At 31.7% G+C, this 72,089-nt stretch overlaps 1 protein-coding gene across 2 annotated transcripts; it reads right to left on the bottom strand.

The window, feature by feature from the left end:
- Nucleotides 1-13,945: 13,945 nt before the first annotated feature.
- Nucleotides 13,946-43,331, bottom strand: LOC149417184 (uncharacterized). 2 transcript variants are annotated; one of them, XM_089639934.1, is made up of 4 exons: nucleotides 43,291-43,331; nucleotides 42,613-42,755; nucleotides 17,979-18,083; nucleotides 13,946-16,335 (listed from the first exon to the last, which is right to left on the bottom strand). In XM_089639934.1, the coding sequence occupies exons 2-4, from the start codon at nucleotides 42,730-42,732 to the stop codon at nucleotides 15,919-15,921; spliced, it is 642 nt and encodes a 213-aa protein (XP_089496060.1). In that variant the 5' UTR covers nucleotides 42,733-42,755; nucleotides 43,291-43,331; the 3' UTR covers nucleotides 13,946-15,918. The 2 variants fall into 2 exon arrangements, with proteins under 2 accessions (XP_089496060.1, XP_089496059.1); XM_089639933.1 differs by lacking the exon at nucleotides 43,291-43,331 and adding an exon at nucleotides 43,125-43,226.
- Between the last annotated feature and the right edge of the window lie 28,758 nt (nucleotides 43,332-72,089).

Here is a 72,089-nt window from a genome sequence, read left to right as displayed (position 1 = left end):
ACCGATGATTCAATCCAATATTGTATTTGTATGCCTTTCTCGATAGAATTGAGTTTTTATATGGACAAAACTATTTATTAAATATTCATATTGCGTATATGAGGGCGCAAACAAATAATTTGTCTTAATACTGTAAAGCAATACCTTGCAAAAGCGTATTTAAACAAAATTAATTAATCAACGCCATCTGTGAACACGTAGAATACAACGAGCGTTGCGTTTAACCTTAATGGTATATTATGCAGAATACAGTAGTCTAGAACTGATTTATAACGAACCCTTGGGTTACTTTTTTATAACAAGCTACAAATAACATCAAACAATTTCATCAGAGCTAGACAGCACAGATTATTTATTTTTCCAAGGGGCAGGACCAACCTACCAATGATCATGCCTTTGGGGAGAATAACTACTTTGTTAAATCACATTTCTTTTGTGATTGACATTTTCAATTTGAACCAAAGAGAATTTAAGACGGCAATAAGCATACTATTTAACAAATCTGGTTAATCAGATATTATTGATGTACTTACCCATGCAAATAAATGTATGTACTTACTTCTTATAAACTGTTATTTGTGAAATGTAAATGGATTATACTGTTTTTCACAATAAATCAATAAAATAAAATAAAATCATCCAAATATTATTGATAGTGTTTTCATGTTCTCAAGATTTATCATTCTTAGGTCACTCCTTTGTAACTACCCTACCCCCTATGCATACAAAGCACAGAAAAGTAGATAATGGACTATGGCTGTCTAAAAAGATTGTTATTTCTCTATTTTTTGCAATAAATTTTGTACAAACAACAGAATAAAATATAAGGAAAATCTACATCAAATATCCACAGAGTAGATAAGTGAGAAATTTTATATTCAAATATTTCAACAAGTGTAAAAAATAATAACTCTGTGTTAAGATGTCAGGTCACTTCAGAACAGAAAAATAATTATTTGCAGTGTTTTAATCTCTACCCGGATAAAGGACGGCTTGGCCCCCTTTGCTAGTTCTGAAAGAACTGCTGTGTTCAGCATACGAAATAAATTGAAGAAAGAAAATTAAGCTCATCGCATTTATAAAAAAGGATCAAACTAACGCAATAACAAATACTGACAAAATTCTGCGTTTATAGGCAAGTCCTGAAGTAGCATCACACCTTATCAGTTGAGAAACTGCTTTATCATATATTTATCAGGTATACATGACCAATTATGTACCTAAATATTATATTTGCAAAAAAATGTATGTATTAATGTAACTATGATCTATATTAAAATAATAAAAAAATAATAAAAAAATATAATCAGTGGAACATGGGTAAGGCGGCAAAGTTTAGTCAAGCTTCGAACCTAATATCTTAAGATTTACAACATAGAGGGCAATAGTAGTCACCTTTTAAGCCTCATTGTTATTTTAACAGACAGTATGAAGAAATAATAAATACTTGTTGGACACCCAATTATAATTTTTAGTGCGGTTATTAGTGAATTCTAAAGGAGAAATAAATTCAATTGTAATTAAAAATAGAGTGTTGCATTATTTATGTAAATTAGCTTATGTAAGCACGCCGTCTAGATGTAAAATTATGCAAGTCTTTGAAATAAAAAAAAATTTCTCATGGGTCTGATTACGAATTGTGTTGTAAACAAATCTATACGGGAATTTGTACAAAGTACAAGGATTATTGTTATTTTTTGTTGTTGTAATTAATAAATAGGTAACTTTACTTTCTAAACACCGCCTATCAAATGTTAAAGTGCATAATTATTTTATATCGATTTGATGGCTAAGAAATGTTTATTTTTTAGGTCTTTTAGCGTATTTTAAATTGCAAATCGCAGTGAATAATCTCTTTTAGTCTTTTAAGTATATGAAAGCGCTCTATGATTATATTCATCGAGTCAAAACAACAAATTTTATATCTTGGTTTGTTTTTTATGTCAATAAAAATATACATCGCAGCTATACATGTATTTAATTGAGCCTATTTCCTACAAAGCTAAATATAATTTTCGGAATTATCGTATTGATACCACATAAAGATTTTGACTCGGAGATTGAAATAATGGCATAAAAAGATTGCTTTTCAATAAAAATAATTTTATTTGAATTATGAATAAATGAAATGGATTCTTGGAAGTGGAAATTAACCCACTTCCTGACATCCTGTCCAGCTGAAACTCGACAGAGAGACTCGTTATCGATGACAACGCATTATATTAATCTATTTTGGTAGCACTCATGCATACACACGGGCGCATACACGCATTTAAAAAATTGATAACTTTATGTTTTAACATTTACAGCAGTTAATATACAAATAACTAACGGTAGTATCCAATTAGAATTCGGCTTAGGTGTTAGCGATGTTGACTCCAGTCCCCAGGGAGGAAGGTTCAATAAAATCATTTTTTAAAGTTTTTTAAGACCTTTTAAAAAATCACAGCAGTTTAAGAGCCCAAAACCAAAAAAAATACAGTGTGTGGCAAGCCTACGCACGACGGAAGTGAAACTTTCAGTATTCTTCTCTCTCTCTCTTTTCATTTCATTCTCTCTTTTTTTCTGTCTATTGACATATTTATAAGTAGCATGTGATAAAAAAAATTAAAAGTTATAAAAATATGGGATTCGAACCCGGGTCCTGCATAACGAGTGTCGAACGCTCTGCCTCTAGACCGCGGTTATTACGTATTCGACCAAAATATCATATAGTCAAAATATCTAAAAGTCGCAGCACGAGAGCATTTTATCACTTTAAAAAAAATTATTATTAAAAAAATCACAAAAAGAAAAAAAAATAGTTTAAGCGGGGATCGAACCTCGGTTCTTCACGACGAGAGTCGCGCGCTCTGCCTCTAGACCACGAAGCTGAGTTTGGAGAGTGAGATAAAAAAGGTATATAATATTGGCTAGGCTCCTATAGCGAAATGATCACGGTTTTTCATGACGGTCATGAGTTGGTTTTACTCCTGTCCTCGAAATTGAATAACGCGCGTAAAGAAGTTTCAATTCAAAAATGCAAAAAAACTTTGAAATTGGCAACTAGCCGGCCCCAGAGATGGCGCAACTATTTCGAAAATTAAAAATAGTTACATTTTAGTACAACAAAATTTTTGTTGCGTCGTAATATTTGTCGTATTTTTTATGTAAAAAATTTCAACTAAGTAGTGCTTCAAAATGCATCATTTAAAACAGATATAAGCTACGAGTTCCTTAAAATATTATCTTTGATGTACAATAAATATCTTAATAAACGGAGAAACTTTAGAGATGTGTAGGTAGTTATGAATAAGAACATTTCATTACGTAGAATTGTGTCTGTTTAAATACTAATTATCGGCAAAACACGAATAATAATATTAACAGTTTCACAACATTTAACACGGATCGTGGTGACATGTTATATTATTAATACTTTATCTGGAATGTGTGAACTTTTTACCGCGATAATAATATAAATATTGCAGTTTTTTAACAATTCAGAGAACATGACGCTATGTTAGTAAATGTATTTTTTAATCGAAAGCTTTTTTCTCACAGAATCAGTTAAAATACTTAGGAAAAGGTGTTCTGCTCAAGAGTGACATGTTATTGTAATTAGCGGCATAAAATTGTCTTTTTCTATTCTGTTGCAAATAACTTCGAATGTGTTACAAATTAGACGTTTTATGAAGGCAAAATTTGATGGCAAAGCTTTGAGGTGTCCAGAGGTAAAGTGCTTTAACTTTTGGTTGATTCTACGTGATTTTAGAAGTAAAAAAGGCAAAAAAAAATCGATATTTTAATGTTTTAAGCACAGACATAGGAATTAATAGACGAGAAGATAATGGCGAGGGGTAAAATCAACTGTTGAAGAACGAAGGGGGTTAAGCTGACTGTGATTCGTCAATAAATCAATCTGACAGTAAATAGGCATCTCGCATTATAATATCACCATTTAGTTCTTAAAAGTAAAATCTGCTTTTGAATGAATAGACATTTTTACATGGGAGCGCAAATTACTCGCCACGTTATGAACTAATTTGCGAAGTCCAAATTCGGCAAAGTAAATTTCTTCTGTTTGCAGAGTCGTAGTTAGTTTTAGAGTATTTAGTTAAGACACTTTTACAAATGTTTCATAATTTACTTACCCCAGTAAACAACGATGAGCACACTTGAGAATCGCTACATTGTGATGTGATAGTATATGTTTCTAAAACTGATCCATATAATACGGTGTGAATAAGCTTAAAATAAAGTAAAATAATGCTTACTTATGGAATGTAATACGACAATTGGGTTTATTCTCTTTTTCACATCTATTTTTACAAGTTTTCATATCACAAGTCAACATTTTGCCGTGTTATTTCGTAAAATGAACCGATGATGCCTCGACCATAGTTCGCACAAGAATGATGACGTCACGTTTTCAAATTTCACTTGAGGCCATACGCGAGCCCAGCCGGCTCCAATGGAACCGGTATGGGGAGTGGGGATAATACGCTTTTAATCACTTAGGGCAGGTCTACTAATATTCATATGTCTATGGTTTTAAGGTTTTTTGGTTAAAAAAGTTGAATTGTTTGTATGGGAAAATATTTGTGTATGAGAAAAGAAACATAAGAAATTCGAAAAAAGTTTTTTTTTTTTACTTCTACCACCGTGTAATGCACCCCTCCCGAAATTAATGCACCCCTGACACCCTGTATTTTATATGAATATTTTTTTTCAATTATAAATGAATGTTTCTTTGTTTGTACCGTTTCGACTCAAAAACTGCTGGACAGATTTCGCTGAAAATTTCTAAATTTGTTCTTATAATTGCCAGGAGTGTTAAGAGAATGGTTTGAGTGGTAGAAAAAGTACAGGACGACCAAGTAAGACTTAACGCATTATCTCTGCACTGGAATGAGATAAGGAGTAATTACAAACTACATAATGTAGTTTTTTTTTTCAAAGTATCTAACAGTGTGGTAAGGAGTTGATAATCTGATAATTGAAATTACAACAACCTTTTTCATTTCGTTGATTATCGTGTAAAAATGGTATGTCGTAGCAAGTTTGATAACATTGTTTTTTTGATAATATTTAAAAAACATAGTTAACAATAATGATTGCACTTACAGATGATACTATGTAATTGCACCTACGGATCGCAGAAACACGTTTGTTCCGCAGCAAACCCGTATTATATGACTTTTATTTTTAATCCTGTAAAATCTATTGTGTGCATAGTTAACTTTTGAGAAAACTGAACATGACCTTCTATATAAATAACAATAAGTTTTTTCAACCATATGGATACGCTTAAGACGTGCATTAGAATGTTAGCTACCTTCATTAAATTGACGAAAACTTGTAATCTTGCTATCTTATTAACTCACAGCTTCCCCAAAGATAACATATTAAAAATGTACATTTCCTCGGGGACTCCTGTGGGAAGGTAATATAAAATATGAAGCCAAATACTGTGTTCATGTAGCAAGGAAATACTTAGTAATCTAAATCCTATGTTCAAATTACTGTGTTCATGAAGCAGGGGAATAATCAGTTACCTAAAACCTGTATTTAAAATACTGTGTTCACCTAGAAAGGAAATATTAAGTAACCTAAAACCTGTGTTCATCTAGAAGGGAAATACTCAGTAATCTAAAACCTGTGTGTTAAAATACTAGGTTCATCTAGCATGAAAATACTCCATGTAACTCTACTCTAGTAACCTAAAATCTCTGTTCAAAATACTTTGTTCATGTAGTAGGAAAATTCTTAGTCACCTAAAACCTGTGTTCAAATTACTATGTTCATGTAGAAGGGAAATACGAAAGACGGGTTGTTTAAAAAAATTTGAACAATTCATCAAATTTAAAAGTTGGTTTTCAAGTTTTGTGAAGGTTCTATTCATGTTCTGTTATTATATCATAATTGGCCAGTTACTAAACAAAACTGAAAAGATAATAACTTGAATAGAACCTCCATAAAACTTGAAAATGAAATTTGATGAATTGTTCAAATTTTTTTAAACAACCTGTCCTTAGTAACCTAAAACCTGTGTTCAAATTACTATGTTCATGTAGCAGGGAAATACTTAGTAACTTAAAACCTGTGTTCAAATTACTATGTTCATGCAGCAGGGAAATACTTAGTAACCTAAAACCTGTGTTCAAATTACTATGTTCATGTAGCAGGGAAATACTCACTAACCTAAAACCTCGTCACAAAATTTCTACAGTTTTATAATATGTATAGGTCAATGCAACTATTTTTAAATAACAAAATCTTTTCCGGTTTGAATGATGGGGCTTTAAAAGAGCAAGATTGTTTGTTATAAATTATTTATCGGCCAAAGGAGGAGAGGAGCCTGGTTCATTCGTCCATTTTTGTTATTCACTAACCAATAGTATATAGACCTAGTCATTTAATTAATTCTTTAAGCCTAGTTATATAAAAAAATCTGATGAATTACTTCGTCTCTGTACTTTAAATAGTTAGCATTATAATAATATCCACTTATTCTCAAACGGATAAGTTAGGTTATTGTGTCTATTGTTGGATTGTACCTGTAAGTGACTATTATTTGAATATTCATCTGGTTTCAATAGAATTCCTTGAACATTTAACGGTCATTATTATAATTGCATAATATACTTAACCATTGTGTAACTAACTGCTACGTCAAATGAAGTTTTAGCAACTTTGAGGTCTTATAAATGAAAAGAGGATGTAAATTTGTCAATACTTCCCAAACTTTTACCAAATAATGAAATAAAATATGTAGGTAATATGTAGTTCGCATTTAACGGATTTTGGGAACACGTGTTTTAAAAAGGAAATCTTAATATGTAATCAGTTATCCAAAAATATTTTGATTCATTTTACTGTACTTTTGATAGCATTTTTAAGCATTTAAAATATTATTTTACAAGAGATATAAGTAGTTTCAAAACGTATTTGCAATTTTATGAGCTAGTTTTTACTTCGATTGAACAAAGTAATACATCATTCCACACTATCCAGGTAACAAACAAATTCTTTAGAACTATGTGATCATTAAAAAGAGAGATGCCAAAAATATGGGAAAAAATAATTGCAAGATAATATTGTTAATTCTGAATTTGAAATATGAGATCGACAAAAATGACGCATAATAATTAGGTAATGATCCATAGCAGAGTAGTTAGAGGTGTTCTTCCGGTAAGGCAGAGATCCTGGGTTCCATTCCCAGTTAAAGCCATTTTTTTAAATGTCTCGTTCTGTTTCATGTTTTGTTTAGATTTAGTAATATTATCTTCTTCAATGATATAATTTTTGAAGTGTTTTTTTAACTTCAACTTGTCGCGGTGTGAATATATGTAAGCCTTACAAAGCATATTCACAAAATACTATAATACAATAATAACTTTGAAGATTGGCCTTCGTTTACTCTTGTGTATTACTTTCAGGATGTTTTTGCGAAGAAAACAAACTTGAAAAAAAAATCAAGACAAAAGCAAGTGGATGCCATCACTTTTGATCAGAGAATTTTAGCCTTCAAACGCACCAATCCTATTTCCTGAAACATTATATACAATGAAGCTATTTTATTTTCTATATTTCTAAATGATTCTAGATCTCTTGAACAATTTTGTTGTTCAAGAGCGAGAACTTCGACTTATCAGAACGCGTAATCAACAGAGCAATTCATCTTTTTAACTATGCTTTGTTGCTCAGTCAATAAATTTTACTTCTTACAAACTCGTGTCAGAGACAAGTTATTATTTGTAGTACCATTCAGATATCGGATTAGTTCAACAGTCCTCGTCTATGTGGTCAGTTGTCAAATCAAATTACCTTAACTGTTCAAATTATCCCTGTTCGTCAACCCCAATTCAATAAAGGTATAAAAACAACAAAGGATCTGAAGTTGTTTTAGACATGTAAACATGACCCAGATTTTAATAAATTTAGCTTTGTAAGTAGAATGCTTCCATTCGAAATTATAAAAAGTTGTGTTAACATATTTCGATATTCCAAAGGCCTCAACCCAGTTTCTTAAAAAAAAGAATGCTGCCTGCACACACTCCGAAAGCATTATTTTTTTAACGTGAAAATAAATAAAAAAGTATAAACAATATTCTCACGATATTTTAATAAACTACTTTTCAAAATTTCCGATCTCTCTATAAATTTAACTCGGCTTGAACTAATTAAAATGATATATTTCGGGATTCCGAAACGAAAATAGCTCTTTACCTACTTACACATAACAAAGTTGATGACATCAAATCATCAAAAATAAAAATTTTGGTTGTGTGTCTGTGTGTGTAACTCCAGTTAAATGAACTTGGATTCGCTTTCAATATTGGTGGCATTTTAAAAATTGTAACATATTGTGTAAAGCTTCAGACAACCTATAAGGTGGGTACCTACCTATATTTTATTTTTACGGAAAATTATTTTATGTCATTTTCAAAATTGGAACTTATTGTGTGAAGAATTCAGACTACCTATAAGGAGGGTACCTACCTATATTTTATTTTAACAGAAAATTATTTTAAGTCATTTTCAAAATTGGAACATATGTTTTGTAGAATTCAGAGAAGCGATCAAGCGAAAACTATTTCAATTCTGCGTTTAAAATGTGTATTTCTTTTGCTTCATTTCTTAATATCAATTTTGGTAAAGCTCATCTGGATATGATTTTTTTGGTATTTTTCTCATCCACACCCATCTGTTCTAACTTTGAAAAGTTCACGCTCGTAAGTGGATACGTCGTAATGGAAATTGAAGGTTTACTATCTAATCATCACGCCGTTTCCCCGCAGACATATGCAGAGAGGACGGAAACAACTACGTCTTGGCACACACTTCGTGCCTCATTCACATTCATACATGGTCTCATGCATTCTCTTCTATTATTCTGAATCTTCACATGGCTAGACTCAAGTATTTGTTTAACTTGATCGTGCCATGTATTCCTTGAGCGTCCCCGACTTCTTCTACAATTCGCGTTAACATCATATATTCTCCTTACACTTTTTTTTATTTAATTCGATCTACATGCCCAAACCATCTGAGCGTCCCTTTCTTAATCTCACTCGTTACTACGTTTACATCAGCATTGCACTCTTTGCGGATCTCCACATTTCTCACATGATTATGTATGGTTTTACCAGACATACGCCTCAGGGATCTCAATTTAATCTTCCTCTGCCATTCACCGGGGTCCTTCTATTGTGGACCGCTAGCTTCGCTTCTGTGGACAGGTTTGAAAGCTTTGAAGGTTTACCACTTTCGCATTTCGACTACACGTGGATATTTTTTCATTCGTCCGGTGTGTGTAAATCCTATGTTCCTATCGAATAGACAATAACCTACTTTGATAATTGTGTTATCGAGAGTTGCTGTCTAAAATGATGCAATCGAATATGTTAATTTGATTGCCGTGATTTATTTTGAATAGCTATCAAAAGGTTTTGTTACAACATAAGAAATCGTTGAAATAATTTGAATGACAAAACAATATTATTTTAAGCCCACTATTTTTAGGAGTTTCAAACAATGAACTTTTAAATTTGGGAATTTTGCATAAACTTTGTATTCAGAACAGATTGCAAAATCACGGTATTACGTGATTTATTTATAGGTTCTGTTAACTGTGACTTTTGGTATTTTAAAAACAATAGTCCAATAATACCTTATTTAATATTAGTTTTTTCTTTTTTTTTCTACGGTGTTAAATTAAAAATCAATAATTATCAAATATAATTTATTTAAAATAAATTTGTGATACCTACACCCAACAAGGTAATGACTGTTTTATAGTTATTATATGTTTTATAGTTTAAAAATATTGTTATTATTAATATAAAAACAATAATTTTTAAAAAGCATAAAAAACCTACCCGTAAAAAAAAAATGTTTTTTACTACAGTATTTTAAAATGTTTTTTTAACTTAAAATAAAAATTGGTTTGACTGACAATTGAACCTTCCTACGCAGGAACTGGAGTCAACAACTCTACAAACCTCACCAGATGCCGATCGGATAGGACTAAAATTTATTACATATATTAACTGATGTTATGTCATCCATTTCGGAAAAATGCGTAAAAGTCCATGTCGATTACCACCAAAAGTTGAAATAATGGATTTTCATCGACAACGAGTCTATCTGCCAAATTTCAGCTTGATTGGATATCGGAAAGTGTGTTAATTTCTATTTCCAAGATTTGCATTTATTCGCGAAAATAAATTGTATGTTAAATGAAAAAAAAAACACACGCTTTGTAATAAAATCACAAATCACATAAATTTAACCGATAGTCCCATATTTAATTTCTTCCGTTAACATCCGCTGAAACTGTTTTCTTCTCCCCTTGCCTACCCCTGCTATAGTAATTTGTTTCATTCTCTTCCATCTGTATCTATTTCTGTGACCAATAAGGTATGTCTTCTGTACGTAATGATAAGCCCTGACGAAACTTGAGATAAGCGATACCTGGTTGGCCGTCATTAATTAATTCAATAAAAGTAGTCTATTACAAAATTTGCTTTTTCATGGAGTATATAATGTCACACCCTAAAGTATTTATTTCTAACTATGCCGAATAAAGAATTCATTTCTGTGATTGTTTGAAATCAATAAACTTCTAAGTTATATAACAGTAATATTATTAATCTAATGACAGTATGGTTTAGGATTGTTGTAAACAGAAGTGGTGCCCTCTGTTAATTTAAAAAAAATTGTAGTTTTCAAACCACGGCAGCGGGTTTTTATCTGCTAGTCAGTATTATTGTCGTAATAACATATTTCTACACACACTTCAGTTATTCCGGTAATATATTAACTGGGTACTTGATTACGTTTTCATTTGTTGCACAAGTAGACTGTACACATTTAAAACGAGTAATAATTGCCCAATCAGATTCCTTGAAATTGGTCAAGGTTCATAGCGGTACCTGTTTTATCAACTTACTGAAATTCATAGATAATTATCAACAAGTCTCAGCCCACAATTTGACCTTTATCGGCACCTGTTACCTTTCCGAAACCTGTCTTTCTGCAGATTTATCTGGATTAATTGAGACTAATTTGGATTGGCACTGTATAAAGAAAAACACGATCAAGAAAATACTCTTTAAAAACACAATCCCAATCAAATGAGTTTAATAAGAGATTTTTCAATAATTTTATAAGAAAATTTTACTTCAGGAAATATTGTGAGGTTAAGGTACTAGATGTGGGAGGAGAAACGTTGGCATTTAAAATAGATCATCCCTCTAAACAAAGGAAAAGTGTCAGAAATCAAAACACTTTTGAGCGTGTAAACTCTGCTACCTAGACAAATCGGCAATTGCCGAGCATTTATTTGAAACCGGCCATTGCTTTGGATTTGTTTCTGAAATCCGGGGAAGACAATATATTAAAATCACTCTAATATTAATAAAGATGATAGGAAAAAAATTTGGTTTCCGATAGTTAACAAAACTAAAACTAAATGCTAAAAAACCTTCTTAAATTATAATTTATTACTAGCTTTTAGAGGTTTGGAGTTGGCGACACGGTCTTACATCTTCAGACATAAGAACACACTTCACCATAATCTTTACACATCGTATGATTTTAGGTCACAATTTTTTCTCTACCGAGAAAATACAAGGCCTCTAAATCTATTATAGCCAGGTAATATTTTAAACACCCATATGAGGTAAAAATTGTGAGGCGCAATGACGTCGTTCTATTTGTATAAATAAGAGTAACTTTAAAATCAGTACATTTAAATGATTCACACTTCTTGGCAAATAAGAATCCAGAAAATAAAAATGTAATCTTTAAACATTTGCCCTGATGATGGACACTGTAATGCCTTCTGAAACTTTGTCTAAAGAAGTAGTTAGCTCAACACGGCATAATACCTTAAAAAAATAAATTACTACAGTACCTTAGGCCGTGAAAATCTCAAATCATAACAGAAGGAAAATTCATTTAATTTCGATTGACCAGGGTAGAGATACTGAGAGTACTGGTATGGAAAGTGGTGCAAAAATATTACTTATTTATTTTTCGTATAGAAACATATATTTACGTGATAGAATAATTACAATTCGCTACCAAGGAACTTAAAAAGTGAAGGTACATTTTTCTTACTAATTCCCTAAACAAACGTGTTTTAGAAATACCGAGTTCTCTCAAATTTTCTATGATTAGTGTAAAACTTTAAGTAAAAATATGGTTAGCGTTTTTGACAACATTTTTCAGGATATTAATATTAAATTATTTAAATACCGTAATGTTTATTTTAAATGCATACACTGGAACGATAATTTTATCTAGTGTCTAAAAAAGTAGGTATCTGTTTGTACGGATAATTCAAAAATAAGATTATATAGCGTATTTAAATACACAGAATACATTACAAATTGTACAAAAGTGATGACAGTACTGAAGGTCTAAATAAGGGATCTAAACTGACAGATCAGGGAAGATTTAAAAAAAATACTGACGTGCATTCGAGTTTTTTGAGCGAAAACTTTTAGAAAATAATGATTGAATTCTCGTAATCGACGAGTTTATAAAACGAAATTATGGGTTGACTTAATGTCACCTTTTGCTTAGCGTTTAAATGAATATTTACTGCAATAACTATTATCACATTATAATCACATCTCTTCTATATCAGAACTCGACGTCTTCACTGCATAACTTGAACTTATGGCATAGAACACCCTTCATGGGTGAAATCCAGAATCATTGAAATAAAAGCATCCTAACTGTTCACAATGTGGTATTAAGTATCTTCTTTGAAACTGTGTAGTTTGCGTGCTATAAAAATATAAAAAAATGTAAATAAATAGTTAAGTTTTTATAAACATCAAATTGGTGAAAATGTTATTTATTTTCACTACAATCAATTTCCAATGTATTCTATTTGTTAGGTTTTACCGAGATGTATTGAATTCTTTCCGCGGTTCTGATGTTGGTTCTTTTATAGAAAGTTTATGAAAAACTGAACAATATTTTATTTTCATGCAATCATTAAGTACTTCAAGAATTTCCAGGGATGTTACGATATTTCAGCCACGTTGTATTCGAAATGAGATTGATTTATGGTCACAAACTTTTTCTTAAAAACACAAAAGCGCAGAAGTGAGTACTGCAATAACTTACCACTAAAAAGGAATTTAAGAAGTTTAAAAATAGTATACGTTACTCAATTCCAAAGTTTAAAAAACAATAGCATTTACTTTCAGAACGCTCTTAAAAAGCAACGTTGTAAAAACCAGACATCCAAACGACTTATTTTTATAGAAAATTAAAACGATTTGCAAGAATTTCATCGTTTTTAGGTGTCAGCAGTTTTTTAAATGCGTTTAAATTGAATCGACAAATTATTGAATTATTTAAAAAATATATAGGTCGGTACTAGTATTTACCGGTTAAAATTAAAATCATATAATTGAATCAGAAACTAAAATAAGTATCGTAACTTTAATAATTGGTAATATTTTTACTCACCCACCAAGGTAATTTGTTCATTTTAGCTGGTGCAAGATATTTATAAAAACCACAATTTCATCTACAATATACAAAACTGTAACTACTAAAATAATCGATTTTGATTATTTTCATTACTTACCTCTGTAAACCATATTTCTGCAGAATATTTACAGCAAAATTAATGGTAGGTATTCATATACATAATTGGGATCAGTGTAATAAAAGAGATTAAAAATGTCAATGGTGCATCTTAAATGTACTCATCTAAAAGAAAGATTCTGATAGATATTAGTTTTTAGAGTAATTTGATGCATTATTAACATGTTTAAACTTTTCCGAGCATTAATTACATAATATTGTATTTCTACGTTCATTTCAAACGAATCTAAAGATTCGAGATGAATCAATCTTGAGAAATGTTAGAAACGGTTTACGAATTGACTAAAAGCGGATTGAGTAAGGCACTAAAAAACAGACTTGCGTAAAAAATAATTTATTTCAGTCCAAGAAAATACACAAATAAAATAAAAATGTATGTTTTAAAAGTCACCAGATATAGAATATAGTACAAGAGACATGTTATTTAAATCATTTATAATATTTGTCCAAACCACCTGCGTGAGTTGAATGTTTTGTGCATATAAATGTTTGTTTTAAAACTTAATTTACAAGTTTATTTCAATAAAAGTATAAGATTAATAAAATAATTGTTATAAACTATGATTTTTAACACGTAGAAGTGGAATATTGTGATGTTGTTTCAGGATATTAACATTTAAGACCACACAATATCCAAAAATAAAGTCGGAAACGACGTAAGGGAAAAAGGAGTCTATAAAAAGATGCGACGCGCGGTCCCGGTGCATTCGACGGACCTATGGTCCAATTTGCCCTGGCAAATACTCTAAAATAAAGTGGGAATCTTAACAACGTACGTAAAGAGTACGGGATATTGGATGAACCTACGGTCCGTGAGGTTTATATGAATTATTTCTGATAAACGTATTACTAAAATTACAGATGTTTCTAGACAAATACCTCGGGAAGTTACTTATTCACCGTCAGGAAAAAATAAAATCTAGTATTTAGCGTTAATTGATTACTTGTTTTATCTTGAATAAAAATAATATGCACCCGTGGGTATTTGTCTGAAAAAAGGGTATTAGAGTTACAAATTCGTCGGAATTAATTCAAATGTCAGCCTCGAATAAACCCCCTTATTAGAATTTTGTGTCGCCTTTTGAAAGCAATGTTTAAAAGTAATACAACTTTGTAAAACCTAGATACAGTGTTGTAAGTGTTTTTTATGAGAAATAAAAGTACTTACTTGAATTGCAACATCTTCAAAACACCATAATAAATATTATAATATAAAAACATATCAAAAATATTTACAAAATGGTATAATATTGTGAAATTTATTTCCGGGTAATGTAAACATATTTGTCATTAAATATCCTTCAACGAATAATTGACTTACTCAAGTTCTAAAAAAATCTCATTTTTAGAATTTATCTTTCCTCATTTACTCGGAAATAAATTTACTGTGCAGTAATAGATAAATATTTGATATTTTCTTAGTGGTAACTCAGGGACTACGCATTATATGCCAACAATTTATTATTAAATATTACAAAACTACTTAAAAAGTTCTAAATACGATGAAGCATTATAAAAATATAATATATACAAGGTTTGTAACAAATTTTGAGTACATCGGAGAAAGAAGGTTGCAGCAAAAATCGAAATGTTAGTGGTTAAATAAATGCCCTAAAGGTTGGTTTATAATTTCTTTATGGCACAATGAAATATTCACGACAATTGAATACTTCATATATGAAGTATGTAAATTGATTAAACATAATATAGTGTTGATACTCGATTCGATCACAAAGATTAAAGGCTAATATCGCTTTATATGAATCGTAAATCAAGTTCAATCAATATCTATAAAGAAAACTTAGGTCTAGATAAATGAGAGTGAATTGAAGTGATTGTGAAAATGAATACTTTACAGTTTCTATAAAAATGTATGAAGTTGGTGAATATATTACAGTGTTCTATGTATTGATGATTATTTTGGTGAGTTGTAAGCATATAAAAACTCACTAACGTTCGTAGCAAAAAGGGTTAACGTGTAAATACAAAATAGATCTAACGTGAATCAATATTTTAAGCAATTGCTATGTTAGTTGCAACCTTCTTTCCCCATTGCAGAATCCAAAAGGAACGAAGATATTTATATAGTTTTGCTTGAATATTGAAATTATGTTTGTGATAGATATTTATATTTTGATAAATAATCAAAATGACTTACTGCTAGTGGTGCTTATTTTCACAAAATTCTCTTCAATATTAAAAACATATTTAACAGATTTTATAGATTTTTTTTAAATTTGAGGAGCTTGAGTGTTTTGTGACTAGTTTCAATATCCAAGCAAAATCGTGTTATTAGATCATCTACTTGGTGGCGTCGTCTTTATCTTTGTCATCATCATCGTCATCATCATCACCAAATGTGTCATTACTATCCGAAAGGGTAACACTACCACTTGAACTGGCACCGCCGCCGCTGGAGCCTGACAGGCTGGTGAAGATCTTCAGGATGCTACCGAGCCCACTTCCACCACCGCCTCCGGAAGAGGAATCTGACGAAGAGGTAGAACCTCCGCTGAAGCTTCCGAGCGCTCCGGTCAGAAGGTTTAGTTTGGGGCCAATCAGTTGGAGCTTGGGACCGATGATGGCGGTGAAAGCACTTCCAATTCCTGCAGTTCCAGAAGCCGGGGCCTCAATGCCGTACTGCTTGTTCTTGGCGATATTTTGCTGGTCTAGTTGGCTGATGAGTCTTGTCTTGGTATCAATCAGCTGGTTGATTTTCTACATTGTCAAAAGATGCCACTATGTTAAAGGGTGTTTGGGTTCGTGCTGGATGTATTCAAATGTTTAAATGTTAATAAGAGTGCTGGATGTTAATTACACTACTACTGTGGGAATAATAACCACCGTGGAAGTAAAAGAAATGTTGTGTAACATAAATATATCTCCATCATAGACATCGAAACAGAAATACCTGCCCTAACATGAAATATGGGTATAGTTTTTATGAGCTGGAGGCAAACCACGTGACCGTATTTTTGGCACCAGGGTAAAAAAATGCTTTGAATAAACTACACGTTATCTGTCAAACAAAGTTCGCTAAAGTAAGGCAAAGGTTTGCAGAGAAAACATTATTGAATTTTTTTACGCAAGATCTGAATGTTCATTTGTAATCGAACCGCCTGGCAAAGAAACGTCAAAATTGAGTGAGGTGGGTAAATTACCAAACATTTGTAAAAGTGTCTAACAAAAAAAAACAACGTAACAAAATATAAAATTTGGAATTTTTTTCCCTAAATTTAAAAAGGACTAGTACATCGCAATCATGTATTCTTTTAGATTACTAAATAGTGATATTACGATGCGAGTTACCTGTATACTGTCAGATTAATTTACTGACAAATCACTGAAAGGGAGATCCCGCGCTCTGCGCAATTTGGTTTGTTCCTCTATCCCTTTTTATATAAATACCGCACAAGAGTCCCAACTGCTCCCAACCGTCTGGAGCCAGTGAGACTATGGCACGCCCAATTGGGGTATTTTGTTAGGCTGAAGGTATTAAGGAGGGGAAGGAAGTGGGGAAGAGGAAGGTGGTGGAGTACCTGGCTATTCAGATCTGGTCACCAAACACGGCTAAAGCCATTTCAAGCAAATTTTTAATTCTGAATGGTGGTCTTACACCAGGGAGATACTGATAGTATCTTCCTCTTCCGCAAGTATACTCAAATTATTTTAAATGACTAAATTGTGAAATGACAGAAATTAATCAATTGAAATTTACTTGCGCCCGCCGGGATTTGAACCCGCGACCTTCAGCTCGCTAATCGAGAGCCTTACCACTCGACTACGGTAGCCGTCAGTTCGTGATTGGCTGGTTTATCAATTTGAATGTCTATGATCTCCATAAAATAATGATACTAGTTATCAAATGACAGTACTATGATATTTAACTACTTTTATACATCAGTTCTAATACACCAACTATTTTTTTCTTTTACTTTCACCAAAATTAACAAAGAGCAAAGTGTAAGAATAATTTCAGCGTAAAGGTATCGTTTCTTTCACGCAATGATGTCAATAATTGTTTCTCTTGTACAATAATCTATAACTGAAGTTGTTATTTCAATTTATTTTTTTTTATAAATTTGTGTATTGTGATCAAAGTATTTTATGTAGATATGTAGTGAATTGTTTACAGATAAAAATTAAGGAAAAAATTTGGTAGGAAAGCATTAAGCTTGTAGAGGATTTGACAAATGTATCCATACAGCCAGTGATATTTGAGACATCGATTGTGTTTCAAAGTTAAGAATTTACCAAGACGGCACGTGGAAATTAGAACTTTGAATTGTGTGAAATGTAACTCTGGAAAATCAACTGAAACAATGTGTAATAATTCAAATTATAATAGAAAATATATTTACCCCAAATACAAAGCCAAGGATAGCGTTTTTAACGCCCCATTTGGCTTGGCTGGCTGCTTCTAACGCTCTTTTATCTCTGTCTTCCTCATTATCTGAAGGGTTTTCCTGTAAAGAAAGAAAAGGACCGAAAGTTAGAAATGTTAACTCATGAATTCAAAAACATCGAATTTGTCTTCGAAAACATTTACTTCAACTCTCTAACTTAGAAGTTTATTGAAAAAATGGAGTAGTTTTTTCAAATAGATTTCACTGTTGTACGTTCGAGCGTAAATGCTAGTTGATGATGTCTTCAGAAGTAAGAACGTTGAAATATACTAACATGTTTTTTAGTAAGAAAAAATTGAGCATTTGTCAGTTGGGTTCGGTTTAATATTATACGATAAAGTCCTAAAGGGCGATTCAAGTTTTACTTAAACATGAGGAATTGTCCTAAACCTTGAAATAAAAGTAATTTTAGTTGTCATCTGAGAGAACTAGAATCGTAGTTAACAGAAGTAACAAAACGTCGTTATTTTTAAAGTTAAGTTATTCTGCTGTCATCTGAGAGAAGGAATATATCTATACCATCTCATTTTAGCTTTGGCATGAACTGGAGCGAGTGAGAAAGCCGAATAGCGACCCCAGTTAACGTAAAAGTCATTTACAATTTTAGGTTTAAGGAAAATTTTGTATCCTTCAGTTGAAACAGATTCTATGGAGCTTTGGTACAAGCTTTCGGAATCAAAGATTAGTAGTGATGTTAAGTTACTTTTATTAATCTGTCATAATTATCATGATTAATGCATTTTTACAGAAAATGTTAAATTATTTATTTATTTAAAATAATATATGACTGAAGTAATATATTTTTATCAAATAAAAATAGATACACAAAAATTAAGAACATGTTGAAGGAGTTAAATATCTTGTCATTTAAACAAATTATTTACTTTAATACCATATTTTTAATCTACAAGATAATCAATGGTCATACGTCTAGTGAATTCCTAAGAAAAATTGATAAACTACAGAACAAACACACACATGAAACGAGGAAAAGAAATGAATTGAGACTCCCCTTCAGGAAAAAACACAGAGTCAAAAGTCATTGATGTACGGAGCGTTGAAGATATTTGGAGAGCTACCAGAAGAAAACATAAAAACATTTAAAATTAACATATTTGTAATAAGCATTTACTTTGTGGCTCGTCATAATTTACAATAAAAGATATAAATTTGTTTTAGACCACTTTAATTTTAATTGTACTCTACCGGTTTCGGAAGCACCCTTCCTTCGTCAGGAGAATATTAAAACTAACCTATGACACAAAATGTTGACAGATATATACACAAAAAATATAATTTAGGTGTTTGAGTGGGAGGTAAGGAGGACGGGTAATTGGGGGAATTCCAGCAATAACAGAGCGGTTTACTGGAAATATATCTAGAATGGGACTAAAGGATAAATTAATTTGGTTATTAAATATACTAGCGTTATTATTTAGGGATCATTTTGTGTTAGAGGTTAGTTTTAATATTCTCCTGACGAAGGAAGGATGCTTCCGAAACCGGTAGAGTACAATTAAAATTAAAGTGGTCTAAAACAAATTTATATCTTTTATTGTAAATTTAAAATTAAATTACAAAAATTTGTGGTTGATTCATTTTAAATGTGTTACTATAATTATATGTATATAAGGATTGTATTAGGACATAGATAACTATGTACCTACTTAAAATACCGCAATAAACAATAAACAATCTTAGATAGTAACAAAAAGTTTTTACATAGTAATATCACTGGACAATGTGAATCAAATATGATCCTTAAGAACCTGTATTCAGAATTTCTACTAACATATAACGGACTTCCATTGAAGACTTCGAAGTTTTTGAGCTCAATAATTTTTGTTATTTTTTAAGATAATCTCTATACTAAAACCTACCCTAGCTAAAAAAAGTAATTCACCTGAAATTCCCCATATGAAAAAAATCACAGTATATAAAAAAAAATGCTTTCTGTATTTACATATTAATTATGAATATGATTTTTTGCTATTTAAGTCAGAAGTGGAGAGATTCTTCCTTTTTAAATAAGTAACGTTTTATTAAATATTTTCGCAACAGTCCTATTAATTATAAGTCCGTTAATAAATAAATGAATTCGTAATTTCTTAATACAAAATAATATATAATTAATTCTGAACCTACAAGATGTATTGTATTATCTGTACGGGTCTTAGCACAATTTAATGTGAGACATTCAGCTATAACTTATACTCTCCACGATGCAACATTATATGAGATTAAGAAAACGCTACTTTCACCTTAGGCGACTGCTTTCATATACTGCTTCTAAAGGCCAATGAACCATTACTGTGTTGTGATATAATGATGATCGAATCTTTTACTTCGCAGTGTTATAATATGTTTCGTGTGAAATAATAAAAGTGAATATGTGCTAATTTTGGATAAAATAAAGAAACTCTCATAAATCACACTTGTGTTTCGGTCTATTTAAGATGTATATTGCGACGGAGAATATGTATGTAATTTTATACTCTTTTTATGATGATTAGTATTTTGATTTAAAAAATATATAATTATCAATTAATTAGTTTTAGAATTACATTCAAAGATGTCGAAACTGTAATATTAATTATGATTAATACGCAAGATGTCGTTAACATCGTATGTGCAATATCATAATACGCAGACCCGTGAAAAGCGCGGGATTTTTTAAGCGTAGTGTGTTCAATTTCTCGGCTGGCTAAATCCTCCATCACAGCACAAGCAACATTTCCGCTTACTGTGGTGGTAGTAGGAGATTTTCAAATATTGTCAGGCTATTCGTAACCCGTGAATGTTTGTCTTTCTTTTTAAAAAAATTATTCAACAAATTAATGTATTTATCAAATATTAGTGGATCCCGCAATGCTTTGCTATTGCTAATGTCTTTCTCGGACGTCACTGACTTCTTACACCATTCACTATTATCAGAGATGTGCAAAATGGGTACCCAAAACCATTTGAAATGCAAAATGGAAATGGGTATAAACTTTTCAAATTGAAAATGCAAAATGCAAAATGGTTTTTAGTAAAGCATTTCAAATGCAAAATACCTATTTTCAAAATGCAAAATAGTTTCTCAGGTCAAACAATTAAAATAATTATAGAATTTTTAAACAATTTTGTCATTTAATAATGGACATCAATGAAGAGCGAACATATTACATGATGGTAAATCCAAAAACACCATGATTTCAGATTAGAAACCACAAAAAATTTGCGCGGGACTAATGTTGCCAACGTAAATACATAGAAACTGCTATCTAACATTTAATATTACAGCATCATGGCCCCATGTTCAGTATTTGAATCAGTATTTTTTGTAATGGTATCACTCAATTGCCAGGGCTCCTACCAGGGAGCAACTTGACAAATGTAAATTATCTCTCATAGCGAGGTTGAGGACCGACTGATATTTGGGGCTTATGAAAAAAAGATGAGTGTAGATAGTAGGAAGAATGTTGCAAAAAAGCATTTAAAATGCAAAATGGAAAATATCCATTTTGCATTTCCATTTGAAATGGATTTATTTGAAATAAAGCACATCTCTGACTACTATATACCACAACGTTACTGTTAAAAAGCTTCATTACATAGACTTCGTTCATTCGACTCTGAAACTCATTCCGATGTAAAGATATTGCGTTATGTATTCCTCGGGAATCCCCGACTTTTTCTAACATTTTAACTACTCACTAAACACTTCTAGCACTAATAATAACAAACTTTCAAATGTTCAGTGATATTGGTTGACTACTTTTCAAGTTTTGCGACCACAAACATACGCATGCTGAATTTTTTTGTATTAAGAAGATTTGTATGTATAAAATAATTTACCTTACGAATGAACACCGTTAGTAAACTTAAATCATTAGTGCTTCAGATTAAAATCTGTTAATTTTTTTTATGAAATCAATGCACATTTTAAATGTAGAAATTTATTAATATAAAATAATTTTGGTACCTACTTTATCGCTCGGTTCACAGAATCAGTTCCAATTTTGAAAATTAAAAGTTCATTGAACGTGAAGAACGTGAAAGCACATAACATAATATATATTTATTTTTTTCGTTTTTCTGTTTTCTATTTTATTTTATAATAGCATGTCTTATTCTTCTTTATTCTTTTTTATTTTCGTTTTTCTTTTTTCTATTTATATTTTCTATTTCAACTATAAATTTTTTTACTGTAACCTTCCCATTTTTAACACGTTTATATATTTAGTCCATATGTTCACACTAGACCTCACATAACTATATTCCATTGGTCACCATGAAACAGGCAGTCGCAGTATGGTGATTTAATGTATCATATGTAAATAAATGTTTTAATGTATATTATATAAAAAAAAAAAATAACGCAACGTGTTTTAAATCACGCACACCATCACAGATATCCGAAATTTGTGGTTCTCAACAGCTTATTAAGCGAGAAATCGATTGTTAATTAATAATTATATAATCCATTTATTTTTCCAGAAGATAAGAGAAAGATAATTTTAGTGGCATTATTGTCCTATAAACAAACTAATAAACTATTTTGACTAAGTTCATTTGAGGACTTCAATCTTAATAAGGGGAGATTTTATTCCTCAGTGACACCCCTGCATCTCTACAACCTTGGGACTGTTCCAGGGGTGGCACAATACAACTTTCAAATTAAAGTCCCTCTAGGATTAAATAACTCAATTAGGTTTAATGTAATTAGAACGAATAATGTTACTGCAGTGTACAATACCAAATTATTCAAATCAAGTATCTATCTTATAATAAATTGCATTGTGTTGGGTTTAATTACTACTCAAAATGATTTCAAGATGAATGAAAATAATGCCTAAGAATTTTCATTGTACTGAAAACTATTAATTTAACAACTATTAGCATTCATGTGATAGTCGTATTCTAATGGATACTTCGTGTTGCTAAAGTACTTCTTCGTGTTGCTAAATAATCAGGTCTAAATCATCGATTGCAAATTATAATCGAAGATGGTTTATGACCTCTTGCAATGTATTGCGTACTTCAACATACTTTTGGCATTTGAATGCAGAGTCTAAACAAAATGCATATTGCATAATATAAGTCAATAATATCCTACAAGTATACTAAAAAAAGATTTATTGGTTTTTTAATAACAATTAAGAGTTTCTTGTTTTTCATTCTGGGTCATTGCAAATATTTTAAACTAACACACCATTATTTTAATGGCGTTCTTAAATATGCATTTGACAAAACAATTATATCTGATGTTGCATACATATTATTGTGCATTAGGTGCATTAGGCCTCCGTGGTCGGTGGGTAAGATTCTCGACTAGCAATCTGGAGGTCGCGGATTGACATATTTATTTTAAGTGATATATTAATGTACTTTTACGGCACGTTCCAGAGTTGAAAATACTCTCAGTATCGCCCTGTTTTAAGAACATCATTCAGAATTGAAACGTTGCTTGAATTAGATTTTGTCATGTTTGGTGATCAGATCTGAACAGCCCGTTACTTTTCCACTTTCCTTTTCCTCATATCCTTCCCCTTCAGCTTTCCAATACACCCTCATTAGGGTTGCCATAGTCTTACTGGCTCCAGATAGTAACGAGCAGTTGGGCGTCTTGTGCGGTTTTCAAATAAAAATATTTAAAAACCTTGCAATTTTTGTTCAAATACCAAAAATATTTTTAAAAGCGTTTTAAAAACACCCCATAAATAAACCCGAACTTTTATAATAATACTAAAGTTACAATAAATTAAATCAACCTTAATCTTGGTAACACTAATCTTCTTGTTTCTAATTCATAACATACAAAATAACTGACTAAATCAAACGCATGCAAACGCAAACCAAGCATCTGAATCTGTAAATCCTACATTATGAGTGATCATTTTGATTGTTATGCTAGGAATAGCGCATGATGAAGTTTAGAGTGCTCCCATAATAGTTCCTTATTAAAAATGCACTCTGTAAATTAAGCAATAGAAAAACAACGAAATTAAAAAAAGACAACCACATAAAAACACGAATTACACGAAATTCGAATAACATTCATAATGATAATAATGTAATCCATATTTGATTAACTCGTTTGAAAATAATTTGCATGTCTTGCTGAATAAACTTGTTTGGAAACTGAGTATGATCATTAAACAGAGATCAATGTCCTTTTCTTCCACATGTATACTTTAACCTAGTTCCTAGGCTTGTTCACCTTGCCATTTTAATCTTTTAAACAAGTACATTCGAGTCTGAGAAGCAATCTCTTCGACTGTGACAGTCGTAAATAGTTAATAATCACATTTACACTACGAAGTTGCATTTAAAACATTTAAATTTATGCAAATGAAATCATTATTGCTTTGCACTTAAATTAACACAATAAATGCAGGAATAAAACATTTAAGCATGGTAATTCAACGGACTTTTAATTGACGATATAATCACAGTTAAGTTTAATGCAGATGTTGCTGAGAAGTTTGATAAGCAAGGACGTTGAATTTTTGCAAATTATGCCAAGAATTCCGTTTGTGTTGAAAACATAACCATTCCAGAAAATTTAAAAAAATATTGCAACTCATGGCAAGGTTTTACCAAGTCACGAAAAAAAAAACTTTTATAGTGATGCGTATTGCTTCTGTAGTTTGATACAATTTGCTATAATATAAATTAATAGGTTTATATAATATGTATCATGCAAAATTATTTTCAAATTAATCATTTATCCGTGAAGCCACAGTCAGAAGCTGGGCGTTGTGTACAGGTACCCCAGATACTTGATAGTACACAACTGCTGACCCTGTACAAATCGAAAGTGCGCCCCACTGTTGAATTTGGCAGCCACCTCTAGTCTAAAGCTCTTTCAAAATAATTGAAAAAAATCCAATAATGTGCAGAAACGGGCGGTCCGTTTTATAGATTGCACTATCTTAACAAATGGATTGCAATCTTTAGAGCACAAGAGTCAGGTAGGTATGCTGTCTTTGTTCTACCGGTATTAAAATGGACGATGCTCCAAGGAAATAGCATCATTGATGCCTTCTGCTCCGGTGCGTAGTCGAAAAAACTCCAAATGCTCGCCCAAGATAAGTACACGGTTCAAAATTTTCACATGAGAACGGGTCGCTTATAAGACCAGTTCTACGATTTGCTATTTTTTGATTTACTTCCCCCTAAATCTTCGCTCTCTTTAAGACCCATGTTCACTGAACATCCACTCAGCATCCTGAAAGATGACATAGACCATGTTGGAAATTATTTTCCTAAGTAGCTCCTAGTTGGATCTAATATAGAAAAGGATGAACATCTTACAACATTTTTACAAAATAAATAGTACCTACCTACTTCTTTTTCGAAGATCGCACTTTTTAAATAGATGCAAAAAATACCGGAGTACATCTGATCGTGTGAGAGTAATGTAAGCGTAATGAGTAAGATAAAAAGGGACGCTGAGATGATTTGAGTATGTAGAGCGAATGAATGAAGAAAGGAGTGTAAGGAGAATATATTACACAAATGAGAATGGTAGAAGAAGTTGAGGACGCCCGAGGAAGACACGGCATGATGAAGTGAATTAGATACTTGAGTCGGGCCATGCCAAGAGTCAAAATAATAGAAGAGTATGTATTGATTGATGTATGTGTCCCAACACTGAGTTGTTTGGTGGTGCGTCCTCTCTGCCTACCCTTTCAGATCTTAGGTGAAACTTGGCTACAAACATTGCCACCCGTAACGCTGAGCAACGGCCGAAATTTCCAGTACGTTCTATGACGGCCTAGGTACCTTAGCGCTGTGGCACTGTGTACTAAGTAGTACTTGACACCCTCCGACTCGAATACTGGCGTTCCACTACAAGTCAGTTATTTAGAGGAAAAGAAGGTTTAGTTATGTACATATCCACCATAGTAGTAGTTGAACATGTGATAATGATTGAAATATAAACAATTAGCAGTCCTAAAATAGAACTAAATCGAAAAATTGCATACGTATTACAAATATCCTTAAATTCCTTAAAAAATGTAAGAATGTATACGCAACAAAAACACATAAAAAAGAGAAAATATGTTTTTCTTATTCTTTTCATATTAACGAGTGCCTACTTATGTACATGATAATTCCACCTTACACAACCATAATTTGTAATAATTTTATGTACAATGTAAAACCTATTGTTAGTTCACATTGTTACCAATCCGATTTGATAAGGTGTTGTTTGATAACACTTTATATATATTATATTGCATGTTAATCAAGTTGTAGAACTATCAGAGCAGAGAATTGGGAATATATCGGTTCATAGTTCTTATTGACGGTATCAAAGCATGATACATGTACAGGCACTTAACACGGTGCATAATAAAACACAGGTAATTTTTATCATCAAAATCAAAGAAAATTAGGTTAATTTGTTAAGAATTTTATTACAACATTGAATTTTTCATCGATCCAGTGATCCCAACGGGTAAATCGTTAATTTAAATGAAATTAACAAAGAAAAACAGATTATAAAGTTAAATTTTTCAAACAAAAAAGTATGTTTTGAGATTACAAAGTCCCCATCACGACACAGACAACATTTTCCGCTTACTGTGGTGGTAGTACGAAATTTTCAAATATTTATTTATTAATTAACGCCCTTTTACGGGGCTTTTACATTAATTATTTTACATTTTTATTGCCATGTTAGTCAAAACCCAGGTTTTGTCATTATTGTCATATATTATTATTGTCATGTTAACCAAAACATTTTTTTTTGCATAAGGGGTGATGCAGATAACTTCATTAATAGAGTAGGTGCTAAACTAAAAAATGACTAAAAAAGCTAAGCTAGCACTTTAATAGAGCCCTTATACCAATCCTAATGTATGGGAGGTGAAGGATGAAAGATAGGCAGAAAGCTGGAGAAATGAGATCCCTGAGGCGTATGTATGGTAATATCGCGCATGACGGAGTGAAAAATGTAAAGGTTGACAAAAATGCAAGTGACGCTTAAATGGTTTAGGCGTGTAGAGCACGTGAACAAGGAAAGGAGTGTAGGGAGAATAGCTGAAACGAATGTAAATGGTTGAAGTAGTCGGGGACATCCAAGGAATACATGGCACAATCAAGTAAACCAAACACTGTACTAAGTCGGACCATGTCAAAATAACAGGAGGGTATTCATGAATCGAGGGGTGTACCAAGACCAAATTGTTCAACGTCCAACTTCTCGCCTATTACTGCGGTGAAATGATAATGGTTAGTTTAGGGACTGTGATAGAATGGAACAGACAATATTATTGTATTTTTTACTGTTAATCAGTAACCTATTCAAAAACTACGTAGCCCATGTTGGTTATTTCATTGTGAAATTAAAATAGTTACGGTGACCTGAAAATTCAAGATAGAAAAATCTAATAAATTTTGCAAGGGAATGAACTATTGAAACCTAGATACAATCATTATGTCTTGGACCTTTCAGTCGCAAAGCAGTTCATGTAATTCACTTTGAGATTTTATGAGCAGTCATTAGACAAACCGTTCGCCCAGTTACAAATGACACATTACATAAAGACCAGTTAACGTGCATTCATTAGTATTAAGCCTGTGGGTGAAATACATCCACAAAACAATTTATTATTAAATAGCTATACCCCGCCACGCGTTACTATGGGCTTCGTCTGTCGGTGCAGATAGGTAAACAATAGCGCATGTTGCTTTTATGTCCAACAGGTGATGCTTTTTTTAAAATACATTTTTTACCTGTCATAGGTGACAACTATATAATATAAGTATATTAAAACTCACGCGTATTCGAATCCAATGTTGTGTCAAAATTTATAAGCAATCAGTCAAGAACTTTCGGAGATTTAAGTTTTTTCAACAAACGAATATTTTCATTTTTATTTATATCGATAGATAGGTTATATTCCTTGTCTGTTATAATATTGAACAATTTTTCATTCTTCCAAAAATATCGCAGATGATACCAAAATTGCATATAATTTTTGGAATTACAGCTCCAACCAAGACCATATTTAGTCATAGTTTTCATAATTATTTTGTAAACCTCTTGATCTAAATTATGTATTTTCATATAAATCTTTAACCAAACCTACCCAAAACCTTGATTTAAAAATACTTCGCAAGATAGAAAAGCTCTAATTAAATTATTTTTAATATTTACTTCGTAGTAATCATCATCGTAACACATGATAACTATTACCCTCTTTTTCACATAAATTCTAGACCTAACCTATTCCAACCTAATTTAAAACATTTAAAAAGTGTTTGAATTGACTAAGTAATATTATGCAAGGGAGATTAATTTAACCTAAGCTAATCATACTTACAGAACTTAAATTAAAATCTAGTGAAACGTATTGAGGAACAGATAGTATGCAAAGATATTGCCACTTTAAACCAGAATTTTGCCAAAAGAACCGCATATTTTATGCACGTAACGTTTTTTTCTTCTGTAACTTACATGGACAACATTTTTGGACTTTAAGTAACCAAGAAATTACGTGCATAACATATGCAGCACAGTGCCGTAGCGCAGTGCCCCTACAGTTATCAAATCAATGGTAACCCGTTCCGAAGCAACTTTCACTAAATGAAACGAGATTACCCATATTGGGAACGATTTAACGTGTCATGACTTGGAACAACTGTATCAGTCACTGTCTTTCTGAATGCGTATTGCTATATGGTTTGACTGGCAATAGATATGGTAACAGACCAGATAAAATCTTATTTATTTCACAGATTGTTAAAAAGTCTTCACTTCAAGATTTGCAGTTTTTTTTTAATGTGAACACCGCACAACAGTTCCAACTGCTCCCGATCGTCTAGAGCCAGTGAGAGTATGGCTTCCACAATTGGGGTATGTTGTGAGGATGAATTTAGTGTGGAGAGGAAGAGTAAGGTGGAAGAGTACCTGGTTATTCAGTTCTGGTCATCAAAACACGACTAAAGCCATTTAAAGCAATGTTTCAATTCTGAATGGTGGACTTAAACTAGTGCGATACTGAGAGTATCTTCCACTCTGGAAAGTGTGGAAATCATACTAAATATTATTTTAAATTATTATTAAATAAAATTTACTTGCACACGCCGGGATACGAACCCTTGACATGGGATTATGCATAGCCGATGAGGAGGGGGTTAGGGTTATGTCATGAGGCTGAAGGGGATGAGGTAGAAAAGGAGATATCATTTTTTCAGAATTACCTTAATAATTATAAATATTGTTACATTATATGTATATATGTGCGGAATTTATTTACATCAGCCCAGTTTCGAACCCGTGCTTTCTGGATTTGTCCATCAGGACCCAAGAAATGTTAAAGGCTCGGCAAAAGCTGTTTAAGCAATAGTTTTACAGGTGTTAATTGACTTCTGGTCTTGAATTTTTTTTAAGGAAGTTTTAGAAAAAAAAATCTATTTGAGAAAATACATAACTATTAAAAAAATATTATGAAATAGTACCTTATAATAGTGTTAAAAATTAACACTTTGCTTTAAGCAAAATTCTTTGAGTGAAGCTCGTAAAACGTGCCTACATACTAGATTTGGCAATAAACGTACCATGATATATAATATCGTAGGATGACGCGATTGTTGTGAAAAAACCTTAATAATACAAAAGCATTATTTCTTGATTTAACATGTTGGATAATAAATGTTATGCAGATTGTCAAATAGTGCTATAACATTTTTTTCTAGATGTTACGCAATCTCTGACGGCCGGAGCGATGACCCTGGATTTGATTGAACGCCTATTTCGATGTTTGTCAATGACTTTATTTTTAAATTTATAAGTGTTAATTGACATTTATTTGCTCATAAAAATTAAATACAATGTTTTTTTTAAATATTGGCTTTGATATTTTTTAATGACAAAAAAATTAAAATATCAACTCGAATTTCCAAACCTAAAAGCTAAAACCTAAAGCTAGTAAAAGAGTGCATTTTAATTTATACTAAGTTACGTAAATATGAATACCATGTTGCGCTTCCTACTTCTTTAGCTTATGTTTCGGACAGCGTTACAGTCTTCATCATCACACTTAATTACGTTGGCTAAAGAAGGAAATATCGCAACACGGCATAAAACCCCAAAAAATATTCACGATAATACTTTTGGCCGTGATAATCTGAAATCTCATTCACGTAATTTTGGTTAGCTGTACGTCCTGCGTAACTCTAGTGTCATGCATAAAAATTGGAACTAATTGGGTGAAGAATTCATACAAGCGATAAGGTATTTACCTATAAAATAATCATTTTTAAAGAAAATCATTTTTATTGTCATTTTTGAAATTTTAAATAATTCCTCAAAAAATCAGAATATCTGTGATTTTGGTGAAGTTATAATTGATTAAATGTGTAAATTGAATAAATGAATCAATTAATGTATGAATTTACACAGAGCAAACGCCTTCTCTGAATTTTTACTAAACAAGAGTTGCAACAGAAATAATTACTCAAAAGTATAAAATTACGTTAAACTTACAAAAATAATAGATATACGGATAAATTACGTTTCTTCAACAATAACTATGTTTGTAAGTATGTTAGGCTGAAGTAATAACACCTTCAGGCCCTCAAATTTGACCATAAATTACACTTTTTTTTAAATGCGCCTAAAATAAATGATAAAGTGTCTGCTCTGTAATTATCACCCTGGTTCAACCAACTCAGATTTGATTTGAATTCACGCATCATTTTCAAAATTGGAATTGATTGTTTCAAGAATTCAGGCAAACGATAAAGTACCTACCTAAATTAAAATATTTTAACATAAAACTATTTTATTGTCATTTTCAAAATTGGAACTGATGTGTCAAGAATATATACAAGCGGAAAAGTAATATTTTTTTTTTTTTGTTTAAAAAGAAAGACAAACATTCCCAGGTTACGAATAACCCAACAATGTTTGAAAATCTCCTACTACCACCACAGAAAGCCGAAAATGTTGCTTGTGTTGTGATGGAGGACTTAGCCAGCCGAGGAATCGAACACGTGACGCTCGGGTGAGACCCAAACGCTATGCCCACTCAACCACTGACCGGTCAATATAATTATTTTAATCATATGTTTGGAATATTTCATTTATTTTTTTTAAATTTTGACAAGTAAGGTTAAGGGTCTGCACTTTTTAGCTAACATGCAACTATCATTCCTACAATTATAATAATATTCCGTGATTTTTCACGGGTCTGCGCTAGTTAATTATTGACAATAATAACTGTTCAATATGCACAAAGCATTCTTTTTAGGGTGAATTGCCTAATACAAAAAAAAACAGTTCTATGACGATAGTGGTTGTGTATTTAACGACAACCAAACAAGTCAATCGATATTATTTCGAATTCCTCTTGACTAACTAAAATAACAATTTATATCAACCACAATTTGTTTATAACACAATTTTATTTATTTTTTTGTGGTATTTTAAATAGTTACATAGTTATCGATGCCATTATACAATCCTAATACACATTTAGAACAAATCAATCTTATATTTTTGTAGTTTAAATGTTTTTTTCTAATTTTATTTATTGTGGTAATTCGCCAAATATCTTAATTCCTCCGAACGTCAACAACTTTTGACTTTGGGTTTTTTACTGAAGGAGACTTTAATTTAATTTTAAGATATTAGTGCCTACACCAATTGCCGATAGGTGGTTAGGTACTTTTTTTCTCTGAAATTTTCTTATGTGAAAGCGAAACTAAAAAAGTTATGTTTTCAGGTCGGCTGGCCCCATGGTATTGCGCCGGAAATATGAATAATGCCCGAATTTGTTATAAATATCGATCTATCACGTAATGAAAATGTAAAAAAGCAGTAATACTTGTTTACATCACTATCGTATGGATATTTTTAATAGATTTACGAAATCATATACGGGACGCATAAACGAATTGGCCGGATTGCGATGCTTACAAAAACAGACCGGATCATTAAAGTTACAAACGTTATCTAAAGAAACGTGAAGTTAGCAACAAAACGCGAAATGCGAAAATAACCGAGTTTTTGAAGTTTTGAGCAAAGAGATGCGAGTCTAAAAATCTGCCATGAATATTATTATGAGTAAAGATTTTAACCCGAGAAGTATACTCTTCCTCGTATAGCTATACCAACGCTGCATCTGCGTACTAAGGAATTATAATTATAAGTACGACTGAATATCAATAAACTACGACTGCTAATGTTTATTTTTTTGTATTTGTTTATTATTTGTGTTTTTTACAATAAATATACAATGTTTCCAAGTCATACTGTTTTAATTTATACTACACTTCCATTAAAAACATTTGTTTGTGGATGGAAGAGGAGTGTACATTCGCGAAAAAATAATATAACTAGGTTACAAAGTAAAAAAAATTACAAAATTAAAATCCATACAAATAATTGTATTTGAAAGGAAGAAAAAATATATATTATGGAGGATAAATAGAGTATAGTAGGATAATTTGTGAAATTTTCAAGTGAAACTAGGGGAATCAGTTTTTTTGTTAACGATTTCCCAAAAAATATTTTTTTTTATGTAGTTCTTCAATATTTGTTTTTTATCATTAATGTTTCTTATTTCTTCTGGTAATGTGTTAAAGAAATATTTTTCTTGGTGGGTATAATGGTGCTGGGTAAAATAAGTGTAAAGTTTAGGGCATGCAAATATATATTTAAGTCTGGTTCGATTTTCAGCTATGAAAGAGTATTTATCTTTTTCTTTTATAATTTGAATAATTGAATTATAATAATAATAGAATGTGTAGGTACATAAAGGTTTGTCATGCCCTTGATGTTAATTTATTACTAAGCGACACTATTCTAAGCTTAACCTGCAAGTAAAATCCAGTTACGCAAATATTCTTGTTTCTAAAAATATTTCCAATAATTATTTAGTAATTTGTTTATTAATTAAATGTCAACAAATTTATCCGTTCTACTGCAATGTTACCACGTAGCACAAGGTCTTTACCGGTGCTATTTCAAAATACTGCATCAAATGCCGCATTTTGCATTCAGCTATTGCACAACTTGATTACCTTTGTACGTGATATGAATGGTAATTTGAAATTGCATTCCATTGACAAACAGTAGAAGAACACACTATTTTGTAATAATTACTTTAGGTGTGTTATTTTTTAGCGCGGGAAAACTATGTTGTATTATAGTTCCCTTTCCTAACAACATAATCCTTAAGATTTACATTTTTTAAGGCGTAAAGAACGTAATCATATAGGGCTTTGCTGAAAAACAACCATTAATGTAGGATAAATGGTTATTTTTTGTGTGAATTCGCACAAGAGTCCCAACTGCTTTCAACCGTCTGGAGTCTGTGGCATCCCCAATTGGGGTAAATTGTAAGAATGCAGGTAGTGAGGAAAAAAAGGAGATGGGGAAGATGAAGACGGAGAAGTACCTGGCTATTTAGATCTGATCACCAAACACGGCCAAAGCCATTTCAACCAACGTTTCAGTGGTGGTCTTACACCATTGTGAAACTGAAAGAATCTATCGCCCTGGAACGTGTCGCAAATATACTACATATTATTTTTAATGTGTAAATTGTGAAATAACATAAATTAAGAACCGGCGACCTCCAGCTTGCTAGTCGAAAGCCTTACACCTCGACCACGGAGGCTGTCAAAAGTTTATGATAAATGATTGTATATTAGAACAACTAAAAACTTTAATTCTTTACAAGCCATTAAACTATTATACGTATCTCTAGTAAGAAGTCTAATTGAATATAACTCAGTAGTTTGGTCTCTATCTTACAAAATTCACATTAACAACATTGAGCGAATACAAAAAAAATTTCTACGTTTTGTAAATTTTAAATTAAATATCCCTGTAGACTTAAAATACAATTTCTTATTAAATACTCTAAAAATACATACATTAGAAGATAGATGTAAAATAAACGATTTAACGTTCTTTAAACGATGTAAAATTCAAAATACTTAACTCTAAATTCGACTGTTGTGAACTCCTGCAACTTATAAACATACATACACCCACAGTAACAAAACGACAAAATACAATATTCTACAGCAGCACACATAAGCGTAACTACATTGCCCACTCTCCGATACAATGACTTCACACCATGGGAAATCATTACTTGGGTGATGTTGACATATTCAATACCAACTTGGCAAGTTTTGTGGATCATTTAAAACATTTATTTCAACAATACTCCTAAACACATCATGTAAACCTACAAATAGCTGTAATTTTCTGTTTTTTTTTTTTTTTTTAAAAGAAAGACAAACATTCCCGGGTTACGAATAACCTGACAATATTTGAAAATTTCCTACTACCACCACAGTAAGCTGAAAATGTTGCTTGTGTTGTGATGAAGGACTTAGCCAGCCGAGGAATTGAACACACTACGCCTGAGTGGGACCCAAGTGCGATGTCAACTCGGCCACCGACCGGTCAATTTTTTGTTTTGTTTCTTGTGTTTGTATGACTTGTTGCATAGCTTTTATCAAATGTAATTTTATTCTTATTTTTTATGTTTCAAAGTATCTGTCAAATTAAAATTATACTACCAACATGTAAAAGCCCTCTGGGCGTTAAATAAATAAATAAAGAAATTAATTGTGTAAAATTTAAACCACGTATATTACTATGGGGTAGGATTGAAGAAGCGTATAAATTTCATTTTGCAGAATCTTTTTCTTCGGTTAATTTATCAATAATTATGATTGATAAATCTTTGTACCTCAAGGTTTTGTCAACCTTAACTAAAATTTCTATAATATTCATGAAGTGTATAATTTTTTTTTAGCTATTTAAATGACATTTCCACACAAATAAAAATAGACACTTTGTTTTGTCTCTTCTTTGAGATGTGTAAATAAATAAAAAAAATGCATTTAAAATTTATTAACACTTAAACAGTTTTTTGGAGGCTTTGAATAATGATTTAATACAGGCGTTAGTAAAAATGGATAATTTTTTATGTTACGTCACAAAGCGTCAATTCATTATTCACAATATATCTTATTTGGGGATGCCATAGTCTCATTGGCTCCAGATAGTTGGGAGCTGTTGGAACTCTTGTGCGGTTTTACATATAATTCATCTTAAATTTGTTTCATACGTACGAAAGGATTCAAAGCCCGCCCTAACCGCATCTCAACACTTACAAGAAAAATATTACGTCATAGTTGCCACCAAATGATTGCATTGTTTTATTATTTACAATAATTTATCACTAACACAGGACAATGCAGTATGTATGAAGTACTTAGTCAATGTGCCATTAAAAAGGGATTAATCGATCGCGAATATGAAAAACATGTGATTGTTATTTTAGCTGCAATATATACTTAAGATACTTTTGGAAAAGCGATCTATTTCAATTACATAAATGTCGTTAAAACACTTCATACAATATAAATGATAGAATTATTCTTTAGCGTTCGTGAAAGTTTGATAACTGTGTTCAATAGTCACCAAAGTTGGACCTGTAATCTGTACCTCTGTTTGTTTATTGCCTTGTAATGTTCATTTATATTCTAGACACTTTGATACCGACAATTCTTGGGTAATTCAGACATGCAAATCAACGATATTTGAGATGATTTGAAGTTATATCACGCGTGTAGAGTGTTTAACCTAGAGATTGGTAAATCATTATTTTTTTTACTTTTGATAGTGATCAAATATCAAAAGCATTAATTTCATGTACTTGCATGAAACCAACATACAGACGTTAGTATTAATCGTTGATTGTTACACTGTGCGTTATTTGCGCATTGCCTCACTTAAATACTTTAAAAAGCTCTACGCCCTTCCCCAAAGAAATAACAAGATATTAACACCAACGGCAAATGCGCCGCAGGCAAAAGAAATTTTGGTTCAGAGAAAAACATGAAAAATTTTCAAGGGGAAGCTCACCACGTGTTTCATTAGTTACGAATAAAAAAGAGACTATTCAATTTTCTTCGGGAACAAATACATTGATGCTCGAGTTTTACATTTTTAACGTCTTTTTTTCATCGGACTGTGGTGTTCCGGTTCTGCATACATTTAGGTTACCTTAGTTACACATTTTTTTACAAGAATTTTGTTATAATTGAGCAATTTTAAGCTAGTTCTAATTCAATAGAAAAAATAAAATTAAAATAAAACTATTAATATCCCTGCAAAATTATAAACATCTACAACGATGCACCACTGCCATGAATTAAAATGAAAATGCTGCCCTAACCCTCCATCCTTTTAATCACCCATTTTTTTTTTAAAAGTACCTAAAATAGTAAATTAATGATTTGCGCATGCACACTTAGAAAAACACTGATCACAGCAACTCATTTACCTTATTTAATTATTGAAAACAATACACGCGATTCTTAAATGAAATTTCGATACAAAAAAATCAGAAAAAGATACGGTCGCATCTAGGACATTATTTATCTTACTTTTCCTGCAGTTATGAATATTTCAGGAAAACACATTTATGACAAAATAATAATTATTAGAACTATTGAACAGTTACTGACGCACTTAATCTACATATTAAATTTAAAAAATATATTGATAACGGTTTCAGTTCAATTAATTATCATTACTATTTTATAGAAATTGTATAAATAATCCTTTTTGCAAGGTCTAGTACGCTCGGTACTTAATATTTAATTAAACTGGTGGCATTTTTCTATCGAATACATTTTGTTTAAATCTACATTTCATCTGCTCAATTCGTACACGAAAAAATCTACATAACGATAAAATAATTTAGCCATTTTGTTATCCGTTTTAATTCAGTATATTTAGTACACGAATACGTAAGGATAACAAATATTAACAAACAAAGAAACAGCTTAAATTTTTAATATATAATTCAAGCTAGGCAGCTTTCTTTTGGAAATCTGTTTTATTACTGAACAACGAGAGAACCCAAAAGGACAATATGGCTTTTGTCGAATGTTTAACCGATAAATTAATGTTTTACATTGTGATTTCGATTTTTTAAATTTGTATACTTTACATTGTATGGTACGTTGACCAAAAAATGACACATTCCCTCTTAATAAAGCAAAAACATAAAATGGTTGAATTTGAGAAACACTATTGCTCAAATACAAAACAAACTTGTTCATTTGAAATAAGCCAGTCGTTTTCTAACCACAGAAGAATAACAAAGGAATATTATGTTAAATTGCTCCGGCAAACGTATTGTGCTTTTAGTATAATAGTGAATAATTCATTGAGCGTTTAGATGTGGTATTAATTCTTAACAGTCTAAGCAAGTACTCCAGCAAATAATTCCGAAAAGCTTCAATACGTTCAAGTGAAGGTCATCTTCACTCAACCAGAGACATACCAATCAGAGACCATGCTCTCAAAGAAATAAATCAACGGTTCTCAAACTTGGTAATGTTGAATCTCTCTGTTTACCGAATCCATGTTAATATTTAACTGCTTGATCATACGTTGAAATCTAATGCCACTGTTTTGTTGTATGCACAAAGTAGGAAAATTAATTAATATTTGTAAAAAAATACGCTAAGCTACAGGATTTAGTTGATATTGGTCGTGATTATCTAAGCCATGTCAAATATCCAAATAACTGCTTCATTTACGCATATTACAAGCCAAAAACAGGATATGTATATAATTTTCATATTGATCACAACATGAAAGAAAGCCAACATAATATGATATTATTTCGTTAATAAAGTGGTAACAATCAATAGAACTACCTTGATTTGGTAATAATTGCTACATTCGTAATTTGTATTGAAAGGCACTGCCTTTTTCGACAAATACAAATGATTCGCGCACACAATCAATGCGCAACGCATGGGTCGAATGAAACAACATTTAAATATGACTTATGGCAGTGCAGTTGGTGCGGTCTTGTGATTCTTATTGAATACTTCACGCGTATTTTTAAAAGTGTAGATTGATTACTTGCAAAAATTTTACAAATTTTAATATTATCTACTTATTCTGCGAGTGAAGTAGGCAGCGCTTCTGTGCCTATATGAATGGCACGCCCAACCAAACAGTGGTTTTATTTATTGATTTTAGAAAATATCCGTGAAAAGTTCAGGAACAATGACGATGATTGTTGATCAGGGTCCATCGCATTAAGGTGGTTATTTTATTCTTATTTCTTGATTTTTGAAGTTTTGGATATCTCTACATTGTTCATATTCAAAATAAGTCTATCTCAAAAGGAGGACGTAGCGCAACGCACAGTATAATACCCCTAAAAACAAATAAACTTTGCCATCAAATTTTAAATATATGTGCATCTTTTTTTTCTTCAGCTCTCCATGTTTACACCACTAACATGCAAACGAACTTTTTGATTTGTAATGCTGCACTGTAGTCAATTAGTAGAATTTTACGTGAAACTTTTCGCGGCTCCTAGTTTGATGATAAGCGATTTAAACAATCTTGAAATGTAACATTATATTTTACCACAATATTTACGTTTTTCACCACAATTTTCTTCTACGGCTGTTGATCTTTAAATGCTTTCGTAAAAAACAATAAATTTTGTACTTCAAATAGGTTAAGGTGTTGCGTGGTAAAAAAATACGCACTGCTTTCGGAATACTGATATTTCAGTACCTAGTATGTCAACGCTTGGTCAAATATGAAACCCGTGCAATTCAAATTCAAGACCAACTGACTCTACCGAAATCTACCCACTTATCTGCTCTTACACAGAGATTTCATTGAATTGTGGGTGAATATTTGATTTTTACTTACACAAATTGCCAAATTTACAGTGCTAAATATTTACTTATTCTTCGGTCTCCGTAAAACAGTTGTACACCAATATATTACCGAGATTACAAATGTAGAATACATAAATATGCAGTAAGTGAAAAATGGTAAAAAATTACAAATAAACAAGTAGGTAATAGTAATTATCGATGGTTTAAAATAATACCAAAGAAGGTAAGCTATGTTGAGCGTACATCCAAGAGGTGACATTATTATGTAACGTTACGCTGAAACAATTAGAAAAGATTGATAAGAAATACAGCAAAGAACACGGAGAAAACTTACTGATTTAAAATATTGTTAATTTATCAAAAACTGCAGGCCTTTAGCTGTTGACTTGACAGATTTCCTAACAAACTATTACCAAAACACGAATACGTTATGATAACGTATTCATAAAAATTTAAATATTGTCACAATACGTCATTATATTTATCAGGAAAAGCGCAACTGCATGAACACGTGTTCCGATATGCTGAATGTTCTAATATTTTTTTTATGAAATGGCTTGCCATCAAATTTTTAACAGGATTTTAATAAATCAGCCATACTCATTTTTCTCCGTGTAGATCTATAAAGATGTGTAGTTTTACTATTTTATACAAAAAAAAATCGCTGAATTGTCTATAAGTGACGTTGAACGTCAATGGTCAACGTAGCATCGTTAGTCAGTTGGGTAGCTCTGTAGATTGGCACGATTTAATAGGCGAAAATTCTCGTTTTTGAAGCATAAAAAGGTTCTTGAGATCTTCTACGAGTATCTTGTTTGGAACGTATAAGAACCCCTTTCAAAATTCCAATGTTTACCTAAACATATTTTTTAGCGACATTCAAAGGTTTTGATATCAAGTTACTTTTGTTGAGAACAAGGATGGATAGTATATACATTTTCTCATATGCAGGTAACGCATAACCTTTTCTTTTTTTTAAAGAGAGACAAATATTCCCGGGTTACGAATAACCGGACAATATTTGAAAATCAGCTACAACCACCACAGTAAGCGGAAAATGTTGCTTGTGTTGGGATAGAGTACTTAGTCAGCTGAGAAATTGAATACAATACGCCTGGGTGGGACCCAAATGCGATGTCAACTCAGCCATCGACCTCTCAGCAACCTATTTTGCAATCTTTCTTTGTCTATACAAATCTGGATAAAAATATACTAGATATTTTTAATTTGTATGGATATTTTAAGCGACTAATTATTGCTTATAATAATTTGTTATCCTTTGTGCTATGCATAAAAACTTTGTCTTATAAACATTAGTTTATCATTAAATATATATATATACATATACATTGTTGTTTTTATATCCATGATGGGGAAAATTTATCAAGAAATAAAAATTTTCACAATGAAGTTTTTCAATTTCTCAAAAATCTTACACTATGCTATTTTTTTATGAAATTCAAATACTTTTTCATTATCTATTTAAGATTAAGCAGTATTTCGTTAATTAGATAATTTTTATTGACGTATTGTTTATTGGTGAGTAAAAAAAACTAACAATTTATTAACTAACGTGATTGTTAAACTGTCATTGACTTAATCTTAGCAATTAAAAATTATTTTGCAACGACGAAAATTAAATCGCATATGTACTAATTCAGTGAGATTACCAAATAAAAATTTCCTATTCTGAAATGAAAATAAACATCTGAGGAAATAGAGAAAGTCTTTACAAACAAATTTGATGAGAACATAGTCAGAAAGGTTGTTTACACAAACGCTTAAATAATACTAAAGCATATATAGTTATTTGAAGGTCCTTATTATCTCAATGTATTGAAATAATTATTATATGTCAGCAAATAAAATTACGTGATGAATACATTGAAATCTAAGATCTGATCAAATTATTACTGTGGTTTTCTTATTAATAATTTGGCTTTAAGTGTGACCACTTTTTAAGTATCAAACACTCATGATATTTATGTATCCAAAGTGTTTAATCAACAAGCTTCTTATTGTAAAAGCTTCCTCGTATCAAAAACCGAAATATAGTACGTAACTAGTAATGAATAGTTTATCTAAGCAGGCACGTGCTTACGACAAATAACTCGGGAAACTAATCGAAAGTAACTTACAAGTTACAAGTAATGTTACTACTCGGATAGTTGTTTAGTCTTGGTTTTGTCGATAACGGCTTTAACCAGAGTAACAAGTTATGCAGCTAGTTTGCAGAATGTTTGCTTACAGAATATAAAGACAGATATTTAGATTCGCGGTACATATTATAAGCTTTATTAATTTACGCTAGCCTTTTGTTGTGTCTTAAAGAATAATACACAAAAATAAAGTACATCTCATAAAGAAACAGTAATTTGTATACAGAATACTATATTATATTCACTGCTTTGTAACTTTATATTTGATATCAAGTCCATCTAAATTGAAAATTGGGGTAAGTTTATGTATAGCATTGAAGCAACCGCTAAAATTAACATTCATTTTATGTTATAGTGATTTACTTTTGGGGTATTATGCCGTGTTAACCTACCTCCATCTTTAGCCAACGTTTTGGACAGCATTACAGTGTCATCTTAGGGAATAATGTGTAAGATTACCCTGATGATGGACACTGTAATGCTGTCCAAAATATTGGCTAAAGATGGAGGTAGGTCAACACGGCATAATACCCCAAAAATTAATCACTATAATACTTTTGGTCGTGAAAATCCCAGTCTATATTTTCATTACATATGCTTAATAGATATAATATAATATTGAGGAAGATAATACTAACAAATCGAAACGAAACATGAAACAGAACAAGACACAGAAAGTAAAAATGTCTCAACTGGGAATCGAATTCAGAATCTCTACTGAGACAACGTCTTTATCCACTCGACCATTGAGACCTGATTATTATACGTCATATTATTCGATCTCACATTTTAAGTTTAGAATTTTCTATATTATATTTAAGATCAACACACATATGACGCATAATAAATAGGTGCCAATGGTCGAGTGGATAAAGACAGTGTTAAAACAAATACACATGGATATAAAAGAGTACAGCACTCTTCTTTCATCACAAACTTCAACCAAGGCTTACGATTATCTATGTGTTAACTAAGAGCATTGATAACCAAATGCTTGCTTCATTACGCATGCGTATATTTAAATAGCCTCCTAGTTACGTCATTTATGACTCAAGGTTAACGACTGAAAAACTGATTTTCGTCATGTCTCCTATTATCAAAATTTATTTGAATTCACGTGTTCATTTTCAACATTCGCTACTTAAATGGTCGTTATTCTTAAAATAATCGTGAGGTGATTTGAAACAACTCTTCCCCACCCCTTATAAATCTTTTCAATGTCTCGACAACTTACCCTTTCCACTTTTTCCCCAATTGATTTCATGATAATGGAGGAGACAACAAAAAACAATGTTTCGTGGATTTAAGGAGTAGACCACCGAGAAAATTATTAAATTAAAACTGATAAAAATAATCATTTCGTTTGGAAAGAGCCATAATTCTACGAAACGTAACTGGGCAACCACATATTCGAGAGGTTAAATTTAAACACTGCACTTTCAAAACAATATATTTTTTAGTTATCATACAATAAAAAAAATCAGCGCTATAAAACAAACTAACATTCCAATAAAATCCATTGTCAAGAACACAGCTAATAAAAGAGAGAAAAGAAAATACAATACTGTAACTTTCTCAAAGATTGGTTCTTTAAAATAATTACTTGGAAAAAAAGCAATGTTTTTTCCTGTACTGAGCAAACTGGAAACGTCTACCTACAAATGCATATACTGTTGTTATGCTAAAGAATGGTTAAAAATTTCAAGGAGATTTAGAAAATCAGTTAGATGACTTACAGAAAGAGGTGAAAGGTTGTCATTTTCCTGGAGTTCAGCATCTCTCCTGATTCTGGGATAGGCGGATGTATTGACTATTGTGAGCGCTAAAAGCGCCAGTGAAACTGTGAACCACCTCATATTAGCACCTGGTTTATGTAATTCTGAAATAAAACATACACATAACGATTAATCTCACATTCGAGTAGAGCGTTCGCCAAGTTAATCATGTTTGGTGATTATATAATATATCGTGTTTGGCGGTTCGCTTGTAGAAAACTTTATCGTTTAATTAAAATATTTAAATAAAATGTGAAGCTGATTAACGACAAGCACTGGGAAGATCACTTCACGATCCTAAACACTGTTTTAACGATTTACAAATTAGCATAATGACTGAAAAGCGAAAGTGAATGCACGGCGTATGGCGGAATCGTTGTTCGGATATATTCAGAATGAAGCCGTTATTTCTTAATAATTGCTTGGCCTTTATTATATAGATCGCAAGTTTATGCAAACAAATCGAAACCTACGTGACTGTCAATTAATTATCTACACTTAAGATGCGTCCGTTCCGGTGGTCGCGGAACGAGTGAGCAGTCTTTGTAGACCCGAGAAGGAGGGACCCGGAGTCCATAGTAACCGAGGAGGTGGCTGAAACGCGAGAGGCGAAAATGATGCGAATAGTGTTGCATGTACCTGACTAAAGTGAGGCAGGACAGTGAATGGCTGGAGCTACCAATGTACACTGATATTTCTACCCGGCGCCGTATGTGGGTCGCTCCGGCGACTCATAGCCTTGAATCTCGAGCTTGGGTTGAAGATCGATTCGTGCAATGGTACATTAATAGCGTTACATTGATTTTAAGCCACCTTGTAAAAAACAGTTCCTCTTTGCTAACGAACTTTAGACTAGTTATAAGGAAACGAAACGCTTTTTATAAATGACTTCAAAACAGTGGTAAGGTTTTCAAGCAACTTTTCTGCGTGCTGAACTGAGCGAAAATACGTTACCTCCTCGATCATTCTGCGATCCTGGTGCTCCTAGGAGCAAAATTTGCACTAGGCGACTTATTATCCTAGTTTTCAGAAAGCTTTCATGTTTACCTATCACTTTTCTTATCTCATTTACTAAAAAGGATTCGATTTAAAAATAAAAATAACGTTCCTAGACTTTGAATTTTTAAGCTCTGAGAACTAGGTTTCATTTTCCTTTCCGACAAGGTCAAACTTTTACTAAGCAGGTTGTTGCAAATCTTACGAAAAACCGTCAATCTATTTGTTGCAAGTTGATCATAGCAACATCTATTGACAAGTAAAAGTGCAAGTAATTTTTATAATATTTACTATGGTTTACACAGCCTACGTAAAATAATATATATTTTTAAGGTGGGAATGAAAAATCCTTATAGAATATGATTTAAGATTTTCACGGCCAAAAGTATTTTTGTTATTTGTTTTTGGGGTGTTATGCCGTGTTGCGCTAACTCCTTCTTTAGCCAACGTTTCGGACAGCATTGCAGTGTCCATCATCAGGGCAGATGTGTTATTTAAAGAAGGAGTTAGCGCAACACGGCATAACACCCCAAAAACAAATAACAAAAATCCTTATAGAGTCTATAATATTACAATGCAAACAGACATGTAATTGTCTAACAAAATTTTCTCCGAATGTGGCAAGTCATAATCACTCATGATTTCTGTAAAATTTTCATTCAAACGTCACTGAGGGAACTGGTAGGACTACTAACGGGACACTGCCATATCAGGAGATACATGCAGTTGTTAGGAGTGGAAAACACCAATAGATGCAGAAATATAAAGAGGATACAGACACTCGAATTCACCTTTGGTGCCAATGTCCCGCTCTGTTGGAAACAAGGCTCAGATGACTGGGAAGACGCTTTGTGGAACCAGGAGACATAGCCACATATCCAATAATAAATCTGGGGAACTTTATAAAAGGAACAGGGTATCCGTTAAAGGAATGGGGTAAAATGAGAGACAGCACAATGGGTCAATAGCCCGGGTGCTCACGGGAACTCTTCGTTAAATGCCTCCTCTTCAAAAAAATTATGTTTCAAATATTCGATTGAAGAATCGCTAATATTGTCTTCAATAATTAAATATATTATGACCTTTATTTCGGATTTATTATTTGTACCTATTGCATTAGAATAAGATAAATATATGACTGAATTAATTGGTTATTTCGTTTTTTTTCACCACTCAGTGATATCTTGTTGTTTTTTTAAATATCGTTAAAAATTATCCTGAAAAGACAGTAAATTCTAACAGTAAAAATGTTTCTCATAGTAATATTGTTAATAATATTTAATTTTTTCTGATTTGATAATAATTGCGAAAGGGGGCATGAAAATAACGACATTCGAAAGGTGCTCTACAGAACAGTACAAAAAAACAACTACAAAAAAACGAAAAATTACAGTATTGCTAAGCGTTTACCTGTATAAGGTAATGTTTATAAAAATATTATAAAGAAATTCCTTCAAAGTTATTACTAAAAATTTATTGCGGAAATCATTTATAATAATCCGCGATTATTAACTTGGTACAATAGACTTCACATAGATGGCGCCAATGAAAGTAAAAGTTTCGATAAATTTTCATTTCGAATATAATTATTTGGCATTACATTATTTAAAAAAAACACATCCAAAGGTATTCATTTTCACTTTTACCAACCCAAATTTGCTTAAATATTTACAGAAAATCAATGTTTTTATCCATTTATCTTTGATTTATTATCTGTTTCGTGTGGTATTATGTTTCATAAGTTTTTATCTTTATTTTATTATCTAAAACTAAAAACTTTATTGAATTCTAAAGCTGCATTTGTGGACAAAGCAAAGTGACAAATGCAGCTATTTATTTTAATTTATATTTCAATAGAATTTTTTTAACGTAGCCAATAAAAGCAGGAATGTACTTGTGTTTATTTGTTGTGTATTATATTGTTAAAAATGTCTTTATTCCTAAATAATTGCACACTTACTTAATACGTTTATTTTTCCGTGTCGCATTTTTCCTCGTTTTTTTATGAATTAATTTTAATTTTCCTTTATGCATACTTCAAAAAAGTTCGTGTACATTGTTGGGGAAATGAAGTATTGCCGACATTACTTAGCAGGTACTTATTTTTTGCTAATGTCAATAAATTGAATGCATTACTACTTATTATTTCTCAAGGTTCGATAACATCTAATATTTATTTCACACAAAATGCATAATCATCTATTGTATTTGTAAATGTTTTCGAAATGATGTCTTGCAGGCTATTGGCACGGTAACATCAAAGTGCAATATTCAGTAGCGAGTCAATTTTTGTTGCTTCATTAAAAATTATGTAATGTTGGCGGTATCTGTTACTCTTAAAGTAAATAGTTATTTCTTTAAAGATAACAAATTATTAGAAGCAAAATTACCACAAAAAATAAATGTCGCCAACGGGAATTGAACCCGCACCTTCTGATTGCCGGTCAGGTGCTCTGGACCACTAAGCTATGTCGGCTTATTCAAATGTACTAGTATCTCAATAAACACTTCTTGCTTATTCAATTTTTTGCACCTGTAAACAACCAACTTTTTTTTGTAGGAAATGTTGTAAGTGCTGAATTTCCTACTAGATGGCGTCGAGACATATTATATTTACTTTTGTTGGTGAAATATCAGAAAGTGCGGGTACAATTCCCGTCGGCGGCATTTATTTTTACTCGGGAGATATTTTAAATTTGAATGGATATTTCGGGAGAGTAATTATTGCTATCCTTTGTGCCATGCATAAAAAACCTTGTCTTATAAACATTAGTTTGTTATTAAAAATAAGTTATTTTTATGTTTATAATATCTTCGTTTTTTAATTACATCTATTTGAATTTTACTTTTGTTATTGTTAATGAATGAATGGAACCCACTTCCCGACATTCGATCGAGCTGAAACTCGGCAAATAGATTCATTGTCAATGACAATGAATTCTGTCAACTTTTGGTGGCAATAACGTACACACGAGAACGTTTACGCATTTCTCGGAAATTGGATGACATTACAAGTACTGTAAAGAAAACAACAATCCTCAGTCGAACCAAATTTTTATTTGTTTATTCTTTTAGTTTAAAAAGACATTTTAAATTACATATATGTACTACAGTAAAAACCCTTCTCTATTACGGATTGATTTTTTTATTGTGTAATAAACGAATGGATGTATTAAAATATGGTGTATAAAATAAATATGTTAATTCTAAAATGTGCAATTTTTCGACCCACCAGTTTAAAATAGACCAATTTAATATGATTAGCTATTTTTTCAACAAAATTATTTTTTACCATCAACCTGTATAATTTTCACATTTATTAATTTATGCATTTTACTTTTTTGTTTGTTATCTTATGAAAGGTGGCAGAAAAGTCAACACCTTGTCGGGTGATTAGATAGATAATTTTTACAAAAAGCGTCTTCACAACTTTGACACTTATGAAGTCAACAGAATTTGACAAACGATTCTTCAAGAACGCGGAATAAGTATAGAATTATTATTATTTTTTTTTACATACAAACAAGGTTTACTTCCTTAGGAAATCGAAAGAGAACTTTTCCGCCACCATATATAATAGATGTTAATAAAAGTCTTCTAGAAGTTCGCATAGACTTTTAAGGATTTGTTAATGTTGAAAGTGAGATACAAAAAATAAAGGATGGTTGAAACAGTTGAAGCTATTTATTTCTGATAAGTATTTTCATAATTTATTCTTTTAAAAACATAACATATTAAAATATAACTTTGTTACAAAAATACGCAGTGAATGGCGTAGTAACAAACTAGTGAAAAAATGTTTTTTAGTATTTCTACACCAATGAAGGGAACTGGCTCTTGAGTTTGGTGTAGAACTATAAAGTATTAGTGTATGGTAGTACAGGATTTATATATAACAATATTTATAACAGTATAGATATGCTTTGAAATGAAGTTACTGCTTTTTGTTGATGTTAAGCGTGTTCAGTTTTTTAAATTTATTTTTACTTTTTTCATTATACTTATACTTACTTACTTATTATACTTTTTTCAATTTTTTTTAATTGATTGTGAAAACTATTAAAATATTTTATCCCTTTGTTAATATAATTGCTGCAAATTTTTTGTGTAGAAAATAGAGTAATTTTTATATTAATGTCTGTATGATGAAATACATTTTAATTGTTTCAATGTATTATCTTTGAATAGTCGTAATATTGAGTCTTTTTTATAGATGTCTTCAATTTTTTGCACTTGGAAATTTTTTCCATTGGTATTATTGAATAAAAAAAAATATTTTTAAAAACAGAACACTCATTCATTAACAAAATGCCGTGGCTTAATTTCGAACCATATTTAATATTTTTTTTACCAAACCTGTATTATTATACACTTTATAATATATTAATTTTTACTCTTACACCAAACTCTTTATATTTTTATTATAATAACTAACTAACTAACCATCACGCCTTTTCCCCGCAGGGGTAAGCAGAGAGGAATGACCAACAAACAACTCGGTCTCGGCAAACACTCCTTGCCTCATTTACATTCATAAATCGTCTAATACATACTCTTCTATTATTCTGACTCTTCACATGGTCCGACTAAAGTTTTTGATTCACTTGATCGTGCCATGTCTTATCTCAATATTATAAAAAATATTAAAGAGTCCCAACTGCTCCCAACCACCTAAAGACATTGAGACTATGGCAGCACCAATAGAGGGATGTTGTGAGAGTGAAAGTAGTTGGTAGGGGAAGAATATGCGGTAGAGGAAGGTTGAAGAGTACCTGGCTATTCAAATATAGTCATTGAACACGGCTAAAGCTATTTCAAGCAACGTTTAATTTCTGAATGGTAATTCTACATCAAGTTTACTATACATTATTTTAAACGAATAAATCTGTGAAATAACACAAATTCGTCAAATAAAATTTGAACCCGCGACCTTCGAATCGTTAGTCGAGAACCTTAACCCTCGACCACGGAGGCCTTCAAAAGTTTCATAAATGCACGAATTTTGTAATTTAATGGGTGCATGTTTGTCCAATATACCTTTACTATAAAGCATGAAGCGTTGCTTCAACTTTCAACTCAGAATGGTGAACTTTCGCTGGAATTGTAGTGAAAATCAATATCAAGTTTCTTCTTCACTGACCAACAGGGAAACGGAATTATTAATTTCATTATTATATCCGTATCTTATCCGATTCTGAGAAAGTTGGTTATCTTTCAAGATAGCTTGGAAATTATAATTGTAATGTCACCATACTGGTCACCATTAGGTATATACTTGTTCGTGTAATGCATCTGCAAATAATGTATAATTAAAGATACTTATTTTGGTTGTCTGTGATATGCGTGAGTTATTCTGCGTGAATTATTCCTGCGCGAAATCTGATTAGATGTAAACAAATTTGTTTTTAATTTATAAAACTGGAACTGATTGTTCTTTGAAGTATTCATACATGCAATAAAGTACCTACCTATATAATATAATATTTTTAACAGAAAATTAGTTTAGTTGCCATTTTCACAATAGGAACTGATTTATGGATAATTCAGATGCAGACGGGTCTGCACTAGTAATTAATGATGCACGGAAAAAAATCAGCATTGTTGATTTATTAAAACCCTGTTAAAAAGGTGATAGCAGGCCATTTCCTAATAAATTATTATTACTTTGCCAAAAAACTATTAGTACTAATGATTCATGCCACTGCGTTAATCCTATTATTAAATGATGACGATATGCGAAAATATTAGAATTTTTATGAACATTTGTTTTACTAATAGTTTATTAAGAAATCTGTCAAATCATTCGTTAAGTGTCCAGTTTTTAACAGGAAAAATTTACCTGTAACTTACTGTTTATTACATATTGCTTACGTGATATCAAGAAATGACATGGCAAAACTATTAGCGTCCTAAAAATATGATAGAAAAGATTTAAAGTAAACATACTTAATTTTTATTGGAATAACTTGTCTTTTAATATTATTTAAAGGTTGTATCCATCAATGTAATATATGAAGGAAGTAGCAGATAATAGAAATAAACATAAAGGAAGCATGAAAAGTAACAACACTCAATTTTCATTCGAATAAATATTCAATATTCATTTAGACTTTTAGAAAAAGTCAATAGATGTCCCGAATAAATAAAAATTGAAATATGTTTATCATGAGACACTATTTAGGTTACAAAAAAATTATTTCGAACTTTGTAATCATTCAAAAAGGTAGTTGCCAAAGGTTCAAAAAGAGTTCTGTTAAATATGATTTAAGATTTTCACGGCCAAAAGTATTTTTGTTATTGGTTTTTGGGGTGTTATGCCGTGTTGCGCTAACTCCTTCTTGTGATGAAAATACATCTGCCTTGATGATGGTGGACACTGTAACGCTGTCCGAAAGGTTGGCTAAAGAAGGAGTTAGCGCAACACGGCATAACACTCCAAAAACAAATCACAAGAATTAGAGTTTTGTTTTTAATTCTGCATTTGATATATGAGGTTGACCTAATTGACGTGAAGAAATAAGGTAAAAATGGTCGAGAGGTTAAAGACGTTGTACCGATAAGAAAAAGATCCTGGGTTCAATTCCCAGTTGAGACCGTTATCTTTTTTATTATTCTGTGTCTTGTTCTGTTTTAATTTTTTGTTTAGATTTTTATTAATATTGTCTTCTTCAATAACTGAATAGTTAAAATTAATTGGTTAAACTTAATACCAATTTAACATGAACCATCAAAGAAACGTTAAATACTGTTTATATGTAAGTATCCGAAGGTTTTCATACAAAAAGTTGTTATTTATTATGTAACTTTTTTTAATCTATCGGAGGCAGGGTTATGGTAATTTTCCCAATATCTGAAAAATTACTGGTTCAACAAAAGTGTGTCATATATGAAAGAGATTGTTCATTTCAATACATTCGATTGACGTGTTTACTTAATATGAGGAAGTGTGTACTCTTATTCTACATGATAAAGTACTTGGTACTTCAAATTATTACTTTTTACTTTAAAATATTCCACATTCTCTCATTGGCCAATGGTCAAAGTTCACCTTTGAAGACTCTGACTCCGGGAAACTAAGGGACACAAATTATTTTCATTTTATGGTACCACAAGGATATTGTGTAATGTTATCTTTATCATTTCTAACTAATCTATGCATTAGTTTTTGAAAGAACGTGATGTTTTTATGTAAGTTTTTTAAAATTTAAAGTTGTGAATTAAAACTCTGAATATATAAAAAAAAACTTCTTTGTTTTTATTGGACCCATTAAGCTAGCAAAGGAAATCATCAGAAATAAACGTTTTAAACTTCATATGTGTATTAAGTTTAGAATCGTTATCTTTTTTTGGAAAGTGAAATTTAAAAAGAACTGGTTATCATCGTGAAATGTTTTTTTTTGGTTGATCTAGATTTTTAAGATCAGTAAGAGACCCTTTTATCTGGAAACTCAATTATAAGATATTATTCTGAGTTACGCCACATCTCAGTTGCTTCTAAGTTATCTAATTAGGCATATAAAATTAAAATTAGATAACTTAGAAGCACTTGAAATCAAAAAATCCCTAAAAAATAACGCTGGTATATTGAATAACTAAATTAATTTATCGTTTAGCCTTAAATTAATTTAGCGTTTAACCCCATTCTAGATATATTTCCAGTAAACCGTTCTGTTATTGCCGGAATTCCCGCAATTACCCGTCCCCCTTTATTAACCTCCCACTCAAACACCTAAATTATATATTTTTTTATATATCTGTTAATATTTTGTATCATGGGTTAGTTTTAATACTCTCCTGACGAAGGAAAGGTGCTTCCGTAACCGGTAGAGTGTAATTAAAATTAAAGTGGTCTAAAATAAGCTTAGTTTATTTATTATTTATTAAGAACATTTAAAAGCAAGGTCATCAATTAATTTACAAAATATCATCATTAATCTTAACAATAATGGATACGATAATAAATAATTTTATTACATTAAAAAGTAAAAAATAATAGCAAAACAGGTAACAGGTTTAAAATCTAGGACAATAAAAGTTTTTTTTATTAGTAAACTAGCCATTTAAATTTTGATTGAATTTTATAGGTGAGTTCAAGGATATATCAACATATTTTGATACTTAAATATATACAGTATTTTTGTAAAATAAATAACCTTTTATAAAGCCTTAAATGCCTTAAACAGATGTCTATTAACTTAAATAAAGTTCCTAACGATATATCACTCTAAGAATCACTTAAGTTAAGTCATTGGTTAGTTGAAATGGATGCAATAGTTTATCCTTATAGGTTTTCCGTCGATATATTTTAAAACTTGTGTTGTTTGATTTAACCATTATTTACACTATTTAACCAAGTATTTTTCATTGAGGTGTTTTACAGATCAGTGGAAAAAACTATTTAACACCTATCCACAAATAGGGAGATAAAAGCTATCAAACTTGGGTGGCGGGTTTGGGTACTGCCATGACCAGAACCATTTATTGGAAGGGGTGCCCAGGTTCATGGGGTGAGATGTGATCTTCTTCCACTGCCATTAGTAGATTGACAAGAACCGTTATAAGCCGATTTACTCAGGCGCCACGACACCAATTGTTGTCAAAAGCGGCGCGTCCTTGTGCAAAGCTTCTTTTGGCCACGAATGAAAGGGTACCTACGCAGCGCCAATGTAAATAGATTGCATAGAAGACGTTTACCTTGTAATTTGAAGATAAAGACACATTTATTTAATTAAGTACTGGTAAAAACAAAGAAAATTAAAATCAAATCATCATAAATCATATTACTGACTTATTGTTATTACGCACGCACAAATAGAAGTATGATTTGTTTTCTTGTATTGAACAACGTAATAATAACTAGTATAGTTATGTGAACAGTAGACCTCGCATCCAACAAAAATATGTTCCTTTCTTTCTTATTTCAAAACCAAACCAAAATCTCTACTGAAATCAATAGGATTGTAAGTAAGTACATAAATTCCAATCTATTTAATTAACAAGCACGACGATTTTCGATTTGAATTAATATTTTTTAGTAACCATTTACCCGTTGTATGCCGACGCTAACTTTTGTGGACTACCAGATAACGTTATATATATATTTAATTTTCCCAGAATAGCTGCTGATATTCAGATAAGTGATTTTTTGGTCGTGACGAATTTGTGAGTGATACCTACGGCTGTTAATTATTTTTATGTATTTAGGATTAATAAAAACAGTACCTTATCGTGAAATATGTGAAACTGTTTGAAAAGTTTATTAAACCTTATTCAACTACAAAATTAGCGAAAGGCACCAGATTTTATTTTTCTAGACGATATATTAGTGATTTCTGAGATTTTAGTAATACGTTCATCAGAAATCTCAATTTTCTAGGCCTGCTAGGGCAAATTTGACTGTAGGTCCGTCCATTACGCCGGGCCGGGCCGAAAATTGTTTTTAAACCACTTCATCACATATGCCGTTAAGATTTCCACTTTATTTAAGAGATTTGCTAGGGAAAATTCAATCGCAGGTGTTTACAATATACCAGGGCTGCGCGTTGAAAATATTTGTGATGACTTCATCACTTACGTCGTAAAGATTCCAACTTTATTTTAGGGTATTGTCTCGTCTTAAAACGGCCACCGTCTACAAACCGGTACTGGAACGTAACAAACAAATTTACAGACAGACGAAATGCCAATTAGTCGAGACTAAACATTACTTTGCTACACTTAGTCAATAATACTTAACAATTAGATATGTGAGTAAAGTAGGCACTCGGCAAAATGTTAAGGTCTGGTATATATGTTTATTTTTCACCAGAAGCACAAAATATGAATGAATATAATACATTTAAAAAAAAAAAATATTAAGATATTTAATTTTGAGTTTTCAAACAGCATCCAAAGTGGGCAGGCGCATCTTGAATACACTTCACCCGATGAACCCGGGTACCCCCAGTAAATCACCAAATGTAGTGAAATACTGTGAGTGATCTATTGCAGAAGTGTTGGTTATATAATAAATCGATCCTTAGATACAAAAACTAGGTTATGATAAATATATTTATGTATTATCTGATTATAAAGACTTATATTACACAAAAATACAAACATTTTTTTAGCTGAAATTTGTTCCCAATTCGACAGAGAAATATGTGTCGATGCAGGGAGCGATTGCGATATACAATTTAATTGTTCGTTGACACCGCGGGTTAAGACACGACAGAATGCAAATGTAGATAATTATTGTCTCCACAATTATAAATAATTAATACTCACATACAACCTTAAATCAGGGGTGAACTGACAATCATAAATGCCCAAGATATAATTATATTAATGACATGTCAACTATCCCATGCGAGTCAGAAAGACAAACGAGTGTATATAGAGCAAGTCTCAAATGGTCAACACTGTCTTCTACCATTCACTACCAATACCACAATGTTTCTTTTAAAAAACTACATTACATCGACTTTCAATCGACTCGAATAAGTATTCCTCGGGCGTCCCCGACTACTTCTACCAATCTATAAACACTTGCACTTATTAAAACAAACTTTGAAATTTCAACTACCTTACGAGTTTTAAAAGCCCAAACATACGCAGACGGATTTTTTTAATACAGGGTGTTAAGGGACGTACTTGAACCAGTACTTTTAACCAGTGATTTCTGACAATATTTTTAGTAAAAAATGTAAGTTAAATGTTGATCTCCGGTGACATTTTTGATATATTTTGTTAAATTTTTCAAATCTCTTTTTTCCGAAAAAATTCTTTAACATGTCGAAAGTGGTCACTCAGCCTCGTAGCCATCGCAACGACCCTAGCTGTCCAATTCCAACTGATTTAATGTGATTAAAATTTTGCGCTAAATATCAAAAGAGTAATGTATAATTTTGTTGATATTTAGCATAAAAGCTGTATTCAGAGTGTCCAAACAGTTTTTCGTTTATCATTCAAGTTTTAGACTAATTTATAGTTTCATACCTAAAATAAAATAAAATCTTTAGTTTTAAATATATTGAGAATAAATTATAACTATTTCATAATTTTTCTACCACATGGGTGGAGCAATACTTGTTTACAATTTCTTTTGGAATTCATAACGATTAACATTTACTAAAATACACGCAATCTGTTGTGTGTGATGCGATATTTATGTTAATTTATCTTTCTATTTTTATTATTACGTATTGTATTATATTATTATATTTTTTGCATAAATAATATGATATGATAATTAGGTTCCTCTCATTCTGTCCAATTGTAAACACGTGGCGGGCTTTATTTGGCAACAACCGTGGGAAAAAGAAATAATTATGAGGTGATTGAATCACCAAACGGTGCCGTTTATGTATTTTGTATTTTTTTCAGAGAAGAAAACTTGTTTATTTATTACAAGGAATATTGTCAATGAGAAAAAGAAGGCCTTTATATATGATGCTTGTTTCTTTTGAAGTTCTTGTGGTTTTCGGAAGATTTCGTGGGCACTAATAATAGTTCCCAGATGTGCATCTTATAAAAGTCATTAATGTTAGAGTTTTCACAATACGAACTGTTTTGCAATCACCACACGATACTATTTGATGTATTTAACTTGGGGATGATAATTTGCACCATATTACACACTTTTTATAGTATTATCGATACGAGAAGCAAAAATATATGCAACCACTAAAACGACGAAAATTCTAACGTAAAGCAAAATAACAAAAATGCGTTTTAGGAAAAGAAAAAAAAACAAGAGTAAAAGAAATATGAGTAGGAACTGTAATAAGGAATAATCCTAAAATTATTTCAATATTAAACAGGTGCTATCATTTGCTTGAGAGTTTTAGCGTTTGTTCTGTTGTACATTGTACCTTTTTAATGACATATACGCCCTAAGAAGTTTTACATTTAAAAAATGTTAACAGTTTGATGTTCACAAGACCTGTTAGTAGATGAGTGGACAATGCATCGGGTTCCCACCCACGCATCGTGGATTCAAGGTTTTCTACTTAAAATTATTGTGGTAGGAGTTTTTCAAATAATATCGGGATATTTAAAGAAAAAACCTTCACGGGACGCCTTGTAGATGTGAAACATTGAAATTAATTTATAATTATATTTGTTGCGAGGCTGGCCAAATGAAACGTCGTTACATGCAAAAACTTCATCCCATCTTGCCACGCATGTGTCGGTTTTACCCCCACATACAAAAGATGACACATAACAAAATTCACGATTTAGTCCAACCCTGAGGGATAGATTAAAACAATCTCATCAGATAGAATCATTTGTCGGTTGTGTGCATTTCCTGATTGCAGCACATTCACGACAAATGTGCACAACAATGATTGTTGCAATGGCTAATCTTTTGTTTATTGGAAGTAAAGCGCGTGAAATTGCGTTCTGAAACGATTTGTATCCAAACCAAGGATAGATAGTTTTCAAATGACGTGATTTCGTTATAGATACCTTCGTAGGTACGTATTTTTTTCAGCTCATTGTTTGATTTTCAAGGATCAATGTGCAATTCAGATTATTACAGTCAGTTGCACGATTTTATTATTTACATGTGAATACAGCACAAGAGTCCCAATTACTCCTGACTGTCAGACTATGGTAACCCCAATTGTGGGGCTGATGGAAGTGGGAAGGGAAGGATATTAAAACGAGAAACGTTGAGAAATATCTGACTTTTTGGATATGGTCATTGTCTATTTAAATAATGTCATCTCCCAGATCGGTACGGAGAATATCTTCGACGAAGTACTACAATTTAAGTAAATAAACTCATTCGATTATTACGCGACCGTTTAACGTTTGTGCGGTAGAGCCGGCCTTGAGCCTGGTTTAAGACCGTTTTATCTAAACAAAACCATTGTAATAAGTTTTCCACTGTTCTGACCTAAAGCGCCACATTATATTTCCACCACGTTATTAAGAAAAAGCTAATTATGTAAAAAAACATATGATTTCATTATTTGCCTATGTCTGGTATGAGTCCGTGTGAAAAACCATCGGTTTCTCCAACAGTCTTCTGTAACAGTGATGATGTAAAATCTTATCAAAATGAAAATAATTTAAAAATACTGTAAACGCATTTTTATCGAATTTAGATTTTGTTTTCTTGATTGTATGAATAAATGAATGAATGAATGTAATAAAATATTAGAAGTGGAAATTAACCCACTTCCAGACACCCGATCGAGCTGAAACTCAGCAGAGAGACTAGCTATTGATGACAATGCATTTGAAAGCACTCATGACTATATACGCTTGCAATTACACCTTTTTCTGATATTGGAATACATTGTATTTAAAAAGTAACATTTTGTATTTTCCGATTATATTTTATAATTATAGCAGTTTAAGGCCATGCCCTGGGGAGGAAGATTCAATCCTCAGCTAGACCAAATATTTATTTTTATTTTTTTGTAATTAGTTACTAGCCAGCCCAAGAGATAGCGCAACTTGTTTTGAAAATTTAAAATTAAAATAATTAATTTTTTTTACAGGTTGATTTTTTATATTTCTTAAACCTTTCAATAATCCCCTGATATTTTAATCAAATGAATCAACTGACGGCAGACAACTGGTTTTAATAGCTGTGTAGTTTTATATTACGGGGGACATTTTTGTGGGCAGGTTTTTTCAAGGTATTAAAAAAAGATTATAAACATGTTATTACGACAAATTTTCAATCAGTTCCTTCAATAAGTTTTACCTTGAGGTAGAACAGTGATTAAAAGTTTTATAATAACCCGTTACTCTTAAATATTAATTTGATGTATATAACATAAATCACCAAGGTCAACTATTTTCCGACCTCTTTTCATATTTTATGTATTATTTATCTTGATCTCTCTTTTTTTTGTCCCAAGGGTAGGTACTTAACTCACAATTTCAAAAATAATTTCTGTATAGGTACTTTCAGTGACTAGCAAAAAATGATATATTTTTTTCTTTCAGAGTTGAAGATACTCTTAATATCGCCCTGGTGTAACACAGCCATTTAGAATTGATACATTGCTTGAAATGGCTTTAGGCGTGTTTGGTAACCAGGTGGGCCATAGTACGATAGTATAATAATTTGACGGCCTCCATGGTTGTGAGGTTAGGCTCTTGACTAGAAATCCGAAGGTCGCGGGTTCAAATCCTATTTTATGAATTTGTGTTATTTCACAATATTAATTCATTTTAAATAATATATACAGTATACTTATGGCACGTTTCAGACCGGAAGATACTCTCAGTATCGCTCTGGTGTAAGAAATCCACTTAAAATTGAAAAGTTGCTTGAAATGGCTTTAGCCGTGTTAAGTAGCCAGACTTGAATACCCAGGTACTTTCCCACATTCCTCATACCCATCTCCTTCCCCTCCTCACTATTTTCAGCCTATTCATTAACAACTTAATTAATAGTCCTGCCATCGTTGCCATTATTAAATTCCATGCGCCAACTAGGAACACAAGACATAATGTAACATTCTTCTGCAATACATACACAACCAATTATCAGACACACTCACTAACGATAGGATGCATGATCTGAGCAACAGGTTTGGTGGTACTATTGATATATTTGCTGACTCTATTTACAGAACTAAGCAATAGTAGCGTTCGTAATATAGTTTTAGTGATTTGTCTTATATATAGTATTGTTCTAGTTTCTATATTATGTACTAATATTGTTTCATATTCAGTTTAACGTTGTTTTATGCTTTAAAAACTTTTTATATAATTTTTGATAGATCATCAGGAATATTCTGTTCTTAAAATCCATGTAAAAGCCCGGCTGGGCGTAAAACCAAATAAAGAGAATTCAAATAATTAGGGATGATACAGTCTCACTGGCTCCAGACGGTTGAGAGCATTTGGGCCTCTTGTGTGGTTTCGAATAAAAAATAAATAGTTTTTAGTAGGAAGAAGCATGATTGAAGAAGAAATAAGATAATAAGTGCTAACTTTTCTTGTAATATTAAGTTAGTTAAAAGCTCTTTTTGAAGAATTTAATAGTTTATTAGTAAAATTTAGTGCATTTTTGATAATTATATTGCACCGTTTTTGTAAATATACGCCATATGGTGTTGATGTTGTGTTCACTAAAAACTCCAAAGGATTATGACTTATGGCGAAAGCAATCTTGCGAAAATTTATTATTATTGCCTTGACCTACAAAGTCTTTACAAAGAGCTTTCTGCCAAATCCACCGTTCTAGCTCTGGAAAGTTCTTTTTGAGAGCATTTCTTTATCTAGAGACAGGCAAAAATATGACTTTAAGTAAAGATAAAATCTAGATGTCAAATTTCGCAAAAGAACTGTATCTGTTGTGAAATGACTCCGATCTTCATGTTGTAAAATAGCATTAACCTGCTGATAGTGTGTTGGGCTTACGAGAGGTGTGGGCTGTTATGTAATCCCAATAATTAATTGCACAATATAGGATGCTCCGCGAATGTTGTGCGAGCGCTAAGATTAATTATTTATTTTATTACGGTAATAAATGTTGAGGACTATGATGTCAGTGGTTTTAAACTACATGCGTTAATATTTCGTCCATTTTTAATGATCAGAAAGCTTTATGTCGTAATAGAATAATTGAAATTGGTTTATTGCTATTTCTGAAATGACGTTGGAAAAGATTTTTTATGTAAGTAATTACATGTAGGTACTAGAGAATTTTGAATCAGAAAACCGATATAACAGGGGGTCTAGCATATTGAATTCGATAACTTTACAATATCGGATCGATAGGCGTAACCACATAATAAGGATTATGAGCACGGTCACGCTGTTGATAGCTAGACCGATATTGATAATGCAATAATTAGAATATACTCATAATACGCTGGAATCACTTACTGAAGGTGTGTTCGATGCAATGATATTCCTAAAGTTAAAAATTCAAATCAATTGGCAGTCAGCATGTACTTTATGACACTAAACTGGGAGTTAATTATTTTATGAGGTTGTTAGTCACAACTAACATATTTTGTTTTTCGATGCTGGAGCGGAATCAATTAATCGAGTCTTAGATGAATTGATTTATTTCATGGATCGAGTATATGATTTCTTTCAGTTTTAAGAGCTTAGTTAGTTCACCTTCATTCGTTAATAAGTGAGTTTTTTTGCATAACAAACGACATTATCCAAAAGTTGTACATATTTGCAGCTTATCCGACACCTTGGGCTCGCTAACCGCAGCGATTTTTGTCTACTGAATGTCGGAATCATATTCTGACCGTGATTGCAAATATCGCTAACTATCTATGGATAACGGATTTTGTCAATATCGTATTGACATAGGGCTTTATCGATCGCCCATGCTAGACCTCCACGGGGTCTGGCATAGTAGAATCGAAAACTTTACAATGTCGGATCAATAGGCGTACCTACCGATAATTTTATTCATATCCATAACTTTATATACTGGCAACACTGGAGATATTTTACATTCCAAAACATCAAACGTCGTTACGTGAAAATATTGATAAATCAGAATTTTCGTATTGAAATACTAACCTAAATATTCATTGACAGTCCGTATTTAAATTTTGGCAATAAAAGAGGAGTTAATTTGTTAATGAGGTATTTTTTCACAGCTTGTTAGCTGAACGATTTTCATTTCTGCGAGCCCATACAAATGTAGGCTCATTGGCCCGAAAGTATAAAACTCGCTACATATTTGATTTCTTTTAATTCTCGAGAGCTCTGTTCGTTAATAAGCCAGTAATTTTGCATAAATTGACAACCGAATTTTAATTACCAGCCAAGAAGCCGTTTTTTTGTCTATCGTTGATTGATCATATATCACGAATTCAGACAATATTATACTGATATAGGGCTTTATCAATCGCCCGTGTTGACCTCCAGGTGTATACAGCAATTATTTTATTTTTATTTTTATGTGTGATTTCCAACTGTTTTTAAAAGAATGACAAACATTTCCGGTTTATGAATAACCTGACAATATTTTTATATCTCCTACTATCACCACAGTAAGCCAAAAATGTTGCTAGTTTTGTAATGGAGGAAGTAGCCAGTCGAGGAATTGAACTCATGACGTCTGAGTGGGACCAAGATGTGATACCAACTCAGCCAATGACCAGATATTTCATCTTGAAAAGTCCGGGCAGAAAAATGGGTTAAGTAGTCTGCTGGCCACTTATCTAACCACTAAACATAGCTAAAACAAATTTCAGCAATGCAAATGTTCTATTCTGATAGATATCACTCGCCGGTTCAATACTGAGAGTTTTTTTCACTCTGTAAAGAGGCACATCACTATTTTATATAGAAAACAAAATTTAAAAAAAAATCTGCTTGCCAACACCGGAATTTGAACTGAAATTTCTGACTTCATAGTCATCGAGTTCACCATTAGTTTAATTTATTTCTAAAAAGGACTTGACTACCTCTCTCCTGTTTTTACTGTCTCAACTCGTGACTTTATCTCGCTAATGTAAAAGTGAATCAAATCAAGTGCTTCATCCCACAGCACAGAATCTTCGTATTATTTGCAAGAATATGTAGCATTACAAATCGTAAATAATTATGATTTACTGTTACCTACTTCAGTGCAGCATCAAACGTAGTCCATCAATATAACCTAGATGTGTCATGTCACGTAATTAACGTGATGAGATTATTATTAATGGATAAGCTGAAACATCGCATCAAATATCACTTGTGAAATTGATTCATCGTTGAATTGATTTTTTTAAGAATAGTACGAATTAAACGCCTATTCTACAGTTTTTTTATCGATTCATTAGAATAGATCATATATTTGAATGGAATTTGCAAGTAATAATTAATGTTTCATTTTTTTATTTAACTTATTGAGTAATATCTTGAATGGTTATATTGAATCATTAAAGATGATATTAACAACTCTCAAACGAAACACGTGAAACAAAAAAAATTAGTAAAAGATTTGGTCGCATCTTCAATGTTTGCCCTCACCATAAATTAACCGACCTTTTTTAATAAAACATCCAATTAAGAATGTTTTATCGATTTTCCTTGATCATCATGAGACGACACAAAGAAAAATACAATATAAATAAAATATTTGAACTTTCATGAATATGTGTTTCGTCAGCATAATAATGTATCCGTAATTTACTAAAAGTTTATCTGGAAATTCTGATAACTCGCGTCCAAATGTTTGTTGTTCGGCAACTTACTGTTGATTCATGCATAAGTCCTGCAATCCCGTTTTAAACCGGAATTACCGATAGCTTGAAGATAAATCTTAATAAATTAGTAAAACATTTTTCAGCGTGTGTGTCAAAGGGGTAACCGAACAAATTAGAACACTTTTTCTGGTCATGAAAAGTGATGAAAAAAATAACTGTAGGTTAGGTTAAGTTGTTTTCCAGGCTAATTTTGATTTTATAATTTTTAAAATGTGTTCTAATTTGTCACGGACCTGTCAGAATTATTTTCAATGCATAACGCATCAAAACTCTGTGTCGAATAAATAGTATTTAGATGACATATTGTCACAAATGAAGTTTTCTTTTATGGCTCCCTAGGTAGAGCAGCGCTTCGAAAATGTTTATGGAAGAACTAAGATTTCATATCTGGGTCTTGTACTTCGAGGGGAAAAGTATCACTTGCTCCAGTTAATATTGAAAGGCAAGATAGAGGGTCGCAGAGGGCCTGGTAGGAGACAAATGTCTTGGCTGCGAAATATACGAGAGTGAACCGGCATTAGGAGCTATTCCCAGCGCAAGTGATCGCCAACGTCGGGGGGACCTGATACGGCACATAAAGACGAAGAAGATTAAAGGTGCTGAAAAATTAATTTATTTTGTTAAAATTATCGACAAATTCCTAAACAATGAACAGAGTAAAAATACATTACTGAGACAACGCGCGTGATTTCACTGAACTTTTTTTTTTTTTTTTTTTTTATATTTACTACACACAGGAGGCCCTGAAGAAAATAATTTCCCTCAGGGCCTATGTCATCTTTGGGGATGCTGTGTGGAGGGTCTTTTTGTGGAGAGGAAGGAGTGAACATGGGTCTTGAAGAGTCCCATGTTGTAGGAGGGAGGAAACACAGAGGCCGGCAGTTCGTTCCACAGCCGAGCTGTTGAACTTAAGAACGAATCGTAGAAGCGACCCGTTCTCATGTGACAAGTGTCAACTGTGTACAAATGTTGGTCCAGTGGACATACTTTAGCGGGTCGTTCATATACATATTCTTTGATTGACAATCATTTTCATAAGCGGTGCTACATTTTTGTTCGATGTACTTTTTCAAGTTTACCAACATTAGATCCGTATTCTTTACATTCTTCGAGCCTTACAAAATCTACAACTATAAAATTCTAAAATTCTCTACAAAATTTACCTTATTTTTTGTGTTATTTAAAACTTTTACATGTTACATGATTTAGTTTCTTGTATTGTATCTCTACAGTAACTCTTTTAAAATAACTTAAATTTATATTTAATATTGTATCTTCACTTAAACCATAGAAATAAGATAAAAATACTTATAATACCCACACTCAGGCTTCGCCTTCGTGGGATTTTTTTAAATTATGTACATTTATTTCAATATTTTTTATACATTTTTCAATATTTTATGTAACCATGTATGTATAAAAAAAAAAATTCAATAAATAAAAAAAAATAATAATAATATCCCGTGATTTTCCCGGGTCTGCGCTAGTATTATTCTATATGTCATGGTCATGGAAACTCTGAAATACGTAACTAATGTTATGAATAAACTGACATAAATACGATATTTTTTGTTTTATTTTATATAACCAACCTCTCCATGACATGACATTTTGATGACTTAAAAAAAAACCTTATGGAATAAGTAGGACGAACTTCTAGATGTATTTATTGGACATATCTGCAAGACTAATGACAAACGTGTCGCAACCCACACATAGTGAATAAATCTGTAACAATATGGGAATGATACTAAAAAATGTCACGATTAGCTTTATATGAAGCCTTGACCATTTCTGACACAATCAGGTTTTTTCAATCTACATTAATTTCATAATTTAGTTTTTAAATTAAGTTTATTATAATAAACATTTGAAATGCAAATCTCAAGGCTTGCTATTTATTTAAAAATAAACAAATAATGCATCAATGCAAAATATAATTTTATTTAATAAAGTGTGTTTATTCATTAATAACGTAAAACACCATATAAATAGTAATTTCCACTACGTTCAGGTTCTCCCTGGTGTGCTGGACTACAATTTAAAATATAATTTTATTTAATAAAGTGTGTTTATTCATTAATAACGTAAAACACCATATAAATAGTAATTTCCACTACGTTCAGGTTCTCCCTGGTGTGCTGGACTACAATTTAAAATATAATTTTATTTAATAAAGTGTGTTTATTCATTAATAACGTAAAACACCATATAAATAGTAATTTCCACTACGTTCAGGTTCTCCCTGGTGTGCTGGACTACAATTTAAAATATAATTTTATTTAATAAAGTGTGTTTATTCATTAATAACGTAAAACACCATATAAATAGTAATTTCCACTACGTTAAGGTTCTCCCTGGTGTGCTGGACTACAATTTAAAATTGAAATATTGCTGTAAATTGAATTCGCTGTGTTTAATGACCAGTTTTGAATAGCTTGGTACTTTTCAACCCTCGTTAACCTCATTTATTTCCCTTTACTCTTACGACACACCCCAATTGGGCATGCCATAGTTCCAGTGGCCACCAAAAATAAAATATTTAGATTTTTATGTATATATTGGGAGTTTTAGTAGTTTGATACGAAATAGTTAATGGAAAATTGAATGGTAATCGGTAATAGAGAATATAATCAGTAATCGGTAATCAACACAGGTAATTACGATAGATAATCTCGCACGTAATCAGGTTCTATGTGGGCTCACAATGGACATATCCACCTGAGAGAACGACCAGTTCCGGCCTTGAAGAAAGTGTGGTTTCTTTACCTGGTAAGGTGAGTTAAAAATAGGGTGACCAAAAATAATATTACAATAAAAACACATAAATTTGTTTTTGACCACTATAGTTTTATTTTCACTCTACCGGTTTCGAAAGAACCCTTCCTTCGTCAGGATAATATTAAAAACTCAATATTAAAAACTCCTTTTAATATTCTCCTGACGAAGGAAGGGTTCTTCCGAAACCGGTAGAGTGAAAATAAAACTATAGTGGTCAAAAACAAATTTATGTGTTTTTATTGTAAATTGAGCCACAAAGTGAATGCTTTTTACAATTACAAATAATATTATTATTTACTTATATATACGCCCTTAAGGCTATGCACCATGTCATGTCATGTTTGGAATCGGGCCGCCAAGAATACAAACAAAACCACAAAAGAGCCACAACTGCTCCCAACCGTCTAGTTCCAGTGAGACTATGGCATCCTCAATTGGGGTATGTTGTGAGCCTGAAAGTAGTGGGGTGGTGAAGGAGATGGAAAATACGAAGGTAAGTAAGTACCTGGCTATTCAGATCTGTTCACCAAATACGGCCAAAGCGATTTCAAGCAACGTTTCAATTCTGAATGGTGGTCTTACACCAGGGGGATACTGAGAGTATCTTCCACTCTGGAACGTGTCACAAATATACAATATATTATATTAAATGAGTAAATTGTGAAATAAGACAAATTAATCAAATATAATTTAATTGCGCACGCCGTGATTTGAACCCGTGACTTCCGGATTATCAATCAACAACCTTACTGCTCGACCGTATAGATTACATTCCTGCCTGCTGTTTGTTTATGTAGCTGCCTGTTTTGATTTATGCAAGAAAAAAACATAGCCAAATAGTGTTTTTTTAATTTTATTTAGTGAAGTTTAGGCACAAATATTTTAATGTTTTAAGATAATTTTCTTAATTTTCTATCTTATACAATAATACTACAATATTTTGGACTTTAATGCTGCTTTTATGTGCATGGTACTCTACTTTTTGGTGCTTATATATATATATATACTTAACAAAAAATTAAAGGCGATCAAATTTTCAAACCAAAAACACATAATTTAGTATTATCTATTATATATTATTGTGATACAGAAATAATAATATAATAAATAATTAACTCATAGAAATGGAACCAATGCGTGAAATACCAGAATAATTTGTTTATATTAGCATACCTACAGTGAAGATATTTTTTCTTGTAACTATATTCCGAACACGTCTACTATTTCTGCGAAAGTATTACCAACTGGTACTAAAGAGTATGACTCAGTTTTTGTTATATTAAAGTCAATCAGGCTAAGTAAAGCAGGGCTATCTATAAAATCATTAACAAGTCAGAAAAGTCAAATTATTTCAGTAATATAATGTAATTTATGATTTCAATGGGTAGACAGAATTTATAAATAATAAAGGTAATAATCTACGTAGATGTTTTTCACTGAACTAAAGAAAATAATAAAACAATTAAAGATGAAGTTTTCCTAAAGTCGGCACTTCGGAGAATGTAGCCAAGTATTTTTAACTCTTTCTTTTTTAACGTGATATCATTATTTTATAACCATATAAATTTTTTAACCATTGTAATTCAATTTGATAATGCAGTTAATGAAATAAATTGTAAAAAAATTGTTTAAATAATTTTGTTCCCTGGAATTTCAAAACTTGAGTTTATTGACAAACACAGATGACGTCTTGTTTTATTTTTAGACGGTGTGTAGAGTGGATGTTTTGAAGTTTCATAGCTCATGGTGGATATAACGTTACGAGTTGACAAAAATTACATAATTTTCATGACGCAAGAGCTTAAAAACAATCTGTTCCCAACAAACTAATCGTCTAGAGGTGTATGTTTGGATTTTCCTTGATTATTAAAACATTGAATGATATTTTAAATCAAAGAAAGCGTTAGAAAATATATTTAAAATAAAAGCTTGCTTTTTTGGTCACCCCATTCTTCCGATAGTTTGGAAAACATTCTTGCCACAAGGTTTGAACATGCAGTGTTGCATCACCGTGGAAACCAATGACCAATATCTCGCTGGTTAACTAGTATGTTCGATTTTCAAATAAATTCAAAATGTTACAGCTACTGCGGCTTCCAAGCACTTGCGTTTTTTTAAATTTATTACTAGCACCCGAAGTTGTATGACACACATTTTGTCCTGATCAGATATTTCATTGATTTGATTGAAAAAATGTTTGTTTGTTTAATGAATAATCTATAAAGTTATATTATATAGGTGTTGTAATCATAATTGAACGCGCTACCAGCATCTGTTTTCCTCCTTCACATAATCTGGGACTCTTCAAGACCCGTATAAATAAAGCTCTTGTGATATGTCACATTAAAAAAGCAACGATTTCTTAAACTGCAAAAAAATATGAATGCACGGTCAAGCGCCAAACCTTAAACCCACCTGAAAAATAAGTTATGATAATTATAATACCTACCGTCACTCCTGGACCCACTACACTATACTGGCACCGAAATTCCTACCCCTCCTCTCATACTTTTTCCTTTCCATGTAAGATATATATATCCTTTAAAATATCATATCCTCTCATATCCTTTAAAGAACCCTCCGCACAAGATCACCAAATATGACATTGGCCCAACTTATTTATTTTATTGATACATGATTTAGAGAGTACCTGTGGTTTTTTGTGATATTTCACCCTCCATGCTAGGGATGACCCTGTGTTATGGCGGGTGAATTTTACAGTTTGCGGACATAGAATCTATACGTTACTATAATATAAAAAAGAGAAATAAGAAAAATGATGTATAGTTAGTTTGGGTTGCAAGAAGAGAATGGAGAAGTTAGAGAATTATAAGAAGATGAAAATTTTGAGAAATTATTAGAAAATAGATCACACTAATTAATTATGTACATACTATACGAATAAGAATATATAATGTTTTGTCTGATTAAATTGATAGAGTGTAGAATGAACTTATCGAAAAGGTTTCTTCACATTTGTATCAACAACGTTTAAACAAGACATTTTCATCGAACAGCTGTCCCCTTAAGCCTTCTTTTAATTTCATGAACATAATTTAATTAATTAACACATCGCCTTCAATTCAATTTGACCTTGGATTAAGTCACAGTTTCATCAGTAGTTAGAATATTTTAAATTGCGTAATAATAAATTAATAATAATAAACTTTTAACCATCAAGGAAATCTTTATGAGCACTGCAATATTTCATATCTCTTCTATTTCCTGTTTAGAAACTGTATTACAAATTTCACCGGTAAAGGTCAGAGACGTTAAGGTCTTTATGGAGTTGTGTATTGAACAATATAATCTCATCATTTATACCACAAAACTGGTTCTACGCCATAAAAGCAACGAATCAAAACGTATATCTTATTAGAAAAATTTTTACACGGAAACATCTAAGCTGTTCCTGCTCGTTTAAAGATATTTCCGGATTTTTTAAATTCTGGTTTGCCAATACTTTATTATATAACCACGGTTAATATAATAAAATTATATAAGTGTATCGGATATGGAGGGTAGCTATTCCATCTCACAACAACTCTGTAGAAAGTTCAAATGAAGTCAAAGTTTCAAATAAAGTTTAGTTCAATTAAGGCGATTCCATACATAGTAATGCAAAATCATGTGTTTTTGGTTTGAAAATTTGGTCACCTAGAAATTTTTCAGATGCTTTAATTAAATACTACGAGTAGAATACATCTTGGCCTTTGAAATAATCGAGTATTTTTAAGATTAAGTCTTTTTATAAGCCCAGAAAAAAATAATGTGAAGGCCTATGAAAACTGCTTTAAAGTTCAAAATCTCCTACTTACGAACCCATTTTTAGTTACGGTTTTATTGTATAATGTGGCAAATTAAGTTATTTATAAAATGATCGGAAAAAAAAATAATATTTATGCCTGAACATCCACAAAATAAAGTAAAAGACACTTTTTGGCCATGTTTTTTTCTTACATAAATCAAAAAAGGCGGATGGTGTTAAGCGGGAATTTAAACCTTATCGCCATCTACGTGAGGGTTGTTATTGATAGCGGCTCAATTTAAAATATTACACGACGTAGTGCATCGCCTTAAATATAATAAATTTTTGATCGTTTATTACATTAACTTGTTTGACAACGAGAATAATTTACGGATTACAGGGTGAATATATTGGCATATCAATGAAGAGATAAACCACCAAAAGTGGGTCATGGGCGTGTCTTTGTGTCAGAAATAGTGTCAATTTTATCTTACTTCGGATGAAAATGATAAAAAATATTCAAATAATTCATTTCTTTATCTGGGGTCGATAAATTTTTAAGTGTTTTGTAAATTGGCGACTAATGTTTTCTTTAAAATCAATATGGGACATACTTCTATTGTTTTTCTGTTTGGTGATTAAAGATGAAAACTCATCATAACGATGCTGATATTGTTTCAAATAATACGAATATACAATTTTTATACTTTCTTTTTCTTACTAACTAACTTTTTTTTTCTATGAAATGAACAATAACCAGTAGCAGTGGTTTTGATTTTTCCACACGCAAGGGTTAAAGATCATTTCATAAAATTGAAACCTCGCAAGAAGAGTCTTGCGGGGTTTCAATTTTTTTCAAGGCTTACAATTTGAAGAAAAATTATTTTTTGGTTTAATTTTTTTCAAATGTTTCTGGCTTTCACCCTACAATGACGTTCTAGGCCATCATTTCAAATTATGAAGAGAGGGATTGTGATTTATATATTAATTTTGTTTAAATTTCAAAATTACATGTGATTTCAGATTCGAGTTCAGTCTTAGAAAAGATCAGCTGTTGAATTTAGGTTAGAAAATTTTAGATAAGGCTTGGAGAAGAGATATTTTTTAACAACTAAAAAATATGTGATCTAAAGTTTTGCAAAGTGTATATTCTGAGGAGTAAAGCATGTGCATTTTAAAAACGAGAGAAGGTACAGAATAATGTCCAATTCTCATTCGAGTAAGTGAAGAAATTTATGTTTTGGAAAAATGGGGGAATCGTTGAAACCACGGTTTTGATGAGCTAGTCCTTTGAATCTCTCAAATGTAAAATCAAAAATAGATTTAAATATTCCCTTGTTCTCTCTGACTCTCTCAGTTCCATGATCATGTCTTACATGCGTGTTGATAGATTCCACTCAAAGCTTTGGAAAAACCGTTATTCTAATTTGGATACCTGGGCATTTTGGCATCGCGGGTAATGATATTGCGGATTCCTCGGCAAAATAAGGTGCAGCCAACCATATTTTTATTCTCGTAAACCACATGCCCCTATTTGACTCTTTTTCCTTCCTGAACGATTGATCCCGCAATTTTTGGACAGAGTATCGGCACATTGCTAGCCAATCCAAGGGAGCATGCTATACCTAAATGACAAATAAGGGAATGATACAAATTATTTCTGATTGTACATTTGAGAGATTCAAGCAATGCACTCTGCTGAAAATATTAAAAATTGGTTTGAAATGAAAATTGAAATATTTAATAATTTTAAAAAATATTTTATTTTCATGTTTCATTATTTTGTGTAATTCGATCTAATAATTTATCCGAAAATTCGCTAAGATTATACGAAAGTCAATTCATGCCGCTAGTAATAAAGTAATGAATATGTGAGTGGGTACTTTACGTTGTAATAAGTACTTGATAGTTTTGAAAGTGAAATGCAGACGACCACTTTCAATTTCATTCTGGTAAGTGGCACTTACCTACTTACATTTACACTTATATCTAGGTAGCTACCTTGAAAGTAAAAGTTATACTCACATTATTATGCTGTCTCTGTCTCTGTCCCTCGAGATCACTCTCACTTTTATTTTAGTCGATCGAAGCTGTTATTATTTTATAGTTTTATTTTTAAATCTGGTTTGACAAATAATATATTTATTACACAATAATGTATTTAAATAAAAACGGGATTAAAAATTTAATTACGAAGCAATGAATATGAAGTTTAAGTAGATTTTGACATACATTTTTTTTAAATAATCCCGAAACAATACAAGTCTTAAGTTTCTAAAAGAATTTAATATTTTTAATCTTTGGTCCGAAGATTGTCATAGATAGTTGCAAAAATAGATGAATAAATAATTATTTATCAAACAGAATTACCACTTCCCGAAATTTAAAATCAGAACCGGAATTCGCAATTAAAATGTATTTCCAAAACACGCCGACCAATCGGAACTCGGCTCGCGGCGAGAACGGACGCGGGAGGTGGAGAAAACGAACGAAGCCAAACGGCGGGAAATGCGGTACCAAGATGGCGGCGCGGCGGCACGTGACTCTTATCTTCGCGCCTAACGTCAAATATTTTGCTATATATTCAAAACAAATATGACAGATTATCGATAATTTTGAGCGGATCGGTGGTCGGGCGAGCCTATCGAGTCGTGCAGACGGGACGTACAATGATGGCGCTGCGGGCTACTGCTACCATGGCATATTTTCACTTTTTTTCCTTCTCCCCACCACGGTATAATGACATGCCACATCCGCCATAGGCCATAGATGTAATCGCCTCATGCAAGCGCGTCTTTGACCGCGGTTGTTGCATAATGTCAATAACATGGGCAGGTTATCTCGGTTTTTCTACATTCCTCTTTGTGGACGGTTAAAAATGAAACGAAAATGAAAGTATTACATTGGCCTTGTTGCAGCTCCTAATAGCGACCAAAGTTCGCATCGGTGTAGACTCGCATAGTACACAATCTATTTATTGGCGTTAATTAATAACTTCTGTGATATAAGTAATTGAGTAGGTACCTCTTTTGTGGGTTTTTCGCGATGTCGTAAACTATATACTGTAATACGAATATTTTTTTTTTGAAATATCACATTGCGGGTAATATAATTACACAAGTTTCTTTTGTAAATTTGGTTAATTATGTAATTTAATAGTTTTGTTATGTTCAAAGTTATTTATATTCAACGAAACTTACACAAAAAATGATACCCACTTTATCAGCAGCAACCAAGTGAATTATAATTATTAACCAACATTTTCCTACTCACCAGTGATTTTTTTCGGTTCAGCTTTCTTGATTTCATACAATATTTTACCAAATTAAGCTGTATTCTATTAAAATTTCAGGCGATATACCTTGATTCAATCAGGTTATATACATCTCAATGATCAGGTTATACACATCAGTGTAATATTTGATCAACGAAGAAGATAATATAAAAGAAAAATGAAACAGAAAAAGACCGAGGAAATAAAAAAAGGTTATGGTTGCAACTAGAAGTCGAATCCAGGACCTCTGTTTTACCGGGACAACACTCTACCAATAAGCTACGGACACTTGATTTTTTCCGTCACTTTTTTGGATCTCTTATTCCTATTTAAGAATTACTTATATTATTCTCGATTGATTCCCATATATTTTGGCTGATACCTTTTTTGCATCATTTTTACTTTCTTATTTTCTGTGTCAATAGCCTTAACCCTCGATCACGGAGGCCAACATAGTTGG

The sequence above is a fragment of the Hesperophylax consimilis genome, chromosome 15 (genome assembly GCF_061612785.1).
Source record: "Hesperophylax consimilis isolate HC1 chromosome 15, BYU_Hcon_1.0, whole genome shotgun sequence".
Lineage (NCBI taxonomy): Eukaryota > Metazoa > Arthropoda > Insecta > Trichoptera > Limnephilidae > Hesperophylax > Hesperophylax consimilis.
Note: the sequence above shows the minus strand (reverse complement) of the source record. Positions and strands in the feature narration are given on the sequence as shown.

Bases quoted from the DNA above. Each gene is read 5' to 3' on its own strand.
- LOC149417184 (XM_089639934.1), bottom strand. From the start codon at position 42,732: ATGAGGTGGTTCACAGTTTCACTGGCGCTTTTAGCGCTCACAATAGTC. The intron at 18,084-42,612 runs GTAAGTCATCTA...CTTTCTTTACAG, and splicing joins ACAACCTTTCACCTCTTTCT to GAAAACCCTTCAGATAATGA. The intron at 16,336-17,978 runs GTAAATATATTT...TTGACAATGTAG, and splicing joins TCCTTGGCTTTGTATTTGGG to AAAATCAACCAGCTGATTGA.